The 60,948-nt window shown below is 41.7% G+C and overlaps 5 protein-coding genes across 5 annotated transcripts; 2 read left to right on the top strand and 3 right to left on the bottom strand.

Annotated features, from left to right (window-relative positions):
* Positions 1-6,595: 6,595 nt before the first annotated feature.
* krt98 (keratin 98) lies at positions 6,596-10,020 on the top strand. The gene is made up of 8 exons (XM_086119851.1): positions 6,596-6,990; positions 7,857-7,939; positions 8,124-8,280; positions 8,780-8,941; positions 9,015-9,140; positions 9,232-9,452; positions 9,569-9,579; positions 9,666-10,020. Exons 1-8 carry the CDS (start codon positions 6,655-6,657, stop codon positions 9,761-9,763), a joined length of 1,194 nt encoding a protein of 397 aa, XP_085975977.1. The 5' UTR covers positions 6,596-6,654; the 3' UTR covers positions 9,764-10,020.
* A 525-nt stretch (positions 10,021-10,545) lies between these two features.
* LOC147200576 (keratin, type I cytoskeletal 50 kDa-like) lies at positions 10,546-12,553 on the bottom strand. The gene is made up of 7 exons (XM_086119850.1): positions 12,044-12,553; positions 11,880-11,962; positions 11,626-11,782; positions 11,376-11,537; positions 11,169-11,294; positions 10,861-11,078; positions 10,546-10,750 (listed from the first exon to the last, which is right to left on the bottom strand). Exons 1-7 carry the CDS (start codon positions 12,485-12,487, stop codon positions 10,657-10,659), a joined length of 1,284 nt encoding a protein of 427 aa, XP_085975976.1. The 5' UTR covers positions 12,488-12,553; the 3' UTR covers positions 10,546-10,656.
* Positions 12,554-20,651: 8,098 nt separating this feature from the next.
* LOC147200577 (keratin, type I cytoskeletal 20-like) lies at positions 20,652-24,400 on the bottom strand. The gene is made up of 9 exons (XM_086119849.1): positions 24,040-24,400; positions 23,076-23,201; positions 22,456-22,538; positions 22,223-22,379; positions 21,949-22,110; positions 21,655-21,780; positions 21,349-21,578; positions 21,237-21,271; positions 20,652-21,145 (listed from the first exon to the last, which is right to left on the bottom strand). Exons 1-9 carry the CDS (start codon positions 24,340-24,342, stop codon positions 21,042-21,044), a joined length of 1,326 nt encoding a protein of 441 aa, XP_085975975.1. The 5' UTR covers positions 24,343-24,400; the 3' UTR covers positions 20,652-21,041.
* A 4,251-nt stretch (positions 24,401-28,651) lies between these two features.
* Positions 28,652-29,181, top strand: LOC147200578 (gastrin/cholecystokinin-like peptide). Its single transcript, XM_086120298.1, has 2 exons — positions 28,652-28,885; positions 29,015-29,181. The coding sequence occupies exons 1-2, from the start codon at positions 28,654-28,656 to the stop codon at positions 29,089-29,091; spliced, it is 309 nt and encodes a 102-aa protein (XP_085976424.1). The 5' UTR covers positions 28,652-28,653; the 3' UTR covers positions 29,092-29,181.
* Positions 29,182-29,231: 50 nt separating this feature from the next.
* Positions 29,232-50,760, bottom strand: hap1 (huntingtin associated protein 1). The gene is made up of 16 exons (XM_086119188.1): positions 50,724-50,760; positions 50,171-50,422; positions 49,086-49,274; positions 40,848-40,924; positions 40,571-40,687; positions 40,383-40,477; positions 39,238-39,346; positions 38,912-38,990; positions 38,695-38,825; positions 38,478-38,552; positions 38,142-38,353; positions 36,501-36,716; positions 36,075-36,409; positions 33,212-33,400; positions 31,882-31,984; positions 29,232-30,496 (listed from the first exon to the last, which is right to left on the bottom strand). The coding sequence occupies exons 1-16, from the start codon at positions 50,758-50,760 to the stop codon at positions 30,250-30,252; spliced, it is 2,463 nt and encodes an 820-aa protein (XP_085975314.1). The 3' UTR covers positions 29,232-30,249.
* Positions 50,761-60,948: the final 10,188 nt, after the last annotated feature.

Raw genomic sequence — 60,948 nt, forward strand, 5'->3', positions numbered from 1 at the left:
ATTAATAGCTGATTCCCTTGCTTTTTCCACGACTTTTCTGATGTGCCTGTGCAGGTTATTTGTGGAGCCTGATCTATGGGATATTTTAACCTTGCACAGTCTACACGCATAAAGACAGACGAGGAGACGAGAGAGCTAGTTAGCGAAAAAAACAACACGGTGGAAAGCGGAAAGGTGAGAAAATGGATAGGAAACGCAGTGAAATTTGGACTCATTTCAATTTAATTGATAGTTCAAAGGCAGCGTGTAGACTGTGCAAGGTTAAAATATCCCATCGATCAGGCTCCACAAATAACCTGCACAGGCACATCAGAAAAGTCCACCCATCAGTACAATTTGAAGAGAAAAGACGAGCAAGGGAACCAGCTATTGATGAAGGTGCTAGTGTGTCTGCAACTGTTGCTGCTGCTGGAATGTCACACCTGCCTAGATGTACAACCCAGAGCTCTATGAGCCACTTTATGCAAAAAGCTATAAAACCAACAAAACAGAACACAATTGACAAGGAACTGGGTAAAATGATTGCAAGTGATTTTCAGCCATTTTGTGTTGGCTGTGTGTTGTCGCAACATCTGTCCCCCCAGAGAGAATCTTCTCCAAAACAGGGCAAATATTAACTGAGAGGAGAAACAGGATCAACCCCTCAAAGCTGAGGCACTTGGTTTTTCCTCATGCCAATCTTCGATAAAGACAAGCTAAAACCTTTACCTGGATGCTGCTTTTTTCTTTTTGTTTTACAAATTTTAATTTATAATTTGTTGTGTGGTATTCAAAGCTTATGTTGTTTTACTGTAAATAGTTAAAAGCTTATAAATATACACATTCAGAGATTGGAACTTTTTGACGACCTTGTTTTGAGATGGGTCTTTGTACTTTGTTGGTTTTTCTTAATACTTACTTGGTTTTTCTTAATGCCAATCTTCGCTAAAGACAAGCTAAAACCTTTACCTGGATGCTGCTTTTTTCTTTTTGTTTTACAAATTTTAATTTATAATTTGTTGTGTGGTATTCAAAGCTTATGTTGTTTTACTGTAAATAGTTAAAAGCTTATAAATATACACATTCAGAGATTGGAACTTTTTGTTGACCTTGTTTTGAGATGGGTCTTTGTACTTTGTTTTTATTTTTGTAGCACTCCATGTTGTACTCCATGTTGAGTATGTTCAGAAGAATATAATTAAAGCCATATAAATAATAAATATTTGATATAATGTCTATTTTTTGCATTAGTAATTCATTTTACACATAATATTACATTATTTTTGGTAGTAAATTAAGCAACAAAAAAACGGAGGAGCCATTTGGGAGCCGAAAGAGCCGGCTCTCTAAAAGGAGACGGAATTCCCATCACTACCACTGACGCGATTGTTACTTGTTTGGAACTATTTTGTGTGGAAGGTTACCGTGTTCTGTGTCCATATAAATAAAGCGGGTGGAGCTTCTCTCTGTTCGTCTGACAGCAACTGTGTGCTGAGGCACATCGAGAGTTTAGCGGTGCAGTGGTAGCGACCACACTGAAAATAAAACGTCTCCAGTGTTGTCATCGAACCAAGTGTAGTCATCCGAAATGATGTCTACACAAAACCGTAGAGAGACTTCCGCGCAAGAAGGACCAACACAATCAACATAGCCTGACTGCTGTGTTCAAAGCAAACTTGAGAAAAACGAAGTATGCAACCATGGTTTAAATCCACTATAGGCTGAGTACTAGTTTACCTTAGATGTGCACTTTATAATGTTATATTGCTCTGTTTTGATTTCATAAAAAAAGCTGTTAAAGCAGCTGTTGTGTGACAAAATATTTTTTTCACTGTTGTTGATGGACAGTAATATTGTGTGAGAGATTATGTGTGAATAACTGCTCCAAGTGAAAAATGTTCATGTAAAATTGAAAATCGAAATTATTTCAGTAAATATTTGCATTTTTCACGTAGAAAACTGATTCATGATTCCATGTTGATGAGAGCATTAAAATGGAGAAAAGTAGGACAAAAAATATAAAAGGAAATTCAGAAACGATAAATGTGTGAGTAATCACGATTAATTTTTTTGTTCATTTGAGTTAATTATGACAGTTGCATTTTTAATTAGATTAAATATTTTAATCATTTGACAGCTCTAGTTTCGACACATGGATCGTCTCTTGCCACCTTCCAAAATGTCACATGCAAATATCTTACTACCATGAAGAACAAACTCATAGGGACACCAAAGGGTGTTGGTGTTTGTCTGTGGCATTAGCAGGCAAGCAGAGCAACATATTTGTTGTGAATATCTCACAGAACAAAAGATCTCCATAATGAGCCAGTGAAAGGCAAGCATAAGATGAAGAAAAGTTGTTTTACAGGCTGGCCACGCAAATCAGGTTTCCTCATGCATGGAGAGGTTCGATGCTCATGGTGTGGTCTGCAAAATATAAGTTAGAGCACACACAATAGTACAGGCACAAAGATGGACAAACACGGACCATAGGTAGTTTTGCTTTCAGTTTTTTGGGTAATAAAAAGTAATATACACACTTTGCAAAACCAAATTCAAATACCATATTCGTTGAACGTTTTTGACATACAGTACATATCTCTGAGCAAAATTCCCTTGCCCATGTTACCTCCACAAGGCTTTGCAAATCAACGCCGGCGTGGCGCTTATATGGGTCAACCAAACGTGTAAGTGAGAAGTTTTGAGAAATGTTTCTATGAGAAGAATATAATAATGATAGCTGTGAGACTGAATCTCTTGATTGTTTTGTTCAACAGCTGTTTTTCAGAGAATTGTATTCAAGCATCAAAGAATGCTTTTAGAACAGTGCTCAAATCAAAATATACTAACCCAATTCTAATGAAATTGGGACATTGTTAAACATAAATAAAAACAATACAATAATTTACGTATCATGTTCAACCTAGCGGCCCGGTGATCCAGTGGTTAGTGCGTCAACCTCACAGTGCAGAGGAACCAGGTTCAATTCCAGCTGTGTGGACTTTGCATGTTCTCCCCGGGCCTGTGTGGGTTTTCTCCGGGTACTCCGGTTTCCTCCCACTTTCCAAAAACATGCATGGCAGGCTGATTGAACACTCCAAAATTGTCCTTAGGTGTGAGTGTGAGCGCGGGTGGTTGTTCGTCTCTGTGTGCCCTGCGATTGAACCGGTTCTGGGTGTCCCCAGCCTACTGCCCAAAGACAGGTGGGATAGGCTCCAGCACCCCCCACCGCCCTTCTGAGGATAGGCGGATCGGAAAATGAATGAATGAATGTTCATCCTATATTCAATTGGATACACTACAAAGACAAAATATTTAATTCAAACTGAAATACCCGAGAAACCAATTTTTAAAAAATGATCATGACACACAGATTCAAATGTTTCTGCTCGGTAGTACAGCCAACAAATTGGACAATTTTCCCAGAGGTTTCTTACCGGCTGTTCCGCCCATATTCGTTTCCCCATGAGAGCCCTCAAGAATGACGTGGATACTATCACTGATGATTTGATCAGATCTAGTGCAAGGCCGTTTTGAAGAAAAAAAAATCGACCTTTACAAAGGTAATGATGAATACTACTGTGGTTGTAGATTGGAGTGATGTGGAACTGCACTGCTTCTGACTGAGAGTTGTTTTCAGTCATGTTATGTGAGAATTAGCCAAATAACATAGCCGCCTTATTACAAAAAGTTTGCATTATGATCCAAAGCAGTTTTTTTTCTGAAAAAACAGCACCTCTTTCAAAAACTCAGCTTTTATGTCTATGGAAAGGCAGAGTTTGTGTGCTGTTTTATTGGATTTGGTATGACTTTATAAAGTAATGACCTTAGGTTGCTTTGAAAAGTCAATATACTTCAAATAAATAACAATCGCAGAACTGTCATGACATTTTGCTAACCATGTCGGCACTAGGAGTACTTAAAAGTGTGTGTATGCTGGTGGGAGTTTTCCACAGTCTGTGTCAGTAGAACTTTTCTGGCACAGCATTACCAAAAGTCTTTGTATGAAGAAAAGCAATGACTGAGCCAACACATTGGATATTCCTCAATGGTTATCATCATCCGTACCATCTGTCATCCAACGAAATGTCACCCGGTTTATCAGGCTGACAGACGACAAGAGACGTCAACGATGACAGCAAACAGCAGTCAAGCAGCACGGCTATGTTGCTCAACAAGCAGAGACGCTCAAAACACAAATACGGTCGTTACAACATACCTCGAGGGATATAACGAATCTCTACATCGTGATGGTAGTTCATTGTAACCATTTCCAGTAAAATGGCCGCCAACTACGTCATATGAACATTGATGGATGTAAAAACATGAACATGTAATGCAGTATAAACATGTCAATTACAAATATGTGTATATGAATGAAAAATGAATTTATAAGGTATGAAACAAACAACTGTAGCATTCTTACTCAATCTCCGAAAACATTCAGTCAGCAAATGTTACCCGCCATCGGCAACTGCCAGTGCCGCCGATGAGGCCAACTGTCACCAATTTACGTAGTGCCTCCGGAAGTACAATGTACGAGTCGATCAGTAGCGCTGCTAAGCAACGCAGGGGAATCCCACGCTGTACATTTTCTTTATAAGCAAAGTCGCAGCGGCGGGTAGCTTCCCACGGTTGGTTGTAACGAAGGCCTTTTCACTATTTTGTGGGCAAAATCTGGTCGTTTTAATGAAGTTTACGTGATACAGGCGTTCGTTGTGGGCAAAATCGGCAAATGGAAAATGAAGTACGTGAAATCGGGACTTTGAAATGCGAACGTTATAGGTGTGAAAATGTAAATGGGGTCCGTTGAAAAGAGGTTCCACTGTATATAAGTGGTCATTTCCTACCGTAGACAGGATGTTTTTTTTTCTGGCAATTTTCTGAGACGTTTCGTCGTGGGCCATTTGACAGGCACTCACCAGGTGGTGAGCCATGCAAGGCCCTCTGAGGTGGCCATTCTCTGCTGGCCATAATGTTATCAGAAGCACTGACCTCAAGCGAAATTATATTTGTTCCATTAAATTGGATTCATTTATTCCCAACAGTACATTCTCCTATAGCTCCGATAGTTTCTCTTGGCTGCACTGTTTCTAGTAGTGTATGTGTGTACTGTATGTTACAAAGTAATTCTTTTTTTTCTTTTTTTTCTTTTTTTTAGCTCCTAGTTGTTGCCATGTTAATCTAATCTTCCCTGGGCTGTCCAAATCAATAGTGCTGGCCAATGTAATGTCAACTATATCAACGATGGGACTGTTTCTTAACCAATTAGATTTCTAGTTTGTCTTACCAGTAAGATAGCCCCGCCCTCAATGATGTCCTCTAATTGGAAGTCACCAACTGTGAGATGCAACCAAGACGGACCGATACAGCACCTTCGGGCATACTTTTATACAGTGCACAGCATGTAATTTCCTCCCTTGTTTTTAGCCTGAGGGAAGCTTATGCTGATGCAGAAAGCATTTCAATCATTGCTCATAATCAATCATTCATCAAATTCATCACAGTAGTGCAAGTATCTTTATGCGCACTGACCTGACCTCATGACTGAGTCACCATTCCAGACCAGTTGCTGCTTACAGCACATCGTACGATTTCTGTTGTTGTTTTCAATGCCTTAAAAGAAATACCTGGTATTGATGTAACAAAACAATTGTGATGATCATTAACATCAACAGCGCACATGGGAGAGTTAGCATAAAAAATGTTTTAATGACTTTTCACGAAACTATTACACTATTAAAAAAAACATTTTTTTCTTATTAAAATAAATAACATTTATTATTACAATAATATGAAATTATATAAATAAATACATATATATATTTAGAGAGAGAGAGAATGTAGCACAAAAAAATCCATGTTGTTTTACACTTTGCTCTTCATTTTTCCAACAATAAGTCTCACCCAGTTTGACTCGTCAGACAAATGCCCAAAATATGTATTTGCAAACACGTAACCGAACAAAATCCAGCAGGCATCTCAATATATGGCAGGAATGCATACTTTTACTCACACAGACCCACATATTGTATTTGCTTGTCGTTTAGTCTTGAATGTGGAGTTCACTATGCATCTGTGCACAGGAGGGATGTGTTTGTCTATGACACTTGGATGTGAAAATATTCAACCGTTGATGAGAAATGATTCCACAAGCATCAGTAAATGCAATGTTGCACATTTCTGCTCTGATATATTTGACTTAAATTACTTTGGTCTCAACCTTTGGCCCTTGTTTGGCTGATGTGAAATTGTCACCGCTGTGTTTAATTTCTGTCCACGGTGGTGAGGAATCAATTCGAGTTAACATTTTATGACATTTCTTCGATAGGTGTGTGAATCTTCACACTGCTCGTTTTGTCTCGGAAAAAATACGGAAGGTGGCAATTATGCATTCCTCAAGGGATGTGGGGTATGGTAGAGAAGTATTTCAAGAATGGTCATTCATCGAGAAATGATAAAATGCGGTTTGACCTGTAATGACGGCAGATGAACCCCTCACCCACTTGGCACCACCTGTGTGGTGATGGAGCGATTGCAAGGAATAATGGCAGACACATTCTTGCCTTTCAACTTAAACCCCTCCCGTTTTACTCTCTATATAACACAAAGTGATGCTCACAACCGCAGATCCTCTCCAGTATTTCTCTTTGGTCCACATCCAGATCCTCCATCATGTCTTTTAGCACGAAATCCTACGGCCAGAAAACGCTGAGCGTCTACGGTGGAGCCGGCGGCCGCGGCACCCGAATCTCCTCCACCCAGTCATGCTACGTCGCCGCTCCTGGCTTCAACCTGGCCGATGGCCTGGACCTCCACGTCGGCGCCAACGAGAAGGCCACCATGCAGAACCTGAACGACCGTCTGGCTTCTTACCTGGAGAAGGTGCGCAGCCTGGAGAAGGAGAATCAGCGCCTGGACAAGCAGATCAGAGACTGGTACCAGAGCAGAACGGTCATCAGCCGCGACTACTCCAGTTACTTTGCCATCATTGATGACCTGAAGGATAAGGTGAGAGAAGACGTATTCCGGGATCAGCCGCCAAATGGTGTGTGTGTGTGTGTGTGTGTGTGTGTGTGTGTGTGTGTGTGTGTGTGTGTGTTGCACGTAACAGAGATATGATGGCACGTACAACTGCCACCAACTCAAGTAAAGTTTGTGTCACACCCCCCCCCCCCCCCCCCCCCACCGGCATCAGCACAGCAATGACATGTTTGACATGTTTGCTCACACACACACACACCCATTTTTAGTTTTGATCTGATTTTTAGCCTGTTTTTAATTTGGGGAAAAATCACTCCATCCAAAGACAACTACACATTGCTGTTTTATAGATATAAACTCTCCTGATCACAGATTGATCTACAAGGTGCTGCAATGTTGATCAACAGATGACTATTAGTTTTCAAGCAATTTGCTGCTCATTGGGATCAATCCTAACGACCAATAAGAAATCCCACACAGTGTGGCCACTTGGAGCACTCCAAAAAGATCACAATAGGTCGACTGATTTTTTTTGTTTGTTTGTTTACACAATCATTCCATCCTGCTGCGATTGGCTCCCAAACAATGCAGGAAGCACTCTGCCGCTTGCTCCAAGTCAGCTGGAAAAGGCTTTGTCTCGCCCACAACCCTCATGACGACAAGAGGGAAGGAAGATGGATGGATAATTCCATACTGTTCTGCAAAATAAAATAAAAGCAACACTGGTACTACAATTTAAAAAAAAAACAAAAAAACAGAATTGTGACTGAGAAAAAAAACATCTCAACTGATTTCATGAATTACCAAACGTGTAGTATTGATTGAGTTCATGTACTGTTTGACCAATGAGCTCATGTTGTGGGCTCCCTTGCATGTTTTTGTTTTCTTGTCAGATCTGTGTCGCTGCCAGGCTGAATGCCAAGACAATTCTGGATATTGACAACGCAAAATTGGCTGCTGATGACTTCAAAATGAAGTCAGTGTGCTGTGTGTGTGTGTGTGTGTGTGTGTGTGTGTGTGTGTGTGTGTGTGTGTGTGTGTGTGTGTGTGTGTGTGTGTGTGTGTGTGTGTGTGTGTGTGTGTGTGTGTGTGTGTGCTATCACATCGTGGAGCTCTGCAACAAGCCACCCAAAACTCACCGAGCTCTGTGATGCTCTCAGGTATGAGAATGAGCTGGCCATGAGAATGACCGTGGAGGCCGACATCGCTGGGCTGAAGAAGATGCTGGAAGAGATTAACTTGGCCAGAGTGGATCTGGAGTGCCAGGTGGACGGTCTGAAGGATGAGTTAATCATGCTGAAGAAGAACCACGAAGAGGTGAGGGTGCCCTGCCACGGTTTTTAACAAAGGGGCTTGAGCAAAATGATTGACTTTTATCTCAATCAGTACATTCCTATGCATGACTAACACCTGTGTTTTCACACAACTCGTCAACTCAGCACCTATAGTCAACAACTCCCCCGTCCCATTCTTTTCACCATTCAGTCGACAGTATCTGCACAGTGTCACCATTTGTCAGGGTCTATTGTGGCTTGAGACGATCCCAAAGTACACACAGAACCCCACACACCCCTCTGAGAACAATGAGGAAGTTTCATGTTCGGTGAATGTTTTCCACAAACAGTTTTCCTCCTTTCAACAATGCTGTCTCACTAAGATCACTTCTTTGCATTCTTCTTTGCCTCCATCATTAGCTCTCTGCTATTGTTTGTCTAGCACACACTTAAAGATACCTGTACCAAACACACGTTTCAAAAGAACCAAAACCAGGAAAGACGTCAGTTGATAAGCTTTCTCCTTTTTTGACCCCTCACAGGAGTTGGCTCTGCTCAGGAGTCAGATGGGCGGTCAGGTTAACGTGATAGTGGACGCGTCGCCGTCTCCAGACCTGAACCAGATTATGACGGAGATCAGAGATCACTATGAGACTATGATCGCCAAGAACCGCAGGGAGCTCGAGACCTGGTACCAGAACAAGGTGAAGAACATGGCTTATGATAGCTTTAAAAAAACCTAATTAACACGTCAAATTGTGTCTGTAATGTGCCAAGATCGCAGCAGTAGAGCAGGAAGTGATGACACAGTCAGAGTCTCTGGTGACCTCCCGCTCAGAAATCAAGGACCTAAAGAGCACCCTCCAGAGGCTCCAGATTGAACTGCAGTCCCATTTCAGCATGGTATGTGTAACCTCACATTTTCAAACAAACGCTTGGTCTCGTGTGAATTTCCAAATCATGCTCCCCGCTCCTGTCTGCTCTGTGTGACCAGAAAGCATCCCTGGAGGGCAGCCTGGAGGAGACACAGTGCCGCTACGCTGCACAGCTAGCAGGCCTCCAGAACATGGTCGTGAGTTTAGAGGCTCAGCTTTCACAGATCCATGCCAACATCACCAGCAATAAGCATGAGTACGACATGCTGTTGGACCTTAAAACTCGACTGGAGCTGGAGATTGCAGAGTACAGACGGCTGCTGGATGGACAGAATGACAGGTGAGGAGGAGACTAAATTTGATTATGTAATGGAGTAAGATTAATAGTGACCACAGCAATCACATCATCAGAAATAAACAGAACTAATCTGTTCTGCTTTTATTCTTCTTCCCTAGCTCAAAGCAAGGTGAGTATCCTTGAAGGCACCATTAACATTTAATAAGGTTGAAACACAAGGACTGCATTTGCTCATGTTTCTCTTCTTTCGGACAGTGATCACCAAGACCATCACGGTGATGGAGACGGTTGTGGATGGGAGGGTGGTTGAGAGCAGCAAGACTGTGGATGTAGATGTGGATCAGATTGAGTGATACCTTGGAAGAGACTCTAACTCAGGATGTCCTAATCCGGTCCTTGAGCCCACTATCTTGCGTGTTTTCGATTTTCCCCTCCTCCAACACACCTGATTCAAATGATCAGCTCATGAGCAAGCTCAGCAGAAGCCTGATAAAATCATTTCTACACGGTGTGTTGGAGGAGTGAAACATCTAAAACATGCATGATAGTGGCCCTTGAGGACCAGATTTAGACACCTCTATGTCAAACGTAATAAAGATCGTGTGGTTAATTCTTGTGTGTTTTCATTAAAAAAAATGAAAATAATTATTTTAAAAATTCCAATTCACCCTCAGTAGGACAAGTAGTGTCCTTTTCTGATTTTGCACAATATGCCATAAAGTCAGAGTAAACAGCCAAGAAGCTGTCTGAAAAAACGTTTTTTGGAGGGGTTTTTTTTTTCTTCAAAACAGCGTCTATATAATGCTTTAACCCTCCTGGTCAAATGGGGCTTGATCCAGTTGAACCAGATGTGAGGTCCATTATTCCACACAAATCGATCGAAGAAATCCCACTGAAGCAAGTTCATCGAGTTTGGCCCAATGAGCATCCTTTGGGGAGATGGAGAAGGTTAACTGAAACCCTATGGAGTATAATGATGACAAACTATTTTACCATTTTAATACACCCTTAAGACTTTGTGGTTTGTTGATGTTTATACATTTACCTTATTTTGGTGTCAGACCTATCTTATACTTGAGCAAAACTTTTGTAGACTCAAAAAAAAAGTCAAATGACCAAACGCAGCCACAAGGAGTAGGTTGGCAGACAAGGGGCCTTTTTATTGCATCATTTCATTTGTTTGAGATGAAAAGGTGGTCGTCAGGTGTCACTCCCCTTTATGCTCTTGTTTGCTGTGTGAGGCTTCTTATGCGGAGATGGTTTTGGAGGACACGACCCTGCCGTCATGTATCTCTTCTGTGAACACCAGCACCTTGGCAGTGGAGGATTTGGAACCAATGCTGGGGAAAGACAATGCATGCATGAAATACCAGTCACAAAGCATGTGGTGCAAATTCGATGACTGCACTTCTCTTGTGGTCAGAAATGCTGTCAACAAAATTTCTCTTACCTGCCCTCCCCATCCATCAGTCTCCTGTACTCTGCAATTTCCGCCTCAAGTCTGGTCTTAATGTCAAGGAGCATGCAGTATTCGCTGGTCTGGTTTGCAATCTCGGCGCGCAGTTGTGTCAGTTGTTGTTCAAGACTTGTCACCTGTCCCTGGAGTCCTTGGAGGATCATGGAATATCGGGCTTCGGTTTCAGCTAGTGTGTTTTCCAGGGACGCTTTCTAGAGGAGCGTATAAAAGCATTTAAGTATGAGGAGATGGGGACACAATTTTCATGTGAGTGTATAGCTACAAGGCTCTGCTTTATTTACCATGCTAAGTTGAGACTGTAGTTCGATTTCCAAGGCCTGTAGGGTGCGACGGATCTCAGAGATCTCCGACCTGGAGGTCTGGAGACTTTCTGTGCTGACAGCCATTTCCTTGTTTAATGTTTCGCACTGCAGTAGATAGAATAGTCTGTTAGTGTCGTACTCCGGAGCATGCTATGGAATGACCAATACATTTTCACCGGGAATTACCTTGTTCTGGAACCAGGCTTCCAAGTCTCGCTGGTTCTTCGTGGCCACGCTCTCGTACTGCTCGCGGATCTCACTGATGCATCTGGTCAGGTCGACCTGTGGTTTGGCGTCTACCTCTACGTTGATCTGTCCAGTCATCTGTAACCTCATAGCTGCCATTTCCTGTCACGCAAAAGTGTTGGTAAGATATTTGGACAGAAACTAATTTGTAGTAACTCCGACACAGAAAATGTGAATTTTTGCTACTCACTTCGTCGTGGTTCCGTTTGAGGTGGACAAGCTCATCCTTGAGGCCTTCAATCTGCATCTCCAGGTCTGAGCGGACCAGTGTCAGCTCATCCAACATTCTCTTCAGACCGGCGATATCTGACTCCACTGACATACGCATGGCCAGCTCGTTGTCATACCTGTGGTACAGCAGGAGATGAGAAAATCATGCTACAGCCTGTATAATGTGCACTTTCAGTTTGTGAAGTCATCTTCAGTGGAAGTCTTCCAACTTACTTAGTTTTAAAATCATCTGCTGCCAGTTTAGCGTTGTCAATGGCTAGATAGATGCCTCCGTTGATGCGTGTGGCATCCTGGATCTGTGTGATTTAGAAAGAGAGAACGTTAGTGGCCTTTCATGACTTGTGAATACACACAGAATAAGACAAGAACACTCTTACCTTCCCCTGCAAGTCGGTGATGGTGGCCTGATAAGCAGAGTAGTCCCGGGCAAGGGGGGAGGCCTTGTTCTCCAAGAACTGACGGATCTTCAACTCCAGCTCGGCATTGGCCTTCTCAAGGCTGCGCACCTTGTCAAGGTAGGAGGCCAGGCGGTCGTTCAGGTTCTGCATAGTGGCCTTCTCACTTGCTCCAACATGGACATCCAGGCCGTCGCCATAGCCGTAGCCTGCACCCCCTCCAATGGAATAACCGTAACTGCTGCCACCGCTGCCACCAGCACCACCAGCACCACCTCCCAATACATAACCGCCAGTGGAGATTCTTGAGCCAAATCCACCTGCACCGCCATAAACACTCATAGCCTGACCCTTGCGGATACCGCCAACCAGGTTTCCGCCTCCGTAGGAGCGGGTAGAGTAAGCGGACCGACTGATGGATGTCATTATGCTGATTGGTCGGTGGTGCCTGCCTGCCTTAGAGAGGAGATGATGGAGTGAGATACACGGCTCCTCCTGACTCCCCTTTTTATGCAACACAAGGCGGCCTCTGGTGCAAGTGGAGGCGGGTAGATGGGAGGAGCATTACCTAAGATGTCGGGACCCACCCTTTGCACTTATTCCTTGGGTTCATTTCCACAGTATTAGCTGAAGGAGAAAGTGGGAAATGTTCTCATCAATTTGACCACACAGAAAATATAGACGGCTTGTTGCTCTCAACACTTGATCGTCTTTAACTCCAGGTCACGGTGAACGAAAGTTATTTTTCATTTACGCCAGCTACATTTCATTGCTCAAACATATGAGTTGTGAAAGGGCCGCACCCTGTCCTGTTAGCCTGAGGCCGCTTAGTCAGATCCAACCAGTTTGAAGTGTCAAGTGAGTGCTCTGACAGATGATCCATCTTCACTGAACTGCTGCTTTGCTTAAACAAGTCAGTCGTACCCTGTGGGCGAATGTCAATCTTATATAAGAAACAAGTATTGCAAATTCCTTAACGCGGAGATCACTTTCATTTGACTTTAGCGCTTATTTTGTACAAAAATGATCTCAACCTCTTTCACCCTGTTTGGTGAATTCAACTATCTGAATTTTCATTTCATGAAAGGCTTTTCATAGAAGTTGAACACAGTTGTTGAGAACAGAGACTGATCAAGCAGATGCATAACTACCGTACTTTATTTAATGAGTAAAACCTCAGATAAGACAACACTTTTTGCCAGGCTTGTCATGAAAGGAATCCCCTGATTATATTTCACTCCTGAATTTCAGTTAACACCACGACTCCTCTGCAGGTGCTAATTGAAGGGATGAAACCGCAGTACATTCACGTCTGTAATTAATGTGCTTGCATCTCTGAGGTTAGCATTTTAACACAATATCAAATACACAGTCAAATTGTTAGAGTAATTTTTACAGAGTCTGTTTTCCCCCCTCTAATTCAGTTGTATTTAAACATTCTGGAGCACAATTACTTCCCCCGGCCACTAGAGTGCATCTTCAGAATGGATCCAAATCTACGTACAATTAACCAATAACTTTGAGTTTATATTCTGTTATGACCGGGACCAAATTTAGTCTTATTCAGAATCCAATTGTCCTCAATTAGAGTCGATTGTACTCTGAAATTTCCAGTGTAACTGCTATGCTCACAGCTGTAAAGTGGAGTTCTGCGCTCTACTGCGAGTCATTGCTTTGTGCTTGCATAAGAGGTGCAACAGGACACTGTTTGTGTGACTGGTGGGTGCGGCAAAGGGGCAAAAGGCTGATCCGAACACGTTGCTCTGGTCGAGTTGGTTTCAGCAACACGAGATCTCAATTAAAACAACAGGGCGGCAAGTTGGTGCCTCAGGATTCCACAATTTGCAAGGTTGTGCAGCCTGTTCTCGTGAGAATTAAGAACAATTTTGCATGAAAACAGGAAACACGAGGAAAACAACCATGGCTATTGCAAGGTTCCTTAAAAACGTGCGATGGTTTTAAATTAATCAATTGTGCATGCTATAAATTAAATAAGTATTCTTACAGGGCTTGGTTGCTGTTGTTTGACATTTGTGTCACTATTGCATTTGGTATATGCACAACAAACTCAAATAGTCTCAGGATTAATTACCGATGTGCAGAATAATTTTGATTTGAAGAAACACAATGAAGAAATGGTCAGTTGTAAAATCAAAGAGACATAAAAGACATGAACTCCCTCAGAAAATCAAAACATACACATAAAAAATAAATTAAAAAGAGATAAAAACCAACGAGATTAGCGTTGCTTATATTGCATCCATTGATCAAATTGCAAATTCAAATTACTGCATAATTTTAGTAATTAGCGCAGACAACATCATTTTTTGCGCCTGTAGTGGGCAGCATTTTTCACAGCTACGTTTTGTTCTGCGGAAATGTCGGTGTTGGACTGTCTGCGGCTGGATAGATGGATGGCTTGTGGAGCCGACGATGAGAAGAAAGGAGCGTCAGCACAGATCGCAGATGCGTATGTGGAAGTGGGAGTCGCGGCTTGGAATTGAAGCGGATTCACATGGGACAGGAGATGTGAGCTCTTTTTTCGTCAATGGACGCTACAGCTTCTTGTTTGCTTTCAAACTTCGCTTGTAGCAGACGTGTGCACATTTTCATCACGACGTCTCTGATCCACTGGTGAAAGGACACGTTGATTCTCTCCTCTTTCATCTCGAACTGCCTCAAACAACAAAGTGTAGGCAGAAAAAGTGGTTAAGATTGCATGACTGTGTCTTATGCGTTGTGTTGTATTGTTTTATTATTTTATGTTAACTGTTCTGTTGATGGCGGTGTGGGTACCCGTAGCGGCTCCTCTCTCCTGTGGTTGCACTGTGGTTGAGAGGAAACACATTTCATCTGTGCCGTATGCTGCTCATAGAGCATATTTGACAATAGAAACTGACTTGACCTGATCAATAACTTTTTTTTTAGACAGCATAGTGCCAGTTAGTCTTTGAAGAATATTGGTTAATCTTGGGGGCAGATGGGGGCACTCTTGCTTAAGAGAGTCACCTGGGCTTGGACTGATAAGAAGAGAATGGGACAGTTTGCAACTTCAAGAATTGTCAGCATTCCTTAATTGTGAAATCAAATCAAGCTAAAGTTGGACGATGTAATTAAAATGTACTCTTGGGCAGTCATCTCCGTTTCATAAAGCTGTATTCTCAAACCTTTTACAAGGCGCTGTCACAGACAATCGGGCTTTCAGGGAGAAAAATGGCAACTAGTCGAGAAACGAGTCCTTGATGAGATGTTGGAAATAAAGAGGAGCCGCTGTACATTCACGACAATGTTCATGATATGAAAGCGTCTGACAACATGTTTCCTGAGTGTCCAACAAGCATATGATCTCACTTCTCTGTCGGGATATTTCTATGGTGCCGTTGAGCAAATTGAGCAAATCAAGACACTTTGTGGAAGGTAAAGCGTCATGACCAGTTGCACACGCTCTTGCTTGAGCGCATCGGGTTGCGTCAAAGTGAACAGCGATGTTGGTATGTGAGGCATTAGACAAGCAAGGTGTGGCTGGAATCTCTCACTGGCACGAACTAGCAATTTGGTTTGAGGTTTTTGATATTTCCTTCAACAGATTTTCTCAATCATTGCGGAGATCTCTAATTGAGTTGATGCGTGAATGTGTGCGCATGTGTCAGGAGGGTTAGGCAGGAAACAATGAGGATTTACGTGAATGAGCTCTAGCTCTAGTCCATAATGTTGTATAGGTTTACCAGACAAACTACACTGTTTCTACAATTAAAAAATGTCCAATCTTGTGGACCAGTAAGTTGTGTCTTGCTTTAGAAGCAGTGCAACTAAGATGCATCTACACTTGGGCTGACATCTAAGATTAATGTGTCGCTTGTTAAGTGCCATATAGTAGGTGCTGTTAACACATAATGTAGTAATTTCTATAGCTATAACGTAGTGGTTATTGTAGCTAGATAACAGATAACATATACGTATTGGTTAGCAGTCTGTCACTCGAGTTATATTGATCCGTCATTGCTCACTTTCTTATCATGTCTTGTGGGGATGGGTGAGGCACTCATGCTCGATGCTCAACTGCATCACTTTTAGCCACACCCCATAAAAACTGAATTGGTAAAACACAGTTGCATGCTATATCTCCACAATTGAGTCCGACATTGTTCTCAGGCTTTGCACATTTACAGCAATTGTCTTCTAACATCTCCTCGTTCCCTTTACAAGATCTTTAAAATGATTTATTCTGGCCTCATTTTTTATACTGTCTCTGGGCAGGGTTGCATGCACATTCACTGGCTTGCTCACTAGTTCCTCTACATGGAACGAGTCCGTTCGACTTCACTTGGCAGTACAACGTGCTCAGTAGACAAAAAACACGATTGTAGCTTGAGGGGAAAGTAGTTAGAGCATGTTGGAAATGCGATTTGTGTTCTGACCTGCAAGTGAGAGAGAGCCTGAGGTGCTTTTAGTTGGGTGTGGAACTTTCTTGTTGGAGCATATATGGAACATGACACATGAAAGTGCACAATATATCTCTTCCCCCCTCCACCCACCCCCCTCCGAGTAAAACAGACCATTTGAACCTCTGATACCTCACAGGATTTTATTCAGTCCATGCTCCCTCCAGTGCAACAGGTTTGATGAACACTATCACTTTTTTTTAATCCTTCTCTTGACAGACATATGAACAGCAATGAAACAACATTTCCTTTACTGTCTATTTTAGCGGGGGGGAAGCAGGTTCATTCCTACAATGAGGAAATGTTGAAACAAGAGCCGCTTTCTTTGTCAGCTTTTAGAAGCTACACTCGAATTCAGGTTCAGGCAGGTTGGTGAAGTACGGTGACATAGCCTGCAGGTGTTGGCTCCACCTTTAACTTCCTCAATGAGTTCTGCAGCGCAGTTTGCATGCTCTTAGAGTTCTGGAAATTTCCAGCAGAGATTGCAAAAGACGTAAACAAAGCTACTATGGACTTACTTGCAACATTTACATGAATTAAAAATAAAAGAGTAACTTACTGTATGTAGACACTGTGTGTGGGCAGCTGCCACTCCACTGCTGATAGTATTGCTGGTGTTTATTGCAGCTGCTATTTCATGATTGATGCACAATTAATATTGTTTTACTGCATGCAATTGTGATGACTATTTTTGCCCCAGTCGGAGTTCATTTATGCACGTGTTAATCATTTAATTGCCATTGCCATCTGCATATTTCGCTAATTTCCCAAAGACTGCTACTGCTCATTCTGCTCGATGTCACTCTCTGATGTTGGAAATATACTGTATGCATTGATTCTTACTTATCAGCATCTTTGTCTGTCTGTCTATGGTCCAATTTGCTGCTGTAAAGCAATTGACATCACTCATAAAGGTGATTGAATTCTATCCGTGATTCAAAGACCATTCAAGTATAAGGAAGTCTATATATATATATATATACACAGTATATACTGTATATATATATATATATATGGAGAATGACAGAGCGAAGATCCTGTGGGACTTCCAGATCCAGACTGACAAGATGGTAATGGCGAACCAACCAGATATCGTGATCATAGATAAAGGGCAGAGGAAAGCCGTTGTAGTGAATGTAGCAGTCCCAAGTAATGGAAACATCAGAAGGAAGGAACACGAGAAACTCGAGAAATACCGAGGGCTCAGAGAGGAGCTGGAGAGAGCCTGGAAGGTAAAGGTGACAGTCGTGCCTGTGGTGGTCGGAGCACTCGGGGCAGTGACCCCCAAACTAGATGAGTGGTTGCAACAGATCCCGGGAGCAACATCGGACATCTCAGTCCAGAAATGTGCAGTGCTGGGAACAGCAAGGATACTGCGCAGAACCCTCAAGCTTCCTGGCCTCTGGTAGAGGACCCGAGCTGAATGGAGGACGGACACCACCCGAGGGGTGAGACGAGGATTTTTTTTTTTATATATACAGAGAGAGAGAGAGAGAAAGAAAATTAATTGGCCATCAAACTTGAGCCGTCGCGTAACATGCTGTTTCATGTGCAGATGACTGGGGTGTTGTCCATTTGCAATCCGAAAAGTGGTGTGCATTCTTTGCACGGAGCGCCTCCGGGTGTCATACCTGAGAGCAGCCTGGTCTTGTCGAAGCAGGTTCAGTAAATGCCATATAAGCAGTTTTTTTTATATCGTTGATATCCAGTGCGGTCTTTGCCCTCACTAGTAAGACAATTAAGTACAATCGTAAAACGGCTAATGAAAATAAGAATAGAAATCCATTGCCATCTTACAATCTACATTAGCAGGACAATTTTGCCTTCATAGTAGGACAGCTACATGGTGAAACAAAGCGCAAAACTGCACTAGTGCGCTCTCTTAGTAGGTTACTACTAGTGAAGCACTATAACTAGTAGAATTTTATCGTCTCACAAGTAGCATGCAGTTTTCAACTAGTGTCTAGTTTTGCTTCTGTAGTCACTAGGATGCCAAAGGTGTCCTATATGGAAGGCAGTACTGTAGTTCATTCAACGAGTGCACCCTTTGGTTTATGCCCACAGACAAAAGGGCTTTCTAGTATCAGCTAAAACAGTAATCCTAGTCGACCATGTGTTTTATTATTATTATTTTCGCAATATACAGTTCCCAGGAGTCTTACAGGCAGGGCACATTTTGCACATAGAAATAAAATCTATTTCGGTTTAAATATGGTATTTAAATTATGTTTGCCAAACAACCCCGCGCCCCATCCGCCACGGATATTCGCTTCATTTATTTTTTATGTATTTATTTTTGCGGGACATGTGGGGGCGGTTGGGGCACATTGTATAAGAGCGTTTTCCATCGTCCCAGCCAACAAACCACCAACACCTCCTTCCACTACCCGCAGTGGGGTTAGATCTGAGGTCTGGCTTTCGTCTTGGAAAGACAAAAATGCCACCTCGTGGCCAAGAGGTCTTACTATTAGAGTAATCGTACTGTAGAAAATGTTGTCCCTGCATAGTACCAAGGAAGCAATAGTTATCCGTTTCTCAGTGTGCACAAAAAGAAATTCAGATTTTTGATCAAAGATTAAACTCACCCGTTGTTGATTAATTATTTATTTTACTTTTAATTATTAGGACTTTGGTGCATTCTTAGTGACAGTCCTAACTTGAATGGCCTCCTATTTGAAAACACACACAGGCATGGGGGAGAGCAGGCAAACCCCAAACAATCAGGCCAGAGCACGGATTGAAATCCACAACTTTTGAGGTGGATGTGCTAACCAAAGCAATGAATGACATTCCATTATTTTTAGTCTGCCAGCATGACAACTTTCAAGATAGCATTCGGGCTGTAAATTTGGTTCATATTAGCAGAAAAAAAATCGATAGACTGTATTTCGTGGTGATCGAGCAAGGAGAGAATACGCACAGCACTTATGCTTGTGTGTTGCTATTTACAATTTGTCACATTTCCTAAACAAACAGGCGACTCACTAAACAGAGCAGTAATTTAATTTAATGCACTGCTAGATGATGCAGAACAAGAGGTTAGCATTCTGTTTAGGGACCAAAGTGTTTACTTTCACTGTAGAGGTGGACCTAGTAGTACTTTTAGTCACCTGGAATGTCTAGAAATGTTTTAAAATGCACATACACGACATCTGATGCATCGTATTGACTTGATTGCCCAAATACCACTTTTTAAATCCTCGTCTAGCGCATCTAATACGTCTCAGCGCATCTCTGGTAAAAGTAATATTGTACAGTACAAACTCGAGTACACTTTCATAAGGAGGCGCAAATTCCCCATACAGCGTCACAGTGATTGACAGCTCATATCTTTTCACAGGAGAAAACTACATTGGAATTAATTAATTGAATTTCCCAGAGATTTCTACAAATTCTCTGTATGGGTTGTTGATGATGTAGACAAGTGTAGATGATGTCATCCCTATAGTAGTTGCAATTGGGTTGGGTGGGTTTGTACCGTATTGGCCCGAATATAAGACGGCCCTGATTATAAGACACCTCCCTCTTTTTCAAGACTCACGTTTGAAAAAAGACTTTTTGAACACCAAATTCATTTTTATACAGAAAATAATTACAGTACATCTGAAACCAATGATTATAACAATATATTTGAGAGAAAAAGCATGTTATTTTGCCTCATTCAAATTTAAAGTGCAATCACATTCGTAAATGAATGGCTCCTGGTTTTTGAAATGTAAATTACATCATAACTTCTCCTCAGCTGCCGGTTAACCTGGCTGATCTTCGACCCACTTTTCTCCAGATTGTCACTACGTTTCTCCATTTTCTGTTATCTCTTCTATTATTTTCTTCTCTTTTCCTTCTTACCGCTATTTTTTATTTTTCTTCTTCGTGGCAGGGGTTCACTTTGGCCTGGGGAGTCAAGTTCAGCATTCGCTTCAATGATATCTGGCGCTATCTAGCGTCTTGAATGGGTATAACGTCTAGCCCCCTAACATAAGACGACCCCCATTTTTTCAGTCTTATTTCAGTGCAAAAAACACCGTCTTATATTCGGGCCAATACGGTATTTTGTAGGATGTACGTGTAAGTGTAAAATTGTACTGTCATTGTGATTGTTCCCAGAAATTACATAATGTTGATAATATAAAAGACACACCAAAATCTTGCAGCAAGACACTTTTAATTTCCATTGCTGTTGTTTTCATGTCAACAGTGCAACATTTCCCTCACACAAGTCAAGGTAGTCATTTGTGCATGTTATGTTGAAAACGAAATTTATTTTTTTGCACACCTTTCAAAGATATTGATAGCGATGTCTTTGTGTGATGTGTTTTGATTCATTTGATTTTATGATTGCCTTATTGCTTATTTACTTTTTGTCCAAACACTGGGAAAGTTGCTGCTGGTTTTTCTTTCAACTGCTGCATGAATGTATTTAAAAGGAAAAGGAGAACATAGGAAAGTGAACACAGCTCTTTTTCTTGATGTGTTTTTTTACGGGGAAAGGTGACCAAGAGGAGCAAATGGTTTATTTTCAGCTCATTCGTAACCATTTAAACTTCTTGTCTCTGAGTGTCCACGCTGGTGGACACCACCTTTCCGTCGATGATTTCTTCCACAATGGTCTTCACTCTCCTCTCCAGGTGGGGCTTGTGCTCTGCCGAAGTGGAGGGAATTGTGGTCACGAAAACAGCCATGACAACATCACGTGCCGTCATTTCGTGGATGAGAGAGTGACATTCGCTTACCTTCCAGCTGCACCACCTTGCTGATGACCAAAGGCCTTCAAAGAGAGCGGACAGTGTGGCATGAGTAAGGTCAGACACGTCATACGTGGACTACCAACGGATTCTCTCTCACTTTTTCTGCTCATAGGATTCTCCATCCAGCAGACGGCGGTACTCGGCGATCTCCCTCTCCAGCCTCATCTTGATGTCCAGCAACAGGTTGTACTCGGTCTTCTGTTGGTCGATGGACACTTTGAGTTGCTGCAGCTCTACCTCCAGGCCGTTGATGGTCAGTTGCAGTTGGCTGAGCTGATTGCTGTACCGCATCTTGGTGTCGGCGAGGTTCTGGCGGAGGCATTCGATCTGCACGGCGGACGGGGAAATGACTGAGTGGAACGGCTGTGCGTCGGCGCGTGCGGCTGACAGGACGTTGGCTTACCTCTGCAAGGATGCCCTGGTATGTGATCTCCAAACTCTGGTATGTCCGTTTCAGCTCAGAAAGTTGGGAGGAAAAGGTCTTTACCTCCGTGCTGTAACCTTTGATTTCCGTCTGGAGGGATTCCATCTATAATACACACACAAACAAGCCCATTTCATTCCCCATTAATTAATGTCACAAATGTGACAGGATTGATGTTCATGCTCAGGAATAAGTGATCCATATGTGGTCCCCGGGCCAAACTTTGCTCATAACGGCTTCAAGAGCCTCATCATTTTATGCCTCCCATCTCACCTTCGCTTGATACCATCTTTCCAGTTCCTGCTTGTTCTTCAACGCCAGAGCCTCATACTGCTCCCTCACTTCTTGAAGGATCTTGGAAAGATCCACAGATGACGCACTGTCCACTTCTACGTTCACGTTTCCAGTGTATTGGAGCCTTGCTGCATTCATCTCCTACGTCATGAAAAAAAATGTTTTTAGGCACATTTTCAACTGCCGAGTGGATGAGAGACAACCAGCAGAGGGAAGCATTTCATTCGAAGCACATGAGCTGAAATGAGCTGACCTCCTCGTGGATCCTCTTGAGTTGTGCCAGTTGATCCTTCAGATTCTCTATCTGCATTTTCAGGTCACCGATGGTAACAACCATGCTGTCCCGGACCCCTCGAAGACGAACCAAATCAGACTCCACCAGTGCACGCGTGTTCATCTCCACCTCATATCTTGCAGAAAAGAACGCTTGCTTTTTACGCGTCCAGACACCACAAAAGCCACCAAAAGTTGAACTTGACAACTTACTTCATTTTGAAGTCGTCCGCCGCCAGTTGAGCATTGTCAATCTGCAGGATGATGCTCTGATTCTCTGCATACCTCCTTGCGATCTAAAAGGGGAGAATGACATCCTTATAGCAATGTGGAAGGTAGCAGGAGTGGCTGGAATACTCCTACTATTTCATTACGGTTGAGTTCTTTTGAGTTCTGTAAATTTTATGGGGCGACACAATGAAAGGTTTTTGGTTGTTGTTTTTTTTGTTTTGTCTGATCGACAAATGGTTTTGGGTTGAACTAACAAAATGCAACTGTGTGGCATTGAGACCACTTTTAATTTTTTTGAGGAATGGAAGATCAATTGTCACTGCAGTAAAGCGGAGCGTACTGGACTCGTCCTGCTATTGAACCCGCAACTTTCCATGACTAGCGTTAGTCTGATGCTTTTTAATAACCGATTGTCTGATACACACAAGCAGACGTAAGCTTACGGCGTCAACAGAAAGCTGTGTAAATGTGCAGACAGAGAAGCATGCTCCACCCAGCCACCTAAACCGGTTCTGCAGTAAAGCTATTGGCGGATAATGAGTATAGACTTGGGCTTGGATCCTTGTTTTTTTTTTTTTTTTTTGCATAGCAGGAATAGTCACCTGGGCTCGCAGTTCATTGATGGTGGCGAAGTAGGCGGTGAAGTCCCTGGCAATTGGAGACCTCTTCTCATAGAACTCTCTGATCTGCAGCTCCAACTTCCTGTTGGCAGCCTCGAGAGAGCGTACCTGGACGCAAGCGGCAATTACAGTCAATCAACGAGTCATTAAGTCCTTTGTTGTATTTAATCATTTCCTTGAGAACATTTCAGGACCAACCTGTGACCGGCATAAAAACAAATTGAGCGTTAGCACAGCATTCTGGATGTTAGATTGACTGGGATTTTTTTTTTGGTTTGTTTTTTATAATGTTGTTTTGTGAACACTGTCTGCATTGCATTACCAAATGCAACTCCTTCGAACAATATGTTCAAACACAATTATTTATTCTTCTAGCTGCTGAGTCTCCTTTTAATATTTAATATTGCCTTATTGGAATCAATAAAAACTGTATCACATCCTATTTCAAAAACCAACTCTCTGACAGTAAGCAAAGTTATCATTGCAAAGGTAGGATTTGGATGCATCACTCCTATTGCGGCTCAGCATTTCCCAAATTTAATTGAGTCAATACAGGTACACACATTTTATATTAGAAAAAGATCAAATGGCATATCCCCAAATAAGATGGTCACAGAAAGCGGATACACGGGTTAATCAAGTTGAAGAGCATTGAATCGTACTGCCTGTCACTGGCAAATATTACAGTCTTGGAAAATATTATTAGACAACCTTGAGTTCTCAATTGTTCATTTCATTACCTTGTACCACGAAAGATTTATCATGTGACTAACAGACAGAAAAGAAAACATGGAATGTTTAAAAGCACTGAGCTTCTCCTGAAGCTGATGACAAGCTTATGATTGGAAACCATTTTAGAAAACATTTGAGCATGTAGGGAGAAGAAGACAGGTGAAGCTGAAGAAGGGGCAGTTGCCACCCGCTTATGGTCCTGCTGATTTCTTACCTTATCCAGGTAGGAGCCCAGGCGGTCGTTGAGGTTCTGCATGGTGCTCTTCTCACTGACCCCGATGGTATCAAACCCGTACGAATTGAGCCCGCCGTAGGAGAGCAGGACATTGCCCTGGGAGATGCGGGTGTCATAGCCCCCCGCGCCCGCATACATGCTGGGTGCGCGGCCCTGGTAGATACCGGAGACAGTCATCTGGCTTCCCCCACCCAGCGGCAGTCGGCTTCCGCCGATGCTGATGTTACTGGCGGAAGAGATGCTGCGGGCGCTGGTGCCTGAGCGGCCTCCGATGAGAGACATGGTGAATAGGTGCAGGTGGAAGCTGAAGCTACAGTCAACGAGGAGTGACTGCGGACGGCGCAAGTGGACATTTTATAGAGAGTCCCTGCAGATGCCGCAACTATGTTCGGTATGCTGATAATAGTTTTCTGCGCTTAATAGGTGTGAACAATTGCGAATGACAGGTTGACAATCAAGTTCAGCAGCTTGATGTCTACTCCTGATAGACCGGGCCAAATAACATTTAAAGAGTCAATGTTTTAAATGGAGGCTGACTGGTTGGACAACAATCTGATCACTAAGCGTTACTGATTCTCTTTTAAAAACATTCTTTTTATGATATGAGCATGAATAATAGAGCACCAACTGTCACTGAAGAAAAAAAAACACAATCACTTTAATTCTTTTTTTTTTTAATTCAACCAGTTCCATACAATTGCGTGATATTTTGTGTGCCCGCTGTTTCACAAATTTCACTGAATAGAGGCACATATTTTACATCCTACGGCACACCACCAAATATCACACGTGGATGTACTAAAACAATGACGACCTTTTATCATATTACTTTTAATTTATTCACTCAATGGTGGCCTGTTTAGATGAAGCTTAGACTTGGAACGAAGCCTCGCCGTGGCTCTACTAAAAGGCTGGGACCGGAAGTACTGAGTCTCCAAAGGGGTTGATATGATAAAATAAAACAGATGTCACTGGAGATAAAAGTGTGCATTAGCACCTCGATGTTTCCTTTATAGAGAAATAAATGGACTCTGGTGATGTTTATTAAGTGTGAAAATATAGTTTTCACTATGCTCTTAACATCTGGGATGAAGTTTGGTTCAGTTTTTAACTTTTATTTTATTGGTTAAAAAAAAGTTGCTGTAATCTTAAAATAAGTCTCTGAGTTTCAGAACCAATAACGAAAATGTTTTGTCCTTTTTGAGCTGAAGGCAATTCTAAAATACAGTTACAAAGAGTAAATGTGCTTTCCAAACAAAGGTTTAGAGAGGAGTGTCATCAGCATAACCGTAAAAACGTATCCCACGTCTCCAACATGAATAAAACATGTTAGGCCTAAAATTGAACCATGGGGAACACCACAATCCAGCCTGTGACCTGTTGACAAGTAGTCTTCACTGATGGTGACATAAAATTGCCTGCCAGTAACTTCGGAATTAACACAGTACCTGAGAGTCAGATCATATTGTGCAGCCTGTTCAAAATGATTATTGTGGTCAAAGCATGCACTCAGATCCAGTTAGACCAGGACGGAGTTTTCTCATGTCCATATGAATTCTAATACTGTTTAAATGCTCTGTCTGTACTATAATTTGTCCAAAACCCTTGGAATTTTTCATACACACCGTAGGTACTTGGGAAATCATTTAACTGGTTAGAAGCAAGCTTCTGATTTGTATTTTTTATTTTTTTAAAGTCCGATTGGACATTGGCCTGTAATTTGACTGCTCTGCAGTGCATCAATTATTTCTTTTCAGAAGGGGCCTGACAATGACCATCCTAAAGGCGCATGAAAAGTCACCTGTCTTAATATTTTAAAATGTCAACAAAATTTTTAGCTAAAAGGACAAAAACTTTAAAAAGGGTGTGATGTTGGATGTAAAAGGCAGGTTATATGCTTTAAGTGGGACACAACCTTCTCCGGTATTGCCACATGAATATTTTTTTTTTATGATGTATGTTTGATGCAGCCCCAATAGTTGCAACATGGTATTCAATTTTTAATATTATACTGCACACTTGGGATAGGAATTAAGCAGAAAATCCACCTCCTTTTTTTTAATCCATTTCAGGCGGCGGTCATTTTGTCTTGGACCGCAACATGCAGTCGACTGAAAATGGCAAGTGAGCACATCATGGGATAGTTGGGATAATGGAGGGAGAGGACCCTGTTAGGGAGGCTGTGAGTTACAAGGAAAAAAAAACAAGAAGAAGGCCAAAGACGAGAGGGAAAGATAATCTACATGATCAGGATTTGCTCCACTTCCACTGCAAGTATGAGGATGCACGGGACAGGACTTTGGGAAAATTAAACTGCAACGGCCCTGGAGTTTAGTGGTAAAAAAAAATCTGAGTAAAAGAAGAATAAGAAGTCAAATAAAAATGATGTAAGCACACTAAAACCTTTAAAAAGCCTTTGTGGCATTATGTGGACATATGTTCTAATGCCGCGGGTGCCAATTTGACACCCTGAATTATAGTTTCATGCACATTTCTGAAAAATCTTTCGAGCATCAATAACTTTTCAGTTTATCAAATTAAGGCACGGCAAGGAGAAGGCTGTCTCAGTGGCCTCCTGTGACCTTTTCACCAAACACTCGATTTTGGCTCACGCCCTTCATTGCGGCCAAGCCACATTTAACTGCTTGTTCTCCCATGACATTTGATCATTGCCTGAGCTGGACAGGCTCAGCTGCGTTGTATCAACTGCAATTGCACGTCGATATTGTGCATTGTATATTGGAGCGATAACGTTGCTAAAGAGAGGCCACAAAAGGCTTTTAATTGATTTTGTTTTCGAATGACTCAAAAGTCAGTTGGTGCAGATTTTTTTTTTTCGAGTGAGTTAGAACATATACTGTCGCACCTGTCACACTGGAAACATGATTAAACCCATTTCAAAGAGGCATTTAGTGAAGCAAGCATTTGAAAAGTATGTCTGTGGTGTGGCACACCCTTCAAAAGAAAGTTTGGCGTGTCAAAATGGGACACAGGCGACTTACTCCACATCCATGGACTCATTTTGCAGCACCAACCTACTTTTGTTAAATCGAAATTGTAGTTAAAACCGGGTATTACTGACGAAGAAAAAAAAAAAGTAAAGTGCATGGGGCTTGAAGATGAAATTACAAATGAAAAGACAGATGTATGGTAGTCTTTTAGATAGGTTTAAATAGGTTAATACACATTTGAATGTGGTACTTTTGATCTCTCGCAACACAATTCAAACCACTTCATCAAATCACAAAAAAAAGCAGTTTTAAGATGCCCGTAATAAGCTTATGATTATGCTCCTTTTCTGTTAAAGAGACCAAAACTACACACTTTGATTGACCGGAGCTGTTATCGGCAATATCGTGAATGTCTGTTAAGACACATTTTTTGGGCCCGATGAGTAGTTATGTAAAGACGACTGCACATGAAGAGATCAGAGATCAGAACATTGTTAAAGTTGACACAGAACTGAGCACAGAGGTGGAATGCCGTGATCAAGTGTGTGTGTGTGTGTGTGTGTGTGTGTGTGTGTGTGTGTGTGTGTGTCGTGGGGAGGTTGTATGTGTGCATGTATGTGCATGTGTGTGTGCATGTGCGTGTGCGTGTGCATGTGGGTGTGTATGCGTGTGTGCGTGTGTGTGTGTGTGTGTGTGTGTGTGTGTGTGTGTGTGTGTGTGTGTGTGTGTGTGTGTGTGTGTGTGTGCGCAGTAACCTGTGCCCTGACAAGAGGTGAAGGGAAAAAGCTTTCTCCGTTTGTTGACGCATAGATGAGATTTCACTGATGGGTGTGTACATCTTTTTGTAATTATTCAATTTGACGAAGTTCACATGGGGCATTCACAGACTCAAACATAAATTATTTTGTCATCTCATTTGTTGATTAGCCACAGTGCCGAGGTGCTACAGTATCTGCTGTTTCTCATGACATAACATTTGGTGTGTGTGCACCAACTTTTGTGTCATGATCCAGTTTACCACATTTGTTTTCCCCCAAAGCTGCAAAAATCTTTGGAATTTGAAATAAATGGAAACTGTTGATCCTTTATATTTTAACAATAAATCACTTACACAACACCTTGTTTCCAATTAGAATACCACAAAGACATTCATTTGGAGCAGCCCAGGCATTATCAAAATAAGACTAAGATGAGTCACATATTCAGTATTGTATTTCCTGCTACTGCGTCAGATATGTGTAAACATTTGAAGGAGGAAAAAAAAAGTGTTTACCCTTGTAGCCGAGTTTCTAAGAGATAAGTGATTGTCAGACGTGTCCATCAACACCACAGTCTGTGTTTTGGTTAAAACGCACGAAGGAACTATTGGATTGCTTGCGGAAATAGATTGACTTGTTTTATTGTTATTGCAGCGCAAAAAGCTTTCCCCACGTGTAATTGACAAGCACAACGATGGCTTTATGGATGTAGCAATGTATCTTTTCCTTGACGTACATCTCCTGGCCACAATGGTGGCCCAATCAATCAAAAGCTCTGCCATGGTCACTTATCGATATTCGTTATGTTTCCGACTCAAATGCTCTGCCGGTGTTATAAAAGAGGACCCGTGAGTAGCCAATGAGTAGAGATTTGTTCAGCGGTCATGTCAGGGAACAGGATGAAAGCGTTTACTACACTTGTGTTTGTTTTGCTCGCGTGTGCCGCAGTTGCTGCAAGAGGGAGCAAAAAAGTCGAGCAGCTCCAAGATGGGAGGGAGGCAGCAAGGAGCTCTGCAGCCAGACAGGAGCCTCTGCCTTCACGCACGGTGAGACGGGCACACCTTTCGGAGGACGAGCGTGTGATTATGACCAAGCAAATCATGCAAGCAATCTCAGGTATGCTGTGGGTTTGGGGCGGGAAAAAAAAAAAGGTTCCAGATGAGGGCAATTTACCAAGAGATGCTCCCATGTGTGCACCTGTACGAAAGGCCTCACGTGGTTCACGTAGGAATGATCTGTTGACAGAGATGGTGAATTCTGACTGCATGATGAACCGTGACTATGAAGGCTGGGTGGATTTCGGACGCCGGGACGCAGAATGACAGAGGGGAGGCCGCCGCGGCTGCTTCAGTGTTCGCCGAATGCTTTTGCTTTGAGCTGCTGCTCATTTTACTACTCTTGCAACTTCATGAATAAAGTTTTTTGGCAAAGTTTAAAAAAAAAGTCATTCTTGACAGCTGAATTGGTTTGGAAATGCAACATTTTATTCACAGATGGGATGGTACACACATACACAAGCACTGAAATATTACAAAATCAGACGTAGCACATTCAAAGTGCAGATCAAAGTGTTTCGGTTAACTTCAAGCACAAGTGACCATAACTTGTGTTTCTCATGTTATTCCCTTTAAAAACTACAGTATCCTATGCCCTTTTGCTACAGACGACGGTGTCAATTACTCTACTTCTAACAATCTCATATGCCTGCATGCCCAACACCAATATTGTGTTGTTGTTGTTTTTTTGTTTTTTTTTTACTCAGTGTAGAATGAAAGTCCCTATGATGCCTTGAGTACTATTGTTTTTTCTTAAACTTTTGATGTCCCAAAAACATTTGCGATGTGAAAACAGCAAAAGGTGAACAAAACTGGCATTAATTAGTGCAGTCACTGTTTCGTCCTCTCAGTGCATCGTCATCTAGTCGCGTTAATTTAATGATACTAGATAATGTTATATACAATGTGTGTTTTATCAATACAGCAGGTAATAAGGAAGACCAGAATGTGTTTCAGTGCAATTTGAAAGTTCATTAGTCTGCCAGAAATAAATTACTGCATGAAATTTACATCAACAACATACAATATTTTCAACCTGAAAGTTTAAATAACCTATACAACATATGGTATAAAAAAAGATTAGTTCAGTTTTCTTGGAGTTTCATACTTGTGTGTAAAAAGAAGCTGTTGCCGCAATTAAGCAGCATGACATTGGATGATTGATTGTCCTGAGATGAACATAGAGGAGAACGCATGTTGCCACGACAACAGAAAAGAGGACACATACACACACGGACACGTGTGCAATGGGCAAACAGCAGTGTGAGACGTTCAAAACATCAGGTGAACATTGCAAGGATTCCTTCGACTTTGCCCACACGACTCATCTTCCCCCAGGCGGTCACTCTGTGCAGCCTGAGACGCTGAAGCTTCTCTAACTATGTTCAAGCTGAAAATGTTCCTTGTCCCACCTGTGTTCGTGCATCAGCACCCGTTTGTGTCTACGGCGCCGGAGAGCTGAGGCTCAGTGCTGTGGATGCGGCGTGTGTGTTGGCGAGGACAATGGCAGGCAGAGATACCTCGTTCTTCCAGAAGCTGCAGGAGTCCCGGTGATGACCGGCTTACGTTTGGGGTGGGGCGGCCTTTGAGGCCAAAGTGCCGCTGGCCAGAAACAGGTGAAGCATTCATGTGCTCACAGTTCGGACATAATGGCAGGCCGATAGGGTGATGGCTGCAAAGGGATGAGAATGAAAATGAGTCCAAAAATGTGCAAGCAATCTTATTAGGTTTGTTAGCTGTTGTAATGGAATGTCGTTAATAAAATTTTTAAAAAAAACAGGTTAATGAAGCAGTGCTGATGCAACGCAATCTTGCGGTTAACTGTTATGAAAGAGTCGTTAAGAAAAATTATACAACAAGCTATGCGAGTATGAGAGGTGCACAAACAAGTTAGAGCAGATGGAACAGCTCAATCAGCCTTCAGCACACAAGTGAACTTGAGCTGAGGATGTGCAACAAAACAAAAGGGCACAATGAATATGGAAAGTCGAATGAGCATCTATTCCACATCCTTGATATCCGGCGAGCCCACTTACTAGTCCACTCTTTGTCCTGCTACGAGTACTACTTTGACATTATTTGGCATTTGATGAAACTGTTTGAGTAGCGCGCAGATGTCAATTTGTGCACAGTTTTGCTTCACTAGTTAAATGTCCTATATGTGCAGAAATGTCATGCAGAAGTAGGGAGAAAAAAATGTTACGTAAGACCCTAGTAGACTGAATTGTCTTTGCAGTGAGGACAAAGAATGTGCCGTATTTTCCGCACTATAAGGCGCTTCATGAGTATAAGGTGCACCTTCAATAAATGGGCGATTTTAAAACTACTTTCATATATAAGGCGCATCGCATTAGTAAGGCGCATAGAATAGAAGCTCCATTAGTGGCTGTGGTTGCATTATGCATCCACTAGATGGAGCTATGCTAAAGAGAATACAATACAATACAGCTTTATATTGCACTTTCACAACCGCTGCAGTTATAACAAAGCCCTTTCCAGAACATTTAAAATACTACGTCCAAGAAATCAGAATATTGATTCATATATAAGGCGCATCAGCTTATAAGGCGCACTGTCGGCTTTTGAGAAAACTGAATGTTTTTCGGTGCGCCTTACACTGCAGAAAATACGGTACTAGTACATGGAAATTAAGCTTAATATCAAGTAAAGTATCAAATGGCTTTCCATACAGAACTGAATAAGCTCATGGTTCATTTGTGACATTCAACCTTGGATCGCTTGACATCAAGATGTTGCTCTGATGACATGCAGGCAGACATGGGTTTGTGCCTCTTGTTGAATATTTTGCCCCTACTAGAACTCTTACTTTGCCCCTACTAGAGTTGGCTAGAGTTGGAGAAAGAGTCTGGACAGACGTTTTCTGCCACTACGGGGGGGTTGTGTGGAATGATTTAAGAGCACTGCAACAGAATATAACTCTCTGCCTGAAAAACTCTGATTCATGAAGAAATCAAGTCAGTTGTGAAACCCGGGTGTCATCGCTTATGACAAAGGAAGCGGCAAGAAAAGGTGCAAGACTACTACTTGAGTTCTTACCTAAAGGGGACTGAGGGGTTTAGGAGGGATAGTGCGGGGACTTGGCAGTCGGTGGTGGTGGGAGTGGGAAAGGTCTGAGGCAGGCTGGGACCCGACGGAGACACTGTGGGTTGGCGGAAGGAAAACATCACCCTAAACTTTTACAACATATCAACAACATACTCACTCCTGCAACATGCACAAATAATATTCTGCACATCAAACAAAAAACAAACAAACAAAAAAATAAAATAATTGTGGTTTGAAATGGTGTGCTGTATACTCAATAGTTTCTGCAGGCGTATGAAGCATGAAGAAGATAAAGTATGGAGAGGAATAGAGCGAAAATCTGTTTATAGGGAGGGATAACTAACAGACCCATGACAGAAGGAAAACGATGATATTGAATGACTATATTAAAAGAAAAAGTTGCACAGTTTTATCCTTCCCTCACACAATAAGCTTATTCAATTCTTATTATTCTTCGCCGTCAACAAATGGGAGACATACAACATGACTGTGAGGAAACAAAAAACTTGCTCACAGTTCTCTGCAGAGAGAGACAAATTTCCTTACCGGTCAACATCAAGATTAAATAAACACGTTTTTAAACATAGTGCGCCGAGTAGGGCTGGACAATATGCCTGAAACAAAAATATTCGGCAAATGAAAGTCAACTAGCTTAATGCTAACATATAATGCGAAACGTTATAGGTAGGCAAACAAAATCATTATCACAATCATTATCAATGACAAATGAGCACAGCCAAAGTGGTCGACTGGTCATCACCCCACATAAGGTTGTGGGGATCCGACTTTCAGCCCTTGTGACAAATGTCAACTTGTCCTTGACGAAGATATTAACCCCCCCCAGTTGCTACTGATGGTGCGTCATCAGTAGATGAATGAGTACGATGCTTTAAGTAGAAAAGCACGATACGAAGTCATTACCGTTTACTCTAGCTTAGTAGCGGACCTGCGCTGCCTCTTCTTCTGGCTCTTAACTACGCTGCATCTCATCCAGCAAAGCTCAGTGCTGCATGGCATGTCACAGCACGACGTGTTCAAATTCACTTGGTCTCCCCTTAATGTGTGAGGAGTGTGGCTCTTGACTTACTCCATATGTAATGCCTTGGGACAGCTTCTGCTGTGATATGGCGGTATAAAAATAAAATTGAATTGAAATGAATTGTAATTGGACTAGTCTGTAAACTGTAAAAGGTCATGGGGAAAAAAATGATCACTCGCTATGCAGGGGTACAAAAGATGAAGCAAGAAAAAGCGAGGGTTCACTGTATAGTGGATGTGAATGTATTTTACATGTGTGTGGGGTAATTAACAGGTGTCCTACCCATGCTGTGAGCTCCTGAGAGCAGCGACAGGTCAGGTTCATCCTCCTCCAGGTCATTCAGACTGTAGACGTGCTGTATGTCCACTTCTAGTTCCCTGAAGTCCTTTGTCAGGACACCAGGACGAGGGTGTAGGATACCCCCCAGGTTTGGTATGGCTAGCTGCTGCCACTGGTGCAGAGTCACTGAGCCTGAAGAACCAAAGGCAACAAGCCATGAAAATACATTTTCTGTATGAATGTCCAGTCACAACAACATGTTCACGTTTGTCATGGCTGTATGATGCATATGCATTTGTCAGACATTTTCAAGAAAACCCGTCGATCCGTCGATGCGGTTTCTATAGAGGGCTCCGTCCTTTTAGCAATCACCCACAATACACTACCGGCCATATAATTCGTGTATGGCTTGTTTATAACAGCCCCCCAATATGGCCCCCGGTAGTGCATTGTGGGTAATTGCTAAAAGGACGGAGCCCTCTATAGCACTTGTCCTCAGTTGGGTTGTGGGTGAGCTGAAGTCTGAAGTCTTTTTGCAAGCGGTGGTGTACATGCTGGACTGGTCACCAGCCAATGGCAGTAAAAAGAAACAAATGTTCACCCACACATTCACACCCGTGGAAAATTTTGAGTCTTCAATGGAGCTAACATGCAAGTTTTTGGAGTGTGGGAGGAAGCTGGCGTATCTGCAGAAAACCCACGCAAATGCTGCCAAATCATGCAAACTCCACACGGGGAGACGGGCGTGGGGGGCGGGGGGGCAAGATTTGAACCCACGCAAATACTGCCAAATCATGCAAACTCCACACGGGGAGACGGGCGTGGGGGGCAAGATTTGAACCCACGCAAATACTGCCAAATCATGCAAACTCCACACGGGGAGACGGGCGTGGGGGGCAAGATTTGAACCCAAAACCTCTTGACTGTGAGGTACACATGCTAAGCACTGGTTGCCAGTCAATCAAAGGGCACATACCCCCCCCGCCAACTCAAAAATAAAAATAAAATAAATAATGGGCGGCCCGGTGGTCGACTGGTGAGCGCGTCGGCCTCACAGTGCAGAGTTGCAGGGTTCGATTCCAGCTCCGGCCTTCCTGTGTGGAGTTTGCATGTTCTCCTGCGTGGGTTTTCTCTGGGTACTCCGGTTTATTTATATTAACATGCGTGGCACGTTAATGGAACACTCAAAATTGTCCCTATATAGTGTGAGTGTGAGCGCGGATGGTTGTTCGTCTGTGTGCGCCTTGCGATTGGCTGGCAACCGGTTCAGGGTGTCCCCCGCCTACTGCCCGAAGACAACTGGGATAGGCTCCAGCACGCCCCCCCCCCCACCCCAGCCTCAGAAAACAGGTGTGCCATAATTGGTCATTACCTGAGTCCTGAACAACTGTGATGTCATTTTCAGTTGGCAAAGTGTTGCAAGATTGCCGCCCCCTGAGAGGGTCAAAAAACGGGCGGATTTTGCTGCTTAACTTATACTCTACAAATGCAATATTAATCAGATTGCCATCTTGTGGAGGCGCATAGACCATATTACTGTCAAGAAAATTGTTGAGTTTTTGACACTTTGCCAGCTCTATATTGCATGTAAATGGCATCATTTGACGCCGTTTAATGTAAGCATGGCACTGTGCAACTGAGGGAGCTTGAACATGTTTTTTTTTTGTTTTGTTTTGTTTTGTTTTTAACTGCACGAATATTTCAATCAAATTGTGCCAACACAGTCTTGCCTCGCCCCTGTTCATGACATGCACAGACACTAACGACAACCAAACAAGTTGTGGGTGTGGAAACAACTATTTAAACCTCTCTGTGTTCAGTCTTTTCACATGGCATTCAGCAACGTACACATTCACTGTGTATGTGCTCTGAGAATGGAAAGTCGTGTCGCATCGCCGTGAGACACGCAATATGAGCAGTTTAGCCTCCCTTTATTGTATCGTCGACACAGATTGGAATATTACACACAGCACTACTTCCTTGACACAGTTACTACATTCCAATTAGTCAGAGGTTTGGCACCACTTTATAGCATCTTAGGGCATGACAGAAGAGCGCCAAAATAGACCGAGCGTTGTGAATAGTTGTCCTGTGAATATCAAGTCAAGTCAAGTCAAGTACAACTTTATTGTCAAATGCCCCGTTTGTGCAACATACAGCACAGATGAAATTTCTTTCCTCTCAACCAGACAACAAGAGGAGCCGCTGCAGGTGCCCGTGCCGCCATCAAAAGAACAGTTAACATAAAATGACAAAATAATACAACACAACACATAAGACACAGACAGTAGTGATATCTGAACCACTTTCCCTGCATACACTTTGTTGTTTGAAGCAGTTATAGATGAAATAGGAGCGAATCAAAGTGTCCTTTTCACCAGTGGATCAAAGACATCATGCTAAAAATGTGCACACGTCTGCTACAAGCTAAGTTTGAAAGCAACAAGAAGCCACAGCGCCCATTAACGAAAAAGAGATACACGAGAGCACTTCCACTGGAATAAGCAAATAGTTGAGTTTGAATGTGAAGGATGGTGGTCATCATATTCACAATTAAAATGACAGCAATACAAAAAAGGTGATTGACAGAGTGGTAATTGTAACTTGGTGTTGTTGTTACTTTGCTCTCTCTTTAAGGCCAAATCACAACAACAATAAATCTGTCAAATGGTTATTGTTGTTAAAAACATAACTCTTGGGGGACCTTGAAAGCCTTTGATAGCAGAACAATGTCAAAGTCTTAAGTGTGAGATAATTAGTGGGAAACGCCCATGCCAAGAATGATTAACATTCTCGGTGTGAAGTTGCTCACAACACACACCTGTCTGCGTGTATGTGCGTTTGAAAAGATCAACCAAACAGTTACCTTCCAGAGGTTTGACGATCTGCAAGCGGTCGGGCAGGTATGATCTGGATCCCGAGGAGTCACAGGAGTGACGGGAGCTTCCATTGGAGTAGTTAGTGCCGGTTGATGCCACTGGACTGGAGGCCAGGCTGTCATTTGGTGTCAGGAAGCCACTAGAACCCTCATCCCCTTCGCTGTTTGCGGCCAAGGCACGCAGTTTCCGCTCACGCTCCACATCGAAGAAAGGCCGCTCAGAAGAATGGTTCTGCTGGCGAGCTGACAAGCTGCGCAAGGCGGCTTCAAGGTCCTGGCCTCCCGGAGTACCTGGCTGGCCCAGTCGCTTTGGCCCACTGATGCTACAGGAAAGAAAAAAAAAACCATGAGAATGTTAAAAGAAAATGACTCTGGCGGTGACCCAAAAGTGTGTATTGAGGTTCTGTGGCGCACCCATCTTCTCTCTGGGCTGGACTACAGCTGGGCTTTTCCTCTCGTGTAAGACTGGTGTTGTCAGAGCCGTAGTAACTGGTCCGGGGGGTGCTGGTACAGCTGGAGCGCAGGGACACCGGGCTAGAACCCGGAAAGCCCGGAGAGTGGCACAGAGAACGCAGCCTCACCGACCTGTTGACCACGCGCACAGTTTCAAACACACGCCTCGGGTGGGTTCTGCAAGACAGAAAACAGGCATCTTAAACGTAGTCGAGAAAAATAGAACATACTTCAGTGATTGCCATAGTTTATCGCAAACTAAAAGTACAATCCACGACATTGTTCCAATCACATCATGTCCAAGTGCTCTGCGGGGATTTATGTAGCAGAAAACGTGCTCAAAATAATGACTCAGAACTCGTAGTATACAGAACCTGCAAAAAAAATAAAAATTAAAAGAAAAAGAAAAATGACACTCAAAATTTGATTATGGTAAACACATTATTGCATTCCCTCTGATGACATTGTGCAGGCGTGCTCATTTTTCAAACAGCGCTGGGAAAGGAACTGATTGCTGCCACAAAAAGTGAACATCCGCAAGTAACCAATGAAAAAAAAAGATTTTGGGTACAGTAAAAGTAAATTAGTTACAATTGCATATTCCCTTTTATTCCCTATTACATACCAAATATTTTGAGTATTGAGTTTCTGAATGACTTCATCTCCAGATGGTAGTTGTTCCATTACAGTTTGACACTTTTGGTTGAAAAACAGTGAAGTTTTTGCATTTGTTCTGACAGTTCGTTTTTATTTTTATTTTTTATTTTTTTATGATGTTTCAGTTGGTATGTTTATTTTCTCTCAGTTCGAACAACTCTTGGATGCTACTATGTAACTGTTGGTTTATTGCTATGTGGATGATTTGGTGATTCTTAGAGTCAATTAGATCATGGAAGTTGAGAAATTGTAATTTGATGAATGGTGTGCTCTCTGAAGCGGGTTTTATTGATGATACAAATGGCTCTTTTTTGCAGGAGGAAGACAGAATGTGCGTTTGTTTTGTATGTGTTCCCCACACCTTCACACAGTTGGTGATGTATGGAAGTACTGTATGAGGGAACATTACAGTTTATGTAGTGAAGCTTGATTCAAAAGGTTCTTGGCTATGTTCATGATTGCAATTGTTTTGGATATTTTGGCATTGATATAATTGATTTGAGGCTTCCAGCTTAATTTATTGTTAATTTGTACTCCTAAAACATTAATTATGGTTACAGTGTTATTTGTCATGAGTTTCTTTTTTGAATATGTAGGTTATTTCCCAAAAATTTGGAATTTTGTTTAATTTTAATTATATTTTATGTATTATTTGAAAAGCATTTTGGGGGGGGGGGGAAGGGAATCTGTATTTTTTTTAACCTCTCAAAATTCTTGAAAAAAAAAAAAAGATGAACCTTCAAATGCCAAAAGGGTTTGGCATGAGGATGCCGGGCATCCACTGTATTTTATTCCTCCATCTTGCAAACTATCCATTCTTTTCGCTTTTTGTTGAGAAAGAACACATTGCGGGAAGACATTGCGATGCTTAACTCGGAATCTGATAAAGAACACAAACATCCACACACCAACGGCTTCGGTGATGATCACGCACGCTACACCTACTTGTATTCCGACGATGCAGGCGTGTCCAAGCCTTTACGGAAGGTGCCCTCTATTTCTGCTGCCAGGCTGTCCATGGGGAGGACAGACGCCAGAGCAGTATAGCGCTGCACAGTACTGTTGGGGAGACTTTTATTTCGCAGATTTTTAATGTCCTCTCGAGCCTCGTGGAGCATGTCCTCACACTGGGAGTACTTGTCCTGCAGGTCCTTCAGCTGCAGACAGGAGACGCAATTGTCAAGCTTATATCACTTACGATTAACAATATAATGTCTCGCTTATGATCGCTTTGAAATCCAAAAAGGCAGATTGATCCCTAAGTGAGTTTGAATGACTTGCCTCAGATTGCATTTTCAGGTTATTCTCACGGGAGACACTCAGATGTTGATTCAGGTCCTCATTCTCATTGGAAAGCTACAGGGGCCAAAGGAAGGTGCAACATTTCAAAGTTTCCAACTCGGCAGTGCAATTTGTGCAATCGGCGAATTTAGCGTAACTCGTGATATAAGTCCTCTTCCTTTTAAGTATCAGACTGAGGTTCAAAATATTTACTCACACGTTTGCAGCGGGTCTGCGAGTCAACAATCTGGGCAAGAAGGATGCTGATTTCCTCCTGTTGGCGAAAAGAGTCTTCTACTTTGCGCGCTAGCTCATCGGATAGGTCCACAACCTGCTTGTTGACAGAGGCTGAAAAAGCACAGATCCGATTCATGCACTTGAATCAAGAGTGTTTCATGTTGCAATTCCAATCTTGGTAAAATGAGACAACTTACACAGCTCCTCCACACACACCATCATCAGCTCCTGCTCTTGTTCCTCATAGTTGGTGGTCTCGGTGCAGAGCTCACTTGCCTGCACAAATGTTGGGTCTCATGATTTATGATGTCACTCAATCGACACATTTATACAGTGCAGAATATTGAACCCCATTATGGACTACATTCTTGGGACACTTCCAATAAAAAATTGATTTAAAAGACAATTTAAAAAAAAAAAGAAGAGGAACCTAAATTTGAATTATTGTCACCAGGGACAAAAAAATAAGGAAAAGGAAAAAACTGTCTCTAGGTCATATACATTAGAGTGCATACTAAAATACCTCCAGTCGAAGTTTGCGGTTCTCGTCTTCTAAACATTTCAGTTTCTGCTGCATGAAGTCATAGTGGACAAGGTTGCTGAGAGAACTGCTTGATTCATTTCGTTTTATTCTGTAAAGAACATTTTTTTTCACATGATGACTACATACACGCTGGTTATAAAATATGGTAAATATGCTTTGAATATGCAAAAATAATTCGCAGTTGCTCATTGAAATCAAGTGAGGAAAAAGTAAACTCAGACCGAATAAAGGGTTTACTGTAGTGTATAAAATGTCACGTTGGTTTTTATTTACTTCAGTGGGTCTCACTGTTAGGGCAAAAAGATTTGAGGAAAACATATATTTGCAACTTTTATAGCCACTATTGTGATCTTAATTCAATGAATTGACACAATATACACAATGTACGGTTACATTTACAAAAAAAAAAATGAAAATACGACGGTAGACAACAAGCAGACTGGTAACCTGCAGTGTAAATTCAGCTTTAGACAGCTCCTAATTATATCCGACCAAAGGATTCGTCTCTGTGCCTCGCACGTTAGATTCTTGTGCTACTTTTGACACCGCTGACCGATCACAACCTTACACCGAGATTGACAGTTAATAGGTGTGAGTGGAAGGACCTAACTTGGTTTAAGCCCCGTTTATCAGATCGTGCCACGTTTCTAAATGGTAATTAAACCTTAATGACTCACTCTATGGTGTACATATCAGGGCTGTTAAACTCATTTTTGTGGCAGGCCGCATTGTAGCAAAGGTTTCCCTCAGGGGCCGTTCTGATGATCAAACTGTATAAATGTATGATTGCCTCCTCTTGCTGTATTAGTACACACACACACATAAAAAACTGATGGATAATCTCATTTTAAATAGAAGGATTGAAATATATAGAAGTCAAGGTGAGTAGTTGAATTATTGTTCGATTTATTTTGTGCGGTAACATGATACAGATGGACAAAAAGTGAAAACAGCCGCACTGACTAAAAATCGTCAGATTAGCTTGTGTTGGATTTTGTGAAAGCAGTAAGGATAAGCATGTTTCGACCGAAACTTCATGTTTTCATTTTGAAGATTATGTAGCAAAGGATTTTAGTTTTTTGGCACACTGTCAATGGTCAAACAGCTTTCTGTGTTGTACTCACGGTGAGTGTGATTCTGCGTTTTCTATCTCCTCCGTGCTTGCGTAGAACTGAAGGAGGTCATCACGCATTGAAAGCTCGTGACGCAGTTGAGCAATCTGGGGAAATGGACCACAATGACTTCAGTTCATAGCAGTAAAAGAGTCACCATTGAAGTGGGATTGAACTAAAGCATATTCGTTTGGTTGCACCTCCTCCTTAGCACTCTCAAGCTGTTCATCCAGTAATCCATTTCGGGTCGTCAGTTCTTGGTTTTGTTTCAGGAGCGACTGACCAATCCGCGCTGCTAACTCAAGATCCCGCTCTTTCTGAAAAAGATCGCATTCGTACAAAGGGTGACAATGTAGCACAGCAAGGAAGATATTCTTTCTTGACCCAAATTATTTATCGACAGGCAACTGTAATCCTCTTTAAAGTACTGCTCATCCTATTTTGTGTGTGTGTGTGTGTGTGTCTTTTGTGTCTTACCTCCTCCAGCAGGTGTGTGACTGCCTTAATGTCATGATATGTCTTGGTGACCTGGCCAACTCTGTCTGAGCACAGCACTGAGAGAGGGAGAGAAGCAAACAGATTTCATGAATGGAAGATGGCATCTATCTCGCGTGCCTCCGCATCCGTCATGCATTTTTCACACAGGGAGACGTGAGCTATCACCAGCAATAAATCCCCTTTGCAATGACCATTACGTCATGTAAACCGGTTGACCCCATCCACCGGGATGTGGCCCAGCACCAATCTGTAAGATAGTTGTGATATGCATAGAGAGACCGAGCAAAAAAAACAACTTTTTATTGATCATCAGTCAGAAAGATGTTTTATTTTGAAAATCAGGTGCATACGCCACTATACATGTAAAACCGCTCATCTCATCAGGAAATAAGGTAGTAGTAACAAGGTAAGCCCAGAAGACGGCCAAAAAAATAATTAAAACAATTAATTATATTTATTAATTATAATTAAGGAGACTGGACATACACAAAGTAACACACTTGGATGCCATCACCTCCCATTACTCCAAGACTGACTAGTTGGTGGGAAACAAAAACAGGCCTCCCACTCATTAGAAAAACTTCGTTCATCTTAAATGTGAGTAGTAGTTTTCATAATTTGCTTATATTTATTAGTATGCCAAAATATTGTTCCACATGTAACCCTGCAGTGATGTAAAAAGGGTTGCAGAGCACAGATGTAAATTGCTTCACGAGAAAGGGAATTGGAATATTCTTATATATTTTAGTATGTGGTGGCCCGGTGGTTTCTGAATGACTTCATCTCCAGACTACAGTTGTTCCATTATAATTTTAGACCTTTGGTTGAAAAACAGGCGGCCCGGTGGTCCAGTGGTTAGCGCGTCAACCTCATAGTACAGAGGTACCGGGTTCAATTCCAGCTCCGGCTTCCCTGTATGGAGTTTGCATGTTCTCCCCAGGCCTGCGTGGGTTTTCTCCGGGTACTCTGATTTCCTCCCACATTCCAAAAACAAGCATGGCAGGCTGACTGAACAATCAAAATTGTCCCTGGTGTGAGTGTGAGCGTGGATGGTTGTTCGTCTATGTGTGCCCTGCGATTGGCTGGCAACCGGTTCAGGGTCGGAAAATGGACGGATGATTTTAGTATGATATATAATGCACACAGTAAAATGTAATCATACTGTAAATTTACATTCTCTTTATTTTTGTTGAATCGACCGAAACTGGACTGCTCCGTTTTTGCCTCTCATCCTAAAAGCTTTATCAATTCAGGCAAAAGGGCTTTGTTGATGTGGGTGGTATAGTGTATGTACATACTGACCCTGAGACTGACCAGTCTGAGTTGGTGTGGAATAAATACACAAACACACCTGAATCTTTTTAAATGAATTTATAACAACAACAAATTTACTGATTCATTAATGTGAAGCCGTGTTCCACAGACCACAACAACTCCATGTGGTCAGTCAGATAGCAATCCACTTAGCTTGATCCTTTTTAGCCGAACTAAGACACCCCTAAGACCTGGTTCGCCTGGATACTGATATAGCTCACTGTGAGAGTCTGCCAAGAATAAACTGGACACAGGACATGTACAGCAGAGGTTAACGCTGGCTGTTTTTTTGGAATGTGGAGTATAGGTTTGTTTGTTTAGATCCGGGACCAAGTCGATTAGGTGACATCAGGTGCAAGATTAATTGGTGGTGCGCTCACCCAAAACATAATTTTTTTTAGACCACCTCACCATGTCAGGTTTACATCACAGATCCCCTAAAAAAAAATGTTATGATTCTGTAATCCTTACCGCATTAGTAAGTGGTATGAAGCAATTTTGGACGGCCAATCTATGCATCGGTCAACACTTGTGAAATCCACCACAGGCTAATTTGACCCTCCCCATCCACTTCGTTGAACCAAGTTGTGCATGTCATTGGCTGAGAAACTTTCTTGGCTGAAAACTGTCGGAGCGGTTGCTGTATTAATTGCCTGTCCGTCATTCACTAGTCTGTCATCATCAGTCTGTCATTATTTCAGAATGGCCCAGTCCGTCAGTTGTCACTATATCACCATGTGACACACAGAGACGCAGCACAAGCAGAGACACAGCCAAAAGTGTGACTGAAAAGGCATACACAACAAACCTTCCTCAATCTGCTGGGACGAACCAAGATTTAGCAACCAACACAACTATAGGTCACCAGACTGACTAGCCATGCTCAAAAGTATATCTTTTTTCTCCTGTGGGAGGATGAGTAGGCTCTGCTCCGCTCAAAGCAACCCAAGTGTAGTCACCCCATGAACAAACACACGTAAGACACACCGCACGTGCTGTCGTCAGTCGTCAGAGAAACGGGAGTCTGTCAGTGATGGACTGATGGACCTTCCATCAGTACTGATGTACTGCCTACCACAGGGGTTTGTGAAGATCTGGGTGGCGGATGAAAAACTGCTTACATCGGCGCATAGTCCCTGAGTGTTTCAAAGTTTCTGTGATTTATCAATCGCCATTAAAACACGAGTCCTCTCAGTGATCGACAGATGAACCTTGCGTCGGTACCGACGGAATGCCCGCCAACTGGGAAAAATGACATCACAGAGCCAAAGCACTCAGCTTGCAAACATCACATGACCAAACTCAGGAAACAGGTGATATTATTTTCTTGTATTTCAAGAAGAAAAACAATGAATGGAATACTACTTCAACTTTCTAAAACCCTTTACTTTTTTGGACTGAATATAAAGTCAACCAGAAATTAGGTTCCATATAATTTCAAATAAATACATGACCTTGTGCAAGCACATTTAATTTGACAGTATATTACTTACTGAGATAAATCCTTTCACTCCCACCCAACATCCGAAATATTGATTCTCTTCCCACATTCAAATCCCATCTCAAAACCCACCTATTTAAAATCACATATTGAGTTTAAATTCATCTCTTCTTTTATTATTTATGGTTTTATCTGTGGTTTTATTGTTCTTGTTTATTGTTCTTGTTTTGATTGTAAGGTGTCCTTGAATGTTTCGAAAGGCGCTTATAAATAAAATGTATTATTATTATCATCAAAACTTTTTACATGATTAATGTGACTTGCAACCGGTAAAGAAACCATTTGGAGGAAAGTGATGATTGCTGAATATGTTTTCATTCAGCATAGAACACACAATCTGCTTCCTGTGGACCTGGCAGTTACACAGCGCAGGAGAGCTCAAAGGAAGAGATTTGCTATGACAGCTAAAGGTTTTAGGGTTTCGGCGGTGCTAATTCTTGGCGCCGGTAGCGACATAAACCTATGGCCTAATAAGGTACTGTTCCCCAAAGGATGAGCGTTGCTGACTTAGGCATACTTATGACGTCCGTTGGAGTGCAGGGATGAGACAGGCAAGGATAAACTCAGAGATTGAGATTCGCATTATTCCACCGTCTACTGTTGTAATGTGAAGTCTTGCCAAGACTGGAAGACATTATCATACAGCTCGGAGAATTTGTTTTGATTTTAAAAAGACATTGACAACATGACAATAGTCCAAAGTCTCTAAAATGGGTGCATTTTTTTTGTCTTTTTTTAATCATATTAAAGACGGGATATGGATCATCACTATCCTGTTTTTCGGAGGGGCGCCTGTGCCGCAGTGCTGGGCTTGATGCCAGCAACACGCATATTTAGAGAAACAGCTACACAGACGATGAATAAAGGATATGTTCCACACATGTGTTGCTATTAAATTAGTGGATCACCTTAAACTTCAATGTTAATTGCGGAACGGTGCTATCATAAATGAGTAAACATTCATGTGGTCATTATTTTACGTGAGCATGACTATAGATGAGTTTGAGATGAGAGAGAATCTAGGGCAGCAGCACACATCATGGAGGTCTAGCAAATTTACCCCCCCCCCCCCCACACACATCTGTGCATTTCAAGTTCCTTCAGAAAAAGGGGAGGCCAAGTTAATTTATGACAACTTCCTTTCACACCAACAAGTTATACTGTAAGCTACTAAGACCATACTAATAATCATTAGAAAATGATGCAATAGTATTTTTGATTTCTACAGAACAATGAGCATCGTACATCAAATGCCCCACAATGCAGTAGTTTGACAAATGTCAAGCATATGCAAACTTAATTAATCACCTTCGCTGGAAATTTTTATCATCAGAAGGGAGCTGAAAACAATTATTTTGCAACTGTTAATCATTGCATGACCCTCAAAGAGATGACTCCACAGCTGGCACGTCGCAGTACATTCTGCAAATGGTTATGTATTAACGCTCTTCGACAACACAAACCGCATAAGCATTCGAGCCAGCAAACTAGATCTACTCGTAACATCTTTAAGCTTCTCCCCCAGGAATCCCTGATGTCTATTCCAGCATACTCGTCATCATGCCTTGTCTCACCTTGCTTCACCTCCCTGCAAAGGTTATTGTTGTTGTTATTGTTGTTGTTGTTGTAGTTGTTGTGGCATGTTTTGTCCTCCAGCACAAAACCGGCAGTGCTCCTCTCTTCTTCCTCCTCCTCGGATGCAGAGGAGCTCCATACCTCCATTGTAGCCAGAGAAAAACTGCCCTCAGTCTTGCCATCCATGAGTTAAATCCTCTTGATTCTACTGCTGGTTCCCTGTGCAGACTTGTCGTTTCCTCAGCATCATGCTGCTGGCTCCTGTGTATGGTAAAAACAAGATCCCCTTGCCTCTGAGGCAGTATACACCTGTGTTTGATTGTGGCAAAGACTCTGAGCTTCTTGCGGCTAATGCGTAATCCGTCAGTCTGTACGGCCAATCTGTCGTCATTCCTGCCTACATTCACCTGGCCACGTTGGACTACCGGGCATGGACAGCAGGGACAATGTGGAGGAGGGGTCATGGATGAAGTAAATTCTAATTCACACTCTCAAGCGGAGCTCATGTCGATCGCACCGGCCTCATCCACTTAGCAAAAGATTAGTGCAATATCTCCTTTAATGTTGCAAGATTTGAAAAATGGGAACATTGGCGCAGTGATAATGATGTGGCATTAAGACCACCCACCCCTGCAACACAGGATGGTAGATTCCAACCACGTCAATGGCTGCTCTGATTCACCACACAGACTTAATGCCAGCCTGATAGAGAGAGGGCTCTGCGTAAGATTAGTGCAGACAACGCCACACCCATTCACTTTGCATCGGGCTGATGGATACAGAGGGAATACATTCAGATGTCCTATGTTTGACTGTGGTGGGAGCACATGTTTGAGTGCATACGAGCCCCGCTGCCCTGCAGTTGTGTCCTCATCCATATGACGTGTGACACAATGTGCCAGATAAACAAAGCTGCAAGGCTTTGTTCACAATATCTGAGTGGCAGGCCAGAAAAATACCATACTGTTTAAATGCCTTAGTGCAGGGGTGTCATTTTTGTCGCGGGCCTGATTTTAGTTGCAGTTTCCCTCGGAGGGCCATTATGACTGAAACGAAGTCAAGAATAACGGTTTATTCACAGATTGTTTAAGTTACTGTAATGAGGGGTTTGGTGACAAGAAAATGCTTACAGTATCACTCTTATTTATTACATATGAGAATTAGAAATTTTGGTAGAGATTTTAGCAAGCATCTTGAAAGTTGACAACTTTGATTTGCTTTCGCGGGCCACATAAAATGATGTGGCGGGCCAGATCTGGCACCCGGGCCTAGAGTTTGAAATCTGTGCAAGTGTTCAGCTTAGCAACAGACTTTGCAAAGAAGTTCTACTGGCCTCAGCCGTTAACTTTTTTAAGTCTGTGTTTGAATGACATCAGCTGATGCAAAACTGGTTTTAATACAATTTTGTTTTCCTTGAGGGGAAAAAAAACGGAGGCGTCATCCCAAATGTTGGCAGCATTGAAGATGTAACAGAGGGGTAAACAGAAACCAAACAACACCATATGTCGAATGACAAAGAGCCAAACATTTGAGTGAACAGGTTAGTCTGTCCTGCTTCACATAGGAACATGTGGCTTGGCATCACTCAAGTACAGCCTAAGTAGCATTATTAGGATGCAGCCACTTAAGCTCATGAATTCCTATTCCTCCCAAGGGTCATCAAGAGTTTCACAATGGCGGCATTCGATGTTTTTTGTTTTTCTGTGAAAAGAAATACTGAAGACAGCTCTACACAGTTTTGGATGTCAATATTTTTATCTCTTCGCAAGACCAACAAACAAGATTCTGAAATAAGCAACCCATTGCAGCCCATGCAATCATTATTAAGTGAAGTTTGTCAAGTTGCATGTTTTTGTAAGATGCATGCACCTTTAAAAAGTATCTTAGTTTCTTTCCTTTAATTTACTTTAAAACTTTGTTACTTAACTGATTACTTGATTTTAAAAGTAACATGTATAATCGCATTGATGTATCAAATAAACATACAGTACAATTAGAAAAAACTATTTAAACATACAATGCCCCACAAAGATAGTGCAGCTTATGTATGAAAATGTATTAAAATAGACCCATTCATTTATATTGCTTGTCAGTAAATGTTGCTGGTCCGTCATTCATTATTTGTCCGTGGTCGTCATCGTCAGTATGTCATTATTTCAAGCCGAACCAAACTGCAATCGTTCGTCCGTCACGTTATTTTAACCATGCTTCCGTCAGTAAATTTCACCATTCCGTCAATCATGAGTCTGTCAAAAAAACAACTAAAAAACTAAATCTAAATTTATTAAAATGAAAAATGGAGTGCACCATCTCAGTGTATCTACATCATACAGTGCCTGACCAAAGAGCTCACATACACATTGCCTCACATACACTTAGTTGCAAAATTAATCTATACTGTTAAGTACAGCAGGAGCATGCTGGTGCTGGATGTCACTATTTTAACCCCTAACACGCCAAAACGATTTTCATTATAGTTTAAAATGCCTTACTTTAACTGGAATCCCGCTCCGGATTGTGGCCAAGAAGAATCCAATACAAGTTGGTCAGACTGCTACTGTCTCTCCTGCTCCTGTCTATAAATCTATCCACGATCTGTCCGACAAACCGTGAACTTTTTTCTCACTTCCTCTTCTTCTTTTCATTTATTGGCGGGTCTTTGGTGCATAACCCCACTTAGTGTCACTGCAGTCCACCCTGCTATATTCACCCCTCGCATCCAAACATGCAAGACAGGCGGGGTGTGTTTCGGTCAATGAGGATTTGACGTTCCGTCAATACTGACGGAATGCCTCTATCTGCTTATACTGTTTGCCTAATGGTCCGAGAAATACTGTATGTAACTTACCTTTTCTGTCTTGTTGGATATGTGTTGCAGATTTATTTTGTTTTCATTAAATTTTTAACGTTTTGTGTCGTGATCCAAGTCATTTCAGACTTGCCTACTAAATAATATGTAAATGGTCTCTCTGCTGACCGCTTATTTGAAGCATTCTGTTGAAACAAATTGGAGGTACAGTCGAACCTCGGTTTTCGTCCATAATCCTTTCCAGAAGGCTGTTCGAAAACCGAAACCACGCTCTTTTTAAAATAAAAATGTTTACTGAATACGTCTGCTCACAATGGAAAGCAACATGAGGAAGCGTCATTTCCTCGTCTACCCGAGGAAGCATCACTTCCTCGTGTAAGGAAGGCGAGAGGAGTCAAATGGTGCATTCAAGTGCGCTCAGTTTGTTTGAGAACCGAAATTTGTTCGTCATCCGCGGCATTAAAAAACTCGAAATTTTTGGTTGAAAACCGAATTGGTCGAGAACCGAAATGTTCGAAAACCGAGGTTTGACTGTATTTCTAACATGGTCAACATGCCATCAGGGGGTCAACATTGCCACTTGGCTATTCTGTCTGCAGAGCTATAGTTGAAACTGTTAAGGAAGCCAAATGACAGAAGGCTAATCAGCTTGGTGACATTGCTGACCTATGTGGCGCACTGAAGTGACGGTGTGTGGAGTGATTTGGAGACAGAATACAGAGCCATTTAAGACATGGCACTACTGACGAACAAAAAGTATTTTTGAGAAGACTCGATCTTCCCTTTGGTCATAATAACCACTATATTAAGCTTAAGACAGTAAAAAATTGTAAGTCTCAAACACGATACAAGGTGCTGATATGACAAGCTAAACAAGCTGCCCTGGATAAACAAACAGTACATAACACCTTATGCATACAACAAAGTCAATCAAGTCCTGCAAGTGTTAAATGAAATGTGGAAAAACCTTTGACCTCTTAACTCCCATAATCAGTAAGAAAGAAAAATAAATACTCACAGAAGTACTTGAAGGTCTCTTCAATTTGCTGATGTGTGAGCCCCAGGACCACCTCTGGCTGTAGCAGAGGGGTATGCAGCCAGTCGTCATTGTCGTAGCCAAATACACAGTCTGCTCGGAGAGTGTAGTTGGGCTGACCCTCTGACAGGAGGCTCACTATCTCCAACTCTGGCAGATCTGCACAGAGGTCTGAGCAAAGGAAGTCTATATGTTAGCGTGGGTGCGCATGGGAATTTTATGTGCAATTAAATAAAGAATGAACAGTAAACTGATTGGTGTCTATGTACAGTGAAACTCCTCTACAACAAAATCATGTTTGCAGCAAGAAATTCTTCACAACAGGGGTTTTTCACTGTAGCAATTTTGATCTCAGATGTAAACACACACACACACACACACACACACACAAACGTATGTGTACTCTTTATTTTTATTCCAATAGTGCATAAGTATGAGCATACACTTATTTGACACTTCATACAGTCAGTGTAGAAAGAAAAAAGGGAAAGAAATTGTGAAATTTACGATCAGCATTCACTTTCACTTACATCAATTTCTTGGATAATGTCTTTTATTTTGCTTCCTTCGTCTTTCATTTTGATCACTTTTACCCTCTCTTCCAGCGCCAGAGCTCTTCTTGTCTTAGCTGCTTGACATCCAAAGGTCCGTTTTGTAGCCATTTGAGCAATGCAACGTTCTTCCTGCGTCTGAAACTAACAATAACAAATACTTCCTGGACTACTACGCATGTGTAAACCAGTGAGATGGTTGCTGTTGCTGTTTCCGAACGAAGCAGTAGAGGTCGCTGTTGGATTAGACTTCTTTGTAGTGAATCTCGTCGCGAGGCAAGAGCAGAGAAAACGATTTCATATCACGCAACAGGGTTGTTGTTTTTTTTCGTTGTACGGGGAGCAGGAGAGTGGGAATGGTGTTAATGCATGAAGATATTTTCACAATAGGGGGTATTTTCACCCATGTAGGTTTCGTTGTAGAGGAATTTCACTGTATTGGGATTAATTTAAATCAAAGAAGGGATTTTTCGACACAGTCATTTTGAAACAAGGAAACCTTTGCGTCTGACCCACCTGTGAGAGTGGATGCATCAAGGCAAGATGCTTGTCCCAATTCTCCATCAGCTGAGCCAAGATGAATAGGTTGGGGGTCCACATCCAGGGCCCCTGGCACCTCCCCCCAACCCACATGGAGGGAGAGGGCTGACTGGGAGTCCAGGTGGGCCTGTGTGAGCCAGGGGGAAGGAGAAAGAGAAGCTGGAGAATAGGAGTATAGGACAGATTGACAGAAGCTGGAAAGCAAAGGCCAATTCTGTCCCCTGGTGGCTCAGAGAGAGAGCACAGGACAGGGGGTTTGGCTGAGCGAAGAAGGCAACAACTGAAGCGAAAAAACAAAGAGAGAGGGAGAGAAAAGAGTGGTAAAACTTTCAAATGTGGGCATAAAGTATTTGTGAATGCTCAACAACTTCTATAGTGGTGATTGCAGTCATCTGTTGGATTGATCAAGTTGTTCATAAAACTCAATAGCAAACTCAAAAGAAAGCCTTTTTAGTTTCATCAAAAGAGCCTTTCACTCGGTGTGCAGGAGGGTTGGGCCTCTTCATGCGTGTCATTCATATAGAGTTACCAGCGCCTGAAGCTACACCGATCAGGTTCTTCAGCATAACTGCACCTCACCCATGGACACACTGTGCATGCAGTAATAGCTTAAATACTCTACATGCAAACTCCCTCCGCCTGTCAGTGCCCCCTGCCCGACTGAGCACCATGGGAGCCAGAGCCTTCAGTCACGCTGCTCCAAAGCTCTGGAACAACCTACCTCCGGACCTCCAAAACTGCAAACCTCTTTCCACTTTCAAGTCCCGTCTAAAAACACACCTGTTCAGGATTGCCTACAACACATAGCTCTTCCATTTCCTATGTTTTTATGATTTTATGATTTTATGTCCTGTTTTTATATAATATCTCGTTTACTAATTTTTACATTGTATTTTCTTATTGTCTGTACAGTGTCCTTGGGTGGCATGAAAGGCGCTTTTAAATAAAATGCATTATTATTATTATTATTATTATTATTGAGAGCCAACAAGTGCTTTGTTCCATATGCCGAAAGCCTATTTTATGGCAGTGGCGGCTCCCGGCTGACATACTGTATGAGCTTGACGCAAACATGAAGTGATTGCATAACAGCTTCTGAATTATTTCGACGGTATACTGAGATAAACAAGATTCATCGTTATGTACACCAAACGCAATTAATCTGAATCGTATCCGTGTGTTTGCTTTGCAGTTTAAATTTGGTGGCGTAAGACATTGTTAGATTAAAATATGCATACATAATTATCAATATATGGAAGAGTTGTGTTGACATAACAGTGTCAAGTCCATTATGTAATGGCTTTTATTTTCCAGCCAGAATCCCTGAGCAGTTCAACAATATTAATCACGACTATAAATAATATCTACACCTGTTTTGTCAAGAGTTAAGCGAGTTCACACTCCCTATTCTCAACCTACAAAAAAAAGCAATTCGAATTATTAATAGATCAAAATATACGGAACCCACAAATCCACTATTTATCAAATTAAATACGATGAAATTTTATGACCTGCTTGACTTTAAAATCGCCCAATTAATGTACAAAGCACACAATAACCTGCTCTGCCAAAACATTCAGAAGTTTTTCGAAATTCGAGAAAGCAGCTATGATTTAAGAGGTACCAACTTATTCAAAAAACTCAAAACAAGAACAAACATCAAGCAAAGAAGTGTATCTATCAAAGGTGTTAATCTGTGGAATAATCTCGAAACGGACCTGAAAATGAGTAAATCGCTTGCTAAATTCAAAAAAATAGTACAAACAACCTACATCAATCAGAGTTAAAATGATAAATTCAAAACATTAAATATAATGATAAATCAGAACTAAGTTGATAAATAGAGAAAGGTATATAAATATCCATTATGAATACAAGAGAAAATTGACACAAGAGTGTCAGGGTGTGGAAGTATATAATCCCGATACAAACCAAAAGTTGTAAAAATATCACGGTTAAGGGTAAAGTATGAGCCTTAATGGAGACTTCTTTCTTCTTACTTTTTTCTTTTCTGATTGATATAAAAATGATTTATTAGATACAATCACATAACGGGGTAGGACTAGATAAGTTTTTTACTTCTTCCTACTCCCTTGAACATAATAACTGTGTTGTATGAAGATTGACTTCTTTCTTTTTTTATCTACCTTATTTTCTGTCAAATTATTACTGTATATATGTTTTATGTTCAATAAACAAACAAACAAACAAACAAACAACAATTGAGTGTGTTATCTTTACCACTTCTGTCAGCAGAGGCCACTGTTGCCAATGGAAAAAGATGAATACATATTCAATTTCTTAGTTTGGAAGAGAATAAAACTAATATGACATGGCATGATTTTTCTGCTCCACAATGGGATAACCTAATACTTCAATGTAATAAGGCGCAACTGTCAGGTTGAGCGGAGCGCAGACACTGGTACACACACCACTCACCTAATTAAACATAAATAACCGGACTCCAACCCCCGCCCCACGCACGCATAGCCCACACAATCTTGCCAGCACACAGACTGATTCACGATCACAAGGCCTTTAGTTTCCTTTATCCTTGTTGGTCTGCCTGGTTCTTTCCCATACCGTATCAGTTGAGTGTGTTGATTTGTGGCCAAGCTTTATGAAATCTACTAGATGTATTTCTTATTTGCACTACCCACTACCCACTATTAATTCTTCATGAGTGTGTGCATGCGAATATTCAAGCTTCGCACAAAAGCCACATCCACACTCTGACACTTCCAATTTGGCCAGAAAGCAAAGCACACTGTTGGATTATCACACCTGCGGACAAACACAAGAGTCTGTTGTCCACTTTGGAGCGACACAGTGAATATGGTTATGAGCCATCTCCTTGGTGTTTGTAACCCAAACTTCATACCATGCGACATGGGATTCCACAAGACTCAGCAGGGTCATCGGCCACGGAAAACATAACAGTGTCAAGTCCATTATGTTCTCCATGGTTGTATTACAAATAAAACAAAAGCAAACTTTAATCATTAATGAACTAATACTTTCAACATGCCACAATAAGGCTTGGGCCTGAGGCTTGTTACCATGAAGTAGTGCAAAGAAGCCTTTGTCCTTGGAGCTTGGACTGGACCTGATCTTAACTCAAAAAGATCCTCAATGGCACTCCGTGCAAAGAATGCAATGCCCTTCCAGGAGGGTGTGTACGTGAGTGAAAGCACACAGCATTGGGAGGGGGGAGTGATGGGGCAGTACTTGGCAAGGACAGAAAGGGAGAAAAGGAGCCACGTTGATATTGATTAACAGCCTGCAAAAAAACAAACATACATTGCATTGGTGATTTTGCTGACATCTCCTTTATTATGACTTGCACAACTCTCTGAACCCATGTCCAAAGAACATGTCCTCCTGTAAAATGTCAATTAAGGACATCTCAATTCCAGGAAACCACATACATATGGATGTGGATTTTTTTTTAAATCTATACAATGACCCCTCGCTACTTCGCGCTTATTGCGGATTAGTGCATCGCGAATTTTTCAAAAATAGTGAAAATACCGCAAAAGGTCCACGAGGCAGCGAATGTCAGCAAAACAACAGTGAGTCACATAGAGCAACATATACAGTACTACATGTATATTTCATGTTTACGGTATTTTGTTATTTCTACACTAACCTAACTTATACATCTTATACATGTATCTATATATTAGTAGATAGCATTAAGTAATGTTAATTACAACAAACATTTACTTTTACATGCATGTATACCATTAAATTTGGCCTTATAAATATTATAGTTTCTCATACACATGTACATATACCTGTACATCCATCGGGTGGGGGGGGTAACTACTTCGCAAATTTTCCTCTTTCACAGGGGGTTTCTGGTCCCCATTAACCTTTAAATGTGATGTAAAACTTGTATCAGTCATTTGTAAAACAAAATCTTTTAAGGGGAAAAATAATTTTGCAACTCCTGTATAACCTGGTTGCATGAATATGCACACCCTCCAACTTTTATTTTGTTGCAACACCTTTAGGTTTTATTACAGCACTTAGTCTTTTGTGGTAAGATGTCAAGCAGTGCGATGCATCTTGGTGTGGCAATATTTGCCCATTCTTTGCAAAAACGCTACAAATCTGTCAGATTGTAAGGGCATCTACTCTGCGCAGCCCTCCTCATATCACTTGAGAAACATTCTGGTCTAAATCCATTCAAAAACGTTACCGGTAATCTTCTTCTGGTGAAACCATTCACTTGTTGATTTGGTTATCTGCATGGAGTCATTGTGATGCGGGATGATAATCCGCTTCATCTCCAGGTTTCACTTCCAGGCTCGAGCTGAAGAAAAACTGAACGCATGGTGCTGCTGCCACCACCATGCTTCATTGTAGATGCGGTGCTTTCTCAGCAAGAAGCAGCGTCATAATTGTGCCAAACATACATTTTTAAAAATGGTGTCTCAAAAGGTCAACCTTGGTTTCGTCGGACCATAAAAATGTAGACTGAATCCATCCATCCATCGATTTCCTGACTCGCTTATCCTGACAACGGTCGCGGGGGGTGCTGGAGCCTATCCCAGCTGTCTTTGGGCAGTAGGCGAGGGAAACCCTGAACCATTTGCCAGCCAATCGCAGGGCACACATCGACGAACAACCAACCGCGCTCCCAATCACATTGAGAGACAATGTAGAGGGTTCCATTAACCTACCATACATGTTTTTGGAATGTTGGAGGAAACTGGAGTACCCAGAGAAAACCCACGGGCACGGGGAGAACACGCAAACTCCACACAGAAAGGCCGGAGCTGGAATCAAACCCTGTACCTCTGCACTGTCAGGCCTACGCGCTAACCATTCGTTCACCGGGCTACCCTGTCGGAACCTTGAATTGTTTTCTTTGCAAGAGAATGTTTCCACCTTGCCACCTTACCCCAAAGCCCAGACGTATGAAGACAGTACATTATTGTCACTATAGGATATGATGATATGATACAGTGAACCTATGACTATGAACCTGCCTTTCAAAACAAAGCAAATCTTATTTTTTACATATAATGGCAAGGTGAGCACCGTAATCTAATCAACAATGTCACCCTAACAACTGTGATAGCGATATGTGCGGTGGTGTAGTGGGGATTTTTTAAGTGGGTGTACGCGATTCTGGGATGTTCTATATATACATACAGAACATCAATCATAGGCTACAACACCAGTTGAACTAACGTTAAATTTAATGTTTTACTACTCCAAAATAATCACAGGCCAACGTTATTAAGCATAACTCGCATTAGGGCTAAAACCGAAATAAAAATTTAATGTGGCGTCGGGAGAAGTGGGTGGACGGCGTACCCCCGCGTACCACGCCCACTACACCCCTGGATATGTGGACATTAAGCTCATGTGAAGAGAAAGTGGTCACAAAATAACCCCATGTGCTATTTTACTCGTTCTATAAAGGGCAATCTCCTCTGCACTCACCTAAGTCACTTTGGCTCAAAACCAACAAGTCCCACTGACAAGAAAAAACATGAAAACAAAGACCAAAAAAAAGTTCTTCGCTAATTTTTGTGGGTATTGTGGTGTGTAGTTAAATCTGAACACAGGGACATCAAACAACAGCGTTACTCCTGGCCAATTGTTAAATTACTGTAAAAATGTGCCCTCAACACATTTAATAAACATGTGAGTCGATCTGTTTGTTTTTTTACACAGATAACTGATCAAATTAAAACCCCAAAGAAGTGAAAATCATCTGTTGATTGTCACAACACGTCAGCGTCATTGCATGGACGTCAGCGTCAATGCATGTATCTCTCAATGAAACCACAGGTCGTAGTGCAAACACAACTGAGCACACAAGAGATGGAGTTCACACACAAAGCGGGAAGTCTTCCTCACGCTGTCACGTGTCTACATAAAAAGAAAACGAAGTGGAAACAGAACAAACAACTTGTGATGGTGGTCAACATAAACAGCTTGTAGCTTGGCTGTAGGCTGTTCATGAAGTGGCACAGTTAACATGATGTCAAGAGTACTGGTACTGCATCAGATCAAGGCCCCTTGGCAAATGAGCGCAGCAATGAAACAGTACGCTACTGTAATAAAAAAAAAATATATAAACTTCCTTAATTTGTAAATATGAAAACATTTAACAGGACTTACTGTGGTCTTGGAGTAAGACTGTCCAGTTAGGACACAATCTTGTTTAATGTGAGCCCATCAAGTTCACCATTCACTCATTCACTCATGAAGTTCTTTTCAGAGCCTCCTGGTGTGGGTGCTGTGCCAAATGTGTGTCCTGTAAGAGAAGAGAGAAACTGTGAGGAAAGGCGGAGGTGGGGCCAAAGGCGGACATGAGATATGAGGGACGTGTAGGGATATACACAAGGCAAAGGCATTTAAGAGCGTAAACCACAGGTATCAAACTCAAGGCCTGAGGGCCAGATCCGGCCTGCCACATCATTTTATGTGGCCCGCAAAGGCGATTCATGTGAAAGTGACTTTGTTTCTTGCTCGATACAAAATTGCAAATTCAAAAGTCTTCACTTTGTATATTGTTGAGATATTGTAAGGATTTTGTTGTTACCATAACCCCTTTTAAAATAAATGGAAAAGGAATTGAACAATTTTTGAGTGACTTCGGATTTCAAAACCAATTATCCATCAATTTGTTGTGTGTACAGTATGTGATAATATTCAATTTTTTTTAACATCTACAAGAACAATCTGGAAATCGAGACGTATTAACTACGGTCCTTCGTTTTGATACGTTGCTCAATACACACTGTCCTTCTCTAAATTTGAAAGGAAGCACCTTTGCATTCCTCCCTGAATGGATGGCTTGTACCACAAAGGTTTAAAAGAGTGTTATAAAGGTAAGGACCTACTGAGGAGATAACTTTTGTTTTTCTGGAGAGCTTGTGTTAACGAAGATGCTTATTTGACAAATAGGAGAGCTGAGTTCTGCATTCAATTGCTCATCCTCAAGTACCGGGATGTTGATCACACGAACTGAATTTTTACTTGTGAAACTGAATGTAAAAAGGCCCACAGGAGTCAAACTCCGGTTCTGGAGGGTCGGCGTCCTGCATGTTTTCCTTTTTTCCCTGTTGCAACATTCAAATGAAGAGGATCGAAATCAGGCTTCTGCAGAGCTTGCTGATGATATGAACATTTGAATAAGGTGTATTGCAACAGGGAGAGATGGAAACCATGCAGGACCAGAGTTTGACACCTATGATCAAGCGAAATGAAACCGTTTTGGAAAAGATTTGCATGATAAAACTGAATGTAAAAAAAATATATACACAATCGAATTTTCAGTGAGGAATTAAAACTTTAATTCGACAATTCAGATTCGGTCTTTCAAAGAAAAAAATTACATTACACAAAGCACATTCAATTTATGTAATTCAGATTCCGTTTTTCAATGCACTTATTCAAGTTCAGCATTCAAATTCAAATATGAATTATTCAGATTCAGTTTCTGATACCGCATATTGTATTGCAGCTCAGACGGCACAGTATATTCCGCAAAAGAAAATAAGTTGTAACCAAGTAGCGAACGCCAACAGCCGCTATCCTTCGAACCTACAAAAACCTCGGTACAACGTACGACCGGCACGTTAGTAATTCACTTTCATTAAAGTTGCGAGAAAGACGACCGATTTGGACGCCAGCATGTACCGTGTCTTGCACACCAACACTTCGATGGAAATTTCCCCTCACAAAGTTTAGTCAGTCGCGAGAAGTAAGAAACTATGTTGCAGCGAATCTAAACGACCTCAGTCGGTAAAATGTTACTAAGGTGTCTCAAAGAGAAGAATGTCATACTTACATGTTTCTTTAATTTTCGTTCGTTGTCGGATTACAGTCAGTGTTTAAGTTTCCCTCAGTAAAACTCAAACTCAGCTGTCACTGCGGCTCGTTCGTTGTTTGACCCATTTGGTCACTGTTGGTGGCATTATGGGTAGTGTAGTATTTTTACGCAGCAACACGACTAAACTGCAGGGGGAAACGGCAGGTACCGGTTGGGATGGATGGATGGATGGATGGATAGATAGATAGATAGATAGATAGATAGATAGATAGATAGATAGATAGATAGATAGATAGATAGATAGATAGATAGATAGATAGATAGATAGATAGAGCAAAGACTTCTTTCCTTCGCTGTCGACCTCTAGTGTTGTTAATCGGAACGACAAATTATCCCACTCACAATATAATACAGTATTTAGTCTCTGTTCATAGAACGTTGATACTGTCTTGTAAATTAGCTCCGAGCAATTAAAAATAACTAATCATCTCTCTCTCTCTCTCTTTTATATATATATATATATATATATATATATATATATATACAGTATATACTCTCTCTCTACATATATATATATATATATATATATATATATACTCTCTCTATATATACAGTATATACTCTCTCTCTCTACATATATATATATACTCTCTCTATATATACAGTATACTCTTTCTCTCTCTCTCTCTCTCTCTCTCTCTCTCTCTCTCTCTCTATATATATATATATATATATACACACACACACACACACACACACACATACACACACACACACACAGGTATATGTGTGTGTGTAAATGGCCACCGTGGTCGACTGGTTAGTGCGTCGACCTCACGGTGCAGAGGCCGTGGTTGAACCCAGCTTCCTGTGTGTAGTTTGTATGTTCTCCCCGTGCCTGCGTGGGTTTTCTTTGGGTACTCCGGTTTCCTCCCACATTCCGAAACCGTGCATGGCAGGCTGAAAGAACACTCTAAACTGTCCCTAGGTGTGAATGTGAGTGTGGATGGTTGTTTGTTTCTGTATGCCCTGCGATTGTCTGGCAACCGGTTCAGGGTGTCCCCCGCCTACTGACTGAAGACAGCTGGGATAGGCTCCAGCATGCTCTGCGACCCTTGTGAGGATAAAGCGGATCAGAAAATGGATGGATATATGTGAACTGTATGTATGTAGGACAAACAAAACCAAGCTCTTTATTGCATTGAATTTTTGTCATTTACCTCAGAACCGTAAAATGAATTGGTTGTGATGCAAAGTTTCTTAACTTTTTTCCCCCCCCAGAATTGTTGTTGTTTTGACATTTTGAATCAAGAGTTAGTCAATCAACACTGCAAACATCAAAGAACTACTGGAGTGTCTCCAGAGGTCAGCTGTCTAAGTGGCTCACAGCGAGCAGGCAACACAGCCTATCTTGTGTGTGGTCACTTTGTTAGTCATGATTAATAATTCACCAGTGTCTCCATAGATCTAGCTAGTGGCTTCAGGCCACTTCCTCTCCTGAGGACAATGGGAGCATTTCCTGCGGGTGTGAGGCAGAAGACCGAACGGATTTGTTTATGGTCTATGTGTTGGGTCACAAGAACAATGAACTGTTTTTTTTTACAGGTCGATTTCTTTAGATCTATATCCACATTGTACATCATCTGCATGGTTGCAGTGCAACTGATAAAATTAATTTACACATTCAATAAAATGACCACACTATCCAAAACTGGGGGGCGCTCTTTTCCACGTAAAGGCTGCTAAATACAGTAAATAGTCAAGACAATAGTGGTATTCATGCACACTGAATTAAAGATAAAGTATATCATTATGATGGGACCACAAACACAAACCGCAACCTACAACTTAGAGTATGGCCTATCTTTTTGAAAATATTACAATAAAAAAATATATAACCCTTTTGTTTATTTATCCCTATTGTCAGATTATTTTCAATCTTTTTTATGAAGTACCATCATTTTTGTCTAAGCCTGTTTCAGAAGTTACTTTTTGTAAAATAATTCTGGAGAACCAAAATTCAAAAGCAATGTCTGGTTTTCATTGATAATTCGCATAACATGTTTAATACTTTTGTCAGATTGCTTTTTTTTCTTCCATTAACAGAGGACTACCACCAGTTTTGTACACGTGTGTAAAGCCCATTCTGTTCTTTACTCCAGCAAGCCGAGTATTTACAATAAGAAAACTCCAATAATATTTAAATGTGATGCATTTAGCTATTTTGTAACTGACCATGTAAATGTTTTTTGAGAAAACACACTCACATGCACAGACATTTTGAATGACCTTACTATTGTCTTTGGTTTATTATTGTTGTTTTAAAAATGATTTTTGAACTAGCATTGTGTGGTGACCCGCAAGGTAATCTCTACTCTTAAGGGAGGGGAGAGAGGTGACATATTTCTGGGTTTGTCAATGAGATGATAGGCATGAAAGGGTTGAAAATGAGTAGCTTGCTACCTGCTGTGTAGACACTAGACAGTTATTATTTTTTGTTGTTGTGGAGACATAACGTGCATTGTTTCCTTGTCTGTCATTTACTGCATCGCTACAACGGTATATTAAATATATGGGCATAGTCGTGACACACGGGGCTAAAATGAGGGTACAATGTTTCATTGATACAATCTTTTTGTTGTTGTTGCAAATACAACTTGATTTTATTTTATTAGCAACACAACTGTAGGTCACATTGACCCTTGAATATATTTGCTGCAACTGACAGTGACTGTGAATGTTTGTTTGTTTGTAAGTGGTGAAGATTGTACGACTGTCTGTGTTCTATGTGTTGTGTTGTGTTATTTTTGTTATTTTGACTTCAAAATGGCGCCGCGAGAGTGGCTGCCTTTCCAGCAGCTCTTATATTTTGTTGTTCTACTTCTTCTTCTTTCATAACTTTGCTGCTGTGAATTGGGAATTTCTCCATTGCGAGACTAATAAAGGCTTTCTTATC

The sequence above is a fragment of the Hippocampus guttulatus genome, chromosome 9 (genome assembly GCF_054856545.1).
Source record: "Hippocampus guttulatus isolate MCC_2025c chromosome 9, RoL_Hgut_1.0, whole genome shotgun sequence".
NCBI lineage: Eukaryota > Metazoa > Chordata > Actinopteri > Syngnathiformes > Syngnathidae > Hippocampus > Hippocampus guttulatus.

Bases quoted from the DNA above. Each gene is read 5' to 3' on its own strand.
- krt98 (XM_086119851.1), top strand. From the start codon at position 6,655: ATGTCTTTTAGCACGAAATCCTACGGCCAGAAAACGCTGAGCGTCTAC. The intron at 7,940-8,123 runs GTCAGTGTGCTG...TGATGCTCTCAG, and splicing joins GCTGATGACTTCAAAATGAA to GTATGAGAATGAGCTGGCCA. The intron at 9,141-9,231 runs GTATGTGTAACC...CTGTGTGACCAG, and splicing joins TGCAGTCCCATTTCAGCATG to AAAGCATCCCTGGAGGGCAG.
- LOC147200576 (XM_086119850.1), bottom strand. From the start codon at position 12,487: ATGACATCCATCAGTCGGTCCGCTTACTCTACCCGCTCCTACGGAGGC. The intron at 11,963-12,043 runs GTAAGAGTGTTC...TAAATCACACAG, and splicing joins TCACCGACTTGCAGGGGAAG to ATCCAGGATGCCACACGCAT. The intron at 10,751-10,860 runs GTAAGAGAAATT...GTCTTTCCCCAG, and splicing joins CTGATGGATGGGGAGGGCAG to CATTGGTTCCAAATCCTCCA.
- LOC147200577 (XM_086119849.1), bottom strand. From the start codon at position 24,342: ATGTCTCTCATCGGAGGCCGCTCAGGCACCAGCGCCCGCAGCATCTCT. The intron at 21,781-21,948 runs GTGAGATGGGAG...TGTGTATTATAG, and splicing joins AAAGATGGTATCAAGCGAAG to ATGGAATCCCTCCAGACGGA. The intron at 21,579-21,654 runs GTAAGCCAACGT...TCCGCCGTGCAG, and splicing joins ACCAGGGCATCCTTGCAGAG to ATCGAATGCCTCCGCCAGAA.
- LOC147200578 (XM_086120298.1), top strand. From the start codon at position 28,654: ATGTCAGGGAACAGGATGAAAGCGTTTACTACACTTGTGTTTGTTTTG. The intron at 28,886-29,014 runs GTATGCTGTGGG...ATCTGTTGACAG, and splicing joins AATCATGCAAGCAATCTCAG to AGATGGTGAATTCTGACTGC.
- hap1 (XM_086119188.1), bottom strand. From the start codon at position 50,760: ATGCTGAAGAACCTGATCGGTGTAGCTTCAGGCGCTG. The intron at 49,275-50,170 runs GTGGGTCAGACG...TCCTTTGCTCAG, and splicing joins TGATGCATCCACTCTCACAG to ACCTCTGTGCAGATCTGCCA. The intron at 38,553-38,694 runs GTGAGTAAATAT...TGGCCCCTGTAG, and splicing joins CGCAGACCCGCTGCAAACGT to CTTTCCAATGAGAATGAGGA.